Genomic DNA, 60,948 nt, shown 5'->3' with positions numbered 1-60,948 from the left:
TACTTTTGCAGTATTACAGCTGGACTATGGCTCTTACTGAACAGTTCATGCTTGCAGCATTACTATAACCAAGTACATGTAAAAGTCATGTTCCGAATATGCCAAAGATCTGTAAGAAACTGTTTGACAAAATGTTTGACTTGATATTTCATTAAAACTGTAGTTTAAAGGCTCAAAGGTTCAAAATAAACTTCCCTCAAAGGCTCAAGAAGTGTAGGATAGAGCTTTGAGGAAGTGTAGGATAGAGTTTGTGAAAATCCAGTCAAAACTTTGGTTTGGGATGCTCACAGCCAATACAAGCAATTTAGCAATTGTGCTTGTCCCACCTTTTTCTTTTTTTTTTTATCCCCTATCTTTGATACAGAAAAATAAAGTGAAATGAAAGAAAGAAATAAAAGAAAGAAAAATGCCTTGGCATATTTTCCTGAAACTCAGTACAGAACAAGAGAAAGGTTTTCTGAGCAGTTTAATGCTGAGCATGACAGATAGCAACTGAATTTTCTCCTAAGCTGTTACCTAAGAGGTATATAATGAAAAAAAAATTAATTATAAACTATATAGTAATGACTAGTAGTCATCATAGCCTGGTTGTTTTAACAAGAAATTATATGTATGGTTTTTTCTTTTTCTGGTTTGCATCTAAATTCAATGGAAATGTATTATTGTACAACATCATTGATTAACACTGTCTTCTTTTACCTTTAACAACAACGTGAAAATTATAGGTGCATTCACCTCTTTAATTAAGCATTTTGTTTTTTATTAAGTGCAATTCCTTCACATCTTACCAAACGACAGTATGAGGCTGAACAAACAGCCAGCATGTTTCTTAACACTCTAATTGTAATAAAATACAGCCATTATAAATGTCTGTATAGTATCTGTGAGTTCAACTGAAATGTTGCCACACAACTCATGTAACTGAGGAAAATAAAAGTTTAATTACTTTCTTTTCTGTTCATTGTTTCCCAGTTTTTCAGGTAGGGTGAGGGTATAAGCTTCATGTGCTTTCCCAAAAACTACAGGGAAAAGAGCTAAGCAAACTCTATGCATCTTTTACTTAAACAGTTCCAAGATTACGGGGTTATGAGGAAAAAAATGCATATGAAAAGTAAATGTTAAATGGCAAAGTATGTAAAAGATCAGATGACAGCACAAGTTGGGGCTGTTCTGTCTCATAAACATGTTTTTTGTTAATACTAAGGGCAGAAAACTCCACACATCTATGACTTTCTTCTAAATAACCATTCTGAGGGAGAATCAACTTAGTGTGTTACGTAGACATGCAGCAGAAGTTTTTACAGAGCCTGTCCCACTGAATACTTCCATCCTCTCAGCAAACACTGTCAGTTGTCTGCAAACACCTCACTAGCTGCCTCCTTAGAGCTGTTCATAATTTGTGCAATTCCTACAGTTTACAGCTCTTTCTACTGATTCACCATCAATATAGCATTTTACCACAAGTAGTTGCTGTCAGACACTACTGTCTCATCGTTTTGCTTTTGACTGTTTCTTCTAGAACCCAACATCCTTATGGAATACTGACTTGTAATACTACTGAAATACATATTTAAAAAAATTCTTAGAATGCATTTAATTTTCTGGGGTAGATTTATGGGAACTTTATCTTTTTTTTCCCCAACACAGAACCCAAAGCTGGATACAGTGTCCCAGCAGCATTAATACTGATGTTTTATTTGGAACACTGCCTTTTCCAGTTGAACCTCTTCTGTTCATGCATTCTAATTGAGACAGGGCCATTCTCTACAGAAAAACCATACAATTATATAAAATTCCATATCTATACACCCAAAGGTATTTGCTAATTGGGCTTCTTTTCACAGACATGTAACATGTATCAGAGCAGTCTGACAGAAATTTGAGCAGTGACCTCCAGCACTCTTGGATTTGAAAAGAGGATGTGTTCCTATCCATGCTCCTCCTGTTGAACAACTTTGACATGGCTTCCATGACTCATATACTAAATTTTTCCTTCTCATGTTCACTGCCCATCATTTTTCTGTTGTAGACAAGAATATATCACATTTTGTTGTGCTTTTTTTCTGCCTGTAGATTCACTAGAACCTTTCCTCTGACTATGCTCCTTGGTTAACGTTGTTCAAACCTCGAGAACAACTTTATAAGCATGGAAAGGAACTGTCTGAGGCCCATTTCTTGTGACATGGTTGCACACACTGTTCTCTGGGTTTTTTGGACGACACCTGTGAACCCCCACCTTCCTTTCCTTCACTGATGGATGAGGGAAAGAGACATACTGCAGTATGGCAGCACTTCAGTTCGCACTCTATGCGTAGAATATTCTGGAATCACCTTGTGATATTTCCAGTCTAGCTGAAGTCAGTGTGGAAATCACCCAAAGTGCCCGAGGCACCAAGGCGTGCCCAGAGGCGCTTGTGACGCCGCTCTGGGAGCAGCACGGGCACGCTGCCCCGCTGGAGCGCCGCAGCCCCGCTCTGTGCGCTTCCCTCACCTCCTCCTCACGTTAGAGGCGCGCCCGCCCTGCCCTGGCCCTGCGCTGCCTCAGCCCTTCCCGCCGGGCGGGCGGCTCGCCAGCCGCCTCCACACGGCGAGGGAAAACAAACCCGACTGTCAGGCGGCCTCCAGCCGACAGTGCCCGGGCCCGGGGCTGGGCTTCTTCTTCAGAGGGCTGTTTTGGCCACCCCGTTCCGTCCCGGCGCGGTTCGCCGCAGCCCTAGCTGAGGAGGAGCGGGGCGGCCTCCCCTCCGCTCGCGGCTGTAGGTGTCCGTCGCGGGGCCCCGGGCGCGCCGCGCGCTCCCTCAGAGAGACCAAAGGCCGCAGGCCGGCGGGGAAGCGGCGGGAAGCCCCAGGCTCACCTGCAGAACGCCCCCCGCCTGGCTCCTCCCCGGCCCGGCCCGGCCGCTGCGCCCCCTCCCCCGCTGGAGGGAGCGTGCAGTGCGCTCTCGGCTCGGCGCGGCTGGCGGGGCGGCGGAGAGAGCGGCGCGAAGTTGGCGGGGATCCCCCTGCGAGACAGAGGCGGCTCGGGACGGGTGAGAACGGCGGCGGGCGGTCTGGGAGTGAGGGGGGCACCGCGTCGTCCGCTTTTCCCTGCCGCGATGGCCGGGGCCGGGCGGGCACAGGACTGTGGCACGACCGGACTGGAGCGCGGCGGGCACGGGAGCCGTCGTCGTGCGGTGCCGCAGGCGCTGCCACCCGCGGCTGTGGCAGTGGCTCCCGGCGCCGAGGCGCCTTCAGCTCCGTTAAACACACGGCTTTCCAAAGGCCGAGGGCGCCGGGCCCTCCCGGGCATGAGGCGAGAACACGGCGGCTCTCCCCGCACGACTGGCGGGTGACGCGCGGGGAGCTGGCGGAGCGCCGGCCGTGCCGGGGCAGCCCTTCCCCCGGGCGCTCCTCGGGGCTGCGCCGGCGGGCGGAGCGGGGCCGCCGCGGGGCGGGCGAGCTCAGCGGTGGAGAGGGAGCTGCCGGGAGAGCGGACTCCCGGAGTCCTTCGTTTGCTCTACGGCTGTCAGGAGCGAGGGTCTTCCCCCGCGCGGGGCCGGCCGCGGCTGCCCAAGAGCTGCGGTGCCGCAGCTGGAGGTGCTGCTGCCGGCCTTGGCTTCCAGGTGGGCGGGCGGGGCCCGGAGCCCCCGCGGGGCGCCGAGACCGCCTGCTCGCACGCATTCCTCCGGGGATTCCTGGCATTCCTGGGCAGAGGGCACTCTTGACTTCTTTATCTCCCTTTTATTCTGCGAATTAGCGTATTTTTTGCGAAAGGGTGTGTCCGCGTTGTGTGTGTTCTTTTTCATGGGAAAAGTTTAGAATGGCAGTTCTGCCATTTGTTCTTCTTCCAATTAACTTTGCATCTGATGTAATTTATATCCTTCCAATTTGATGACAACTTTATGGGGAGATCAGTGCTGCGATAAAACTTCTGTGGTGAGTTTGCATAGATTAGCAGTTGACAGAACGATTGTTGCGGATTTTATCTTTCCTCTTTTTTTATTTAGCATGCAGATATTTTTTAAAAACTATTGCAGTGCAAGTTGAATGATTATCAGAATAGAAATAGTGGAAACCTCTTGTTGAAATTTGTTCCATTTTTCTGAACATCTGCACTATGTTTATCTTGTGTGGACTCCTAGAAGTGAATCCTGTAGGTGAATCAGAAATCCCCATAGTGGATCCTGACTTCTGGTACTTCCATGGGAACTTGATAGCTTCAGTGTCTGATGCCTATGCTGACAACTGTCAGATGGATTGTAGTTATAAATCTCTTTATAGAGCTTGTTTTAACAGACCTTTAAAACTTTCATGAAAATATAATTTAAATGGCAAAACCAAGCTATTGTTTACTTTTTAAAGGTGCTTTGTAAGAACTCGTTTGACTAGCAATTATATTTTCTACAAGTGTCATAGTCATTGAATTGTCTTGGGTTTTTTTTCTCATGTTAGACCCAGGAGAAATCTGCTTATGCTCACACTCACACTAAGCCAGATGTGGTTACTGATGATTAATGTGAAAGTGTAACAAGTTGTTATAAGTTTTTGTTTGGTTTATTTAATAATTAGTTTGAACTTGGGTCTTTTCTTTTGGAAAAAGATAATAAATTGAAATGAAAACTTTCATACAGTATTGAAGCCTAAGATTAACAGTGTAGTAAGCATTATGTTTTATGGAAGGCAATTAAACTGCTTTTTTATTTTATGCTATTAATTTTGAGACACAACTACATTTTTTAAACAGAAAGCTCTGTAAAATTGGAAAGCAATGCTTCTAGTTTTTGTTGAAATTCTCTTAGGATATTAAAATAATCTTTCACATAAGAGAAGATGGTTGTTTTTACCAGACAGTTGGTTGTTTAATATTCATGTTTTTAAAAAAATAATCTGAGATAAACAAAAAAAATGCAGTACTTCAAATGAAGTATCTTAAAAAGCAACTGATATTTTTACATGTGTGTGTTTATAACTTAAAGGTGTTTCTGAAATATGTTAATCATAGGAAAAGTATTCCTACTTGGTTTACATACACCTTGAATTGCAACTGTTTCTGAATGCCACCTAAATGCAAATACACACTACAAAGCTAACTAATGTTGTGACAGTCCTAAAAAGGCCTTACATTGCTAACCCCCTTGCTTACTGAATTTGTGTTGATATTTCCAAGAGCTTGTCTACCCCATGAGTGTATCACACAACTGTTTGGGTTTTTTTATTTTATTCTCATTATCTGACTTAGTTACATTTTAGTTGCTTTTAAATCTAATGAATCTAGACTGCTTAGGCTGCCTGAATTGCCTCCAAGCAAACCAGCTTATTTTAATTTCTTTTAATTACATTATTAGATCTCACTGTCATTACTAAAATGTCTGAGAACGCATTTAGGTTCCCCTGGCAGGGTTTTTATGGGAGATGTGGAATTTAATTTTCTGCAGAAATAGTCTACAGAATGTCCTGTATAAGGAATTTTACCTCAATAAAAGGATGACAAAGTTGCAGAAAAGAATTGGTGATGGTTCCTTCTTCTGGTGTACATTGTGTAATAGGAAGTTGATCTTTCTGGGAGTATTGGTGAAACTGGTTCGTCTGGGTTCTGCAGTGTCATCTGAAATGTGCAGGTGAAATGACATGACCTCAAATGTGAGTTTTTAAATCTTTTGTCATGGAGTGTGCAAGAAGAACATACGTGCTATGAGTTTGTTCAGCCTGGATCATAGTGGGCAGGTTTTTATTTTAAAATAGCTACTGAAGTATTTTGACGCCAAATAATTCTGCAGATGCAAAAATGTGAACAAAAGTAGACCATCACAGTTTCATTCCATAGTCTGCTGTTTTACCATTTCTGCTTTTTGAAGTCAGAGTGATGATGCTGTCATTGTTATTAGAACCTTTTTACTGTGGAGGTAACCTGAAATCTGTATATTAATACCAAGCACACAAGCCTGATTATGCAAAACAACATTCAGCCTATGGCATCATCCCCCTATGTTGATAGAAAGGAACTGCAAAGAGTCTGTTGAAGATCGCTGGTACTAATAGGTTTCTGAGAAATAGCAACGAACACTGAAATAATGGGGCATTTTTTTTCACTTCTGCACCCTCTCTGCAACTCTGAATGGCATCAGAAAGGTTGCAGCTGCCAATTGCCCATGTGTTCAGATAAAACAGGCTTAAGAAATTTGTGTTTCTTCTATCTGTCCCACTTATTTTTTTTTTTAGAGGTAGGAGAAGGTTATCTTCTACCTGATCAGTTCAGTGATACCTGAGGCAGGCTTTGCAAGGAATCACATCCTTACAATATTGAGATTAACAAATGTTTTGAATGGCCAGGATGAGGTGAAGGTGTTAAAATTTTTCTGGTTTTGTTGCTAGATCTCAACAAACTGTGCACAGAGGAAGGTGGTACAGACTTGACACATCCTGCACTTAGGTTTGGTAATTCTGTTTTTAATGCATCAAACATCTTGAATGATGTTTTGGAAGGATGTGCAAAAACACAATAAACAGGTTGGTTTTTGCTGTTTCTCTTCTTAATTGGCAGAAGAATGGAGAATCCACTCACTCACCAGGTTAATGTGTGAGGGAATGTGTTTCACATGTCCATGGAGTGTTTATTCCAGGCATCTTTGTCTGGAAACATGGACACATTTCAGAAACTGCTTTGACCTTGACTCTGAATGGTGTTAAATCAAAATGCTAATATTTTTTAGTGTAGCCAAGTATGAAATTTTAATCCTAAACTCCAAAAAATTGACATGTTAAGAATGCATGTGCTAAAGATTTAGTGGAGTGGTAGTCATGGAGTCGCCACTGTTTGGGATTAGAGCTCACTGTATTTTTTCTGATCTTGTACCATCTCTGCCAACACAGCTGGCAGCCTCCTTGGAGGAGTTTATCCAAATATAGGCTTATAACCTTTCATTTTAGGTGAAATAAAGTGAATAGCAAGACTCATAACCAGACATTTTTGGTATAGAGTTTCATTTTTCAAAGAATGCCTCTAAATTTTTAGCCAAATGAAATGTTTTAATTTCTATTGGTTCATCTTTTGTATTTATGAGTTTCATTAACCAGGCTGACCATATGAGATTTAAAATTAATATTCTGTAATCACTTTTCACATTCTTCTTAATTTTAGTTTAAAAAAAGAGAACAATGAGGAATAAATGTGATTGGAGAAATGTCTCAAAAAGCACTTAGACTGCAAAAAACCACCAGGGAGCTTGGTAAGACTGGAAGATGCTGCAATGATTGCCTTGGTGGTCCCTTTCTGTGAGAGTCCCTAAGGAGGGGTCATGCAAGGAGTCACGACCTGTCAGATATGACTCTCAGCAGTCTGAGCATGAGCATATTTTGACTCCTGACATTTGCAGCAGTTCATAATCCTTCAGTTGCATGTGCATTGCATGCACCGTTTAAAAGTAGCTAAAATGTGGACATGGAAACTAAATACAGTGTGAAAAGGAGATGTATTGTCTAGGCTGCCCATGCTTACATAGTCATACCAACACGTGTTTATGTGTTTCTGAGAGTGTATATATAAACTCTCATATGCACTTGCAGAAGCCTCATAAGTAATTACCAGCCTTTAAGAATGTTTTAACCCTATTTTGAATTCTGTTGAAAGATATCTCTAAGAACTGTTGGAGTTTATTAGACTGGGAGGTACATTTCATGTACATAAAGATATGCAAAAAAGGGGGTAGTTATTTGCATTCTGCTTTAACATAAACATAATGCAGAAGTAGGGTAAAATTCAAGCTTTTATATAGAGATGGGGGAGTGTTTTCAGTGAGTAGATCAAGCTCAGTATATTTTGTTGGCCTTGTTGAAAATGGTTGGGTATGCCTTCACACATTTATTTGCCTGCCATTAGCTGTTATATGCAGGGAGCAAATGTTCCTCAGTAGCAGCCTTTATTTACAAGAACAATTGGCATGTAATGTTACATTATAATTCCACAAACACTTCAAGCTTCATAATGAAGCAGCCCTACCTCTCTCATTTCCCTGGTAATTATGCTATTCCAGTGTGAAGGTGAGAAGTGTGGCAGCTTAGGGTAGCTGGTTAAACCTGTGCTTGCAGGGCCCACAGCAGGTCACTTTGGCTGCATAGGCTTTGTCAGCCCTTCTAAGTGATTCAGTCCAGCTCACCATGAAGCTCCTTTTCTCTGTGGAGCTTTCGAACCTCTCTCTTCTGTACTCGGCTCATGTCTGTCAGACAGTGTGATGATATCATCTTGTCTGGTGGGGCCTGGGCTCAGGGCCTGCAGTTCTGACTGCATATTTAAATTTGAAAACGCATGGCTGAGTTAGTTGAAAGAAGCTAGATGGGTGTGAAGCCAAGTGTTTAAGGAATACAATGTAATTAAGACAAAGTTTAACAGTAGAAAAATGGAAGGCATAACTAGCTGGAATACACATGAAGCTGTGGCCCTTTGTTGGCTGTGTAAATATGACTCCTACAGCCTATTTTACATGTAGATTTTGTACTTAAATACTTGCATCTCCTTAGAGATGAACCCTGCTTGGTGTGTCTTTATATAGGTGAGAGCTTGGTATTTGCAAGCAGCTGTACTCATAGTTCATTATTAATTTTGTTCAGGAATAAGTTACACATATATAATCAAGGTCATGCAAGTTGCATCTGTTGGGTCTCTGTAAAAGTAGCTCCTGTAGACAATAGTTTTTCCATGGGAATAATGAGAAGAACATCCACTGAAATGTCACATCTAAAGTGAAAGAAAAATGTTTGGAGTATAGGAACCCTTTATTATTTATGTTAGATAATTTTATAAATAAACGTGTTCCTGAAGCACTTGTAAAACTTTGTAACAAAGGTTGCCCTAGCAGTGTCCATTCCTTTGAGAAGGACTTTCTAAGAGACTCTTAACAAACCTGAGATTTTTTGCTCAAGCCTCTAAAAGGATACTCTCATCTATTTAAACAATGATGATATCATTGGGATGTACTAAGATAATTTCCTTTGGAACAAAATGCTGTTTCTAACACTGACAATTGGAGGAAAATGTAATGAAACAACCCAGAATCTCTTGTGGAGTAAGTGTATTCATGTCAGATGTTTGGATGCAAACCAGCTATTGTATGTGAAATCACAAACCACTTTTAGAATCTGTGAATATCCTCGTGTCTCTCAGCCACCTTTTCTGTCAATGTCTTTTCTGTCTTTATGTCAATACATAAAGATATGAACGTCAAGACTTTGATAAAGTAGAAGAGTATGTGTAATAACATTTCCTCTTAGTGACTTTATTCCTTTTTTTTTCTTGTTTTTTCTTGTTTTTAACCTTTTTTGCAAGTTTTAAAGAAAAATGAGGGAAAATTGAGTATTGTGTGTATATAGTCAACTCTGAAATAAGTATTTATAAAGTTTGGTTGTTTGCTTGCTTTTTGTATTTGAAGTTTGTAAATATTAATTGTAGTGCAGTACTGTCAGATACTCACAAGATAACCCCAGTAACTGTATCCTGTTAGTGGCAAAACCCAACTTGTTCAGGAGCTTTATCTGAGCCTGTATGGGAGATGAAAGAGCAGTGTGGCACAAATACACCCGGGCAGGTGTTTGTACCACAGGAACCATGAATAAACAAGTGAGTTCCCCATCTCCCTCCAGGGACTTAACTGCTGTCACAGTCTGCAGGGCCTGGGACTACTCACTACAGATCACACGAATTTGTTTCTTGGAGCTGTATTTCAGATACAAGTTGACTTCTGTTTTAGTATACTTTGAATGTGTTTGATTTTGTTTCTGATTCCCTTTGGTTTATGATTTGGGAAAATCTGGAAACGTTACTTCAGTAAAGAAAAAGAGAGCTTTTAAAAAATGATACAAAGTATATAATGCAATGGTAATAGTTTAGTGTATTACATGAGAAATGTGGAGGTTTCTTAGCATTTTCATCATAAACCAAATTAAGACTTTGCTTTGCACTCAGTAAGTGAAGTTAGCAGGTCATGTGTTGTTTCCTCTGGGGATAAATCCTGTAAAACTATGACTAAATGACTTCATACATAGCAGATAAAGAAAATTGGATGTATGTATTAGGTCCTTGTTTTCAATAAAACTCTGAAAATTTTTGAGACCTGAGTATCTGCCAAAATATGTTGTTGTTGACTTACAGCCATTGAAGCAGATTTTCACTTGGAAAAAAAACCAAAAAAACAACAAATAAGCCAACAAAACCTGCTAGTTGTCACACAGCTCAAGCATTTGGCTGATCTGTCACATACTTTCATAGGACTAACAAGATGTTTTACATTTCAAACACTGAGACTTCCTCACACACAACATTTTTCAGCCAGAGGGAGTATGAACCCAGTTGTAAGCAAATGAACAGTATCTTTTGCTCTAACTGCTTTTAATTGTTCCTTCTGCTGACAGTCCTTATTAAATACAGCCTCTTCCTCTCCTTGAAAAGGTGGCTACTAATATATAACTGCTTTTAATTGTTCCTTCTGCTGACAGTCCTTATTAAATACAGCCTCTTCCTCTCCTTGAAAAGGTGGCTACTAATATTCTGTTTTGTTGGCTATCTGAATAAGGTTGTTTAATACTTGGGTGGAACTGAAACTGAAATTCTCCTTTCTAAGGCAGCAAGCCCGAAGATCATCCACTTTGCTCTACTGCATTTTGGGAGAAATTAATAGAATAATATCTGTAAGGCATAGTAAGTAAAGAATGGCTGTTGGCTTTCACTAACAGCTGTGGAAGAAAAGTATTATTTGGAATTTTCATCCTGCAGGAAGTTCTAACTTGTCATCTATAGACTGCCATCTGAAATCAGGAAAGAGAGAGATTTTTTCCACAAAATAAAAATGAAAGCAATTAATTCAGAAATGTTGAAATACTTCCTATAAAAAGGTATTTCTCTGAGTCAGTGTTCCTGGCTGGACTTCATGTTTCATTATACACCCAAAGCCATATGACTCCCATACTTAATCACAGCTTGGTCAAGGGAGAAAGAAACCAGCTCATGTTGTGTTTGTGGAAGGCGCAGACCCACCTGGCATCCGGTGTGGGGCTGGAATTCCTGCCCTGACAGGGAGGCCTGCATGGCCCACTGGCAGTGTAGGTGGGTGGTCCTCCAGCGGTTGCTTTTCTCCATGGCACCGTGCACAGCTTGGACTGGCAGTGCTGTGAATCTCCCCGCGGCAGCAGTGCAGGGTTGGATACACAGCCCTGGAAGCACAGTGGGATGCAGCAGCTCAAACCTGCTCCTCTCCTCTTTGCACTGCCCCAGTCACTAATGCACATGCCTGGGGGGACTGGAGCCAAGGTGATGCAGGGCATGTAGTGCTGAGTGCATTTAGATGGAGTGGTTTTGGAAGAATATAATTTGCTAGCTTTTTATGAAATATGTAAGGCTAATTCTGCCTACAGTGATTGGTCTGCCCTGTCTTGGATGCTGAAGAGATGCTTTGATTTGGTCTTGTGTCTGTGTGATACCAAGCATAAGTCCTTGCAGTCTAACACTGCTGTATGGAGTTTTGAAAAATACATGCTGTGTGGCTTAGGTTCACAGGAACTCCTGAGTGTTTTCTAGTATAGAATTTGTCACCATATCTTTACTTCCCCCAAATAGGAAGAAGAGATGGGATGAAGCTTTCGGGTTGGTTTAAAAGGGAATGAATATTTGAAAACTCAGTGGTTTGCTTTTTATTTAATTTATAGAAATTTTAGGTAAGTCTTTGATGCTGACATCAGAAACACCAACAGCAATAATAAGATAAATCTGAGTAGTTTTTTTTTTTCTCTCTGAGGCCTGCAGATATAGAATGACACGATATATTGTAGAAAATCCTTTTTTATAAACCTTTTGAAAGTTTTGAATTTTGACCACTAGATAGGGAGTGGCAGTTTACAGACAGTGCTGGGGAAAAACAAAAGGTGACAGTTTCATTGTATTCTGTAACTATCATATTTTTCTTTCTAATAACTGTGAGGAGTAACTGCCACATATGCTATAAATAAAATTTTATATAGACAAAAAACCTCTAGTATAAAAACATTTAAGGGGAATAAGGAATCTCTGGGGAAAATGACAGACTTTCTTCAGATGTCTTTCTATTGCTGGATATTGTCAGTTTGCTGTTAAATGAGTTTTACTGTCTTTTTTTACAGCCCCATATCTAGAATTTAAAAATTGCACTTTTCTCCCTTCTGTTCTCTGTAAGCAGTAGATCAAATAAATTTATCCTACTCCAGGGCTATCTTCCACATGGACTAAAAAGGACAGCAGCCCAGGCCCATTTTTCTTTGGCAGAAGCAAATTGTAGGTAGGATTGACAATGATGAAGTTTCCCCTCATACTTGCGAGGTATGTTTGTGAGAATGTTTTCCATCAAGTGTGAAAACGTTACAGTTTTGGTCTTTCCATGAATTATCCTGTCTGCTTCCTTTTCTTTACCCTCACAGTATGTAAGTTTTCCTTCCTCTTCTCTTGTAAAATTATTTCCTGTCCTTTTTCCATAACACTGCCGTTTATAATTGACCTAACACCCACTTTGTGTGATGTTGCTGATACTTTCTGAATAGTCAGCTGCACAGAGAATCCATTATTTAGCTTGAAGAGCAAGCTCAGTGTTATGTAAGGCTGGAGAACAAATTTTATAGTTCCTTCCTGACATTTTGCTGTGCGTGTGAAATATCTGAAGTAAACATTCATAAAATGTTACATCCCGCTTTTTCAAAAAAGACTGATTAAATAATGTAGGCCTTGAGGATTTTTTTTTCTTATGGTAATAAAAATTTGGAAATAATTTACATGGAACCAAATTTGTCATTTAGCCTGAAATAGTTTAAAATTTTCAGAATTCTCCAAAGAGGAGATAATGGCATATGCCCACATCTTCCTTTAATGAAAAATCTTCAGTTAATCCAGTCTTAGGAGACTCAGGATTGTGATATTGGATGTGGGGGAGTTCATGTTTTTTTGACATTAAGGGAGCCAGGGAGGAGTCCCAGTGCCATAAAAAAGTCAGATCTCTCTTATTCCTCCATATTCCCTCACTAGATGTGTGCAAAAGGAGCATACGTGTGAGGCAATACCTTTGAAGGGTGTGTGGCTCCTTCAGGAGGCCAGGGAACAAATCCATTGGTGGGACAGTGTGTCCCCCACACTGGTCACCATCTCTGCCTGGTCTGTCTGTCTGTCTGTCTGTCCAGAGCAGGTGCTTGGCTCAAGGCTGGAGCACAAGGTGGGACGTGCTTTGTAATGAGGGTGTGTGGGCAGGATACAGGAAAGCAAGCTTCTCATGCAGAGTCTGGCATTTAACAGGATTGGGAAAGCAATTATTCTGAATAAATCTGCCTTGTAGATTTGGCTAAAGAACTGAAATGGGTGGTGGAGACGATTCCATGCCTTTGTGATGCTGTAATGTTAAGAAGGGAAGAGACATGTCTGGCACAGGAGTATGTTTCTCAAAGGCACTCTTTTCTGCCTGTGTTTTCAGGGAGAGCAGCCAGGGTTCCGCATGACAGAGGTTTCCTTTATTGTGAGCAGGTCTCACATAGCTCCTGTTAGCTAGCTATAAAGTAGCTGTGAAAAGAAATGTTTTTAAGGAATTAAAAAAAAAAAAAAGTTTTTGACCTGTTAAACCATCAGTGTTCATCTCCTGTGGTTCTTTGTAGAGTATCATATCACCACTGAATAACAAAGTGCTACAGAACAACATGCAGAGTATTGGATTTTCAGGTATGAAAACCTCTGCTGACAAGTTCTCTTTATAATCAAAAAATGTCATAGTTTCTGTTTTTGGCAAAAAGAAGTTGTTCAGGAAAATGGAACCATTTCTGAGTAATGATAAAATGTGGGACTTCCATGGCCACTGAAGTCAGTATTTAAAATCAGTGTTTAAACACCTTCATGAAGTCTTACTTTAGGAAGAAATCTCAAAACTGAAAGGCTTGAGGAGCTCTGAGTGCCAGTTTTATTTGTTCACAGAAGTTTTTAAAGGTTGCTATCCCTGACGATGAAGTCAAAACACAAATTCAGTTTGAAATTTTCTGCTTACCTCAAGCAGTCCAAGGCCATGGTGCTGACAAAATAGGTGATCCCATCGTTCCGTGGTACCTTACTTGCTGACCTGATAGCAAGATGCTGATGATTGTGTGTCCTTGACTATATTATCTATTTTAGCAAGTAGAATATTTTCAAAAGAAAATAATTTATTGAGCTAGTCTTTTCTTACATCCTGATGAATTTATATGTGATGTTGTAATGACACTTCAAGATAGGAGATAGGAACTGGTTTCATAATAGAATGCCAGTCATTCACCTATTTAAAACTTTAATAAAGTCATTGCTTCTGTTTTCTGAAAATTGTATTTTTAAACTCTGAGATAGCAAATAAAATTACTAGCAAGACAGTATTGTTCAAAATGTAAAGAATTACTTTGGTATAAAATCTGGAATTAGGATTTATATCACTCTCCATTTCAAAAAAAAGCTGCTTTATTTTTTTAAGTAACTACAAGTATGTAACAAAGAGCCGCACAAACAGGGAAATTGCCTTCCCAGCTGCCTTTTAACTATCTAACCTCTTTTCATAAGCTGAAGAGTAAACAGACTGTTTTGTCATAACATTTGAGGGCTTCAGCCGCCTTAGAGAAGATTAAAACCGGGCAGTTGTAGCTGTCAGGGCCCCCAGCTGTCAGCTCCTGCACTGGATCAGATGTCAGGATTTCAGTCGGTCACAGCATGGAGCACAAGCTGATTTCATTTACCCGAGCATGCCAATCTGCAGTTTTTCAGGGCTGAGGTGTGCACTGCGCCAGCAGAGTTTTCAGATGTTCTCATTTTTGACATGGTGACATCTGTCGGAGGAGTGGGGCAGACAGATGGGAGAGGAACAGCTTCAGTCCTTTTATCCTTCTCTGTTGCTGTAACCCTGCCAGAGCCTGAGATGTGACTGTACAATGTGTGTGCAGGAGAATGACTGGAACTGTAATTAATCAATTAACATAGTTTCAGGATTTCCTCAGAAAGGCTGTGTGTGATGAAAGCCAGTAATGCTTTTTCTATAATTTAAAAATGCTTACAAAATTGCAAAACCACTTTATTGTGTATCGTAAAACAACCATTTGATATCGTGTAGTTCATGTGAGTATTACCCAATGCAGCTTGACATCCTATAAAATAGAAATTCTATGTAAAACCTTCAAATATTTGAATAGTAGGGTCATCTGTCTTGTTTTCTTGTTGATGTCACGGGAATTTATAAATGTAATCTTTTTTTCACAGTTCCAGAAAGATAAAATGTGTTATTTAAAAAATTGTTTGTTTAGTTGTTTTATTTCTACAAGGTTTTATCCTTTTGTACAGTAAAATTAAGTGTTTTGTTAGTACAATGCATGTAAAGAAGACAAATACACATACTTCTTTATGGTTTTATTAAACAATAAACGTATTAATTTAAGGTAGATTATTAATTAAATATTGTTTCCCCTATATAGTTGGAGAGTTGGTGTTCTGTGGTTATTTTTGAGGGGATGGGGGTTGTTTGGGGTTTTTTTCTCATTATTTAGTATTTTTAGCAACTTTGTAACAAGTTTGAAAGCACTGCTTTTGCAGTCACCCCCAAATAGACATATTGTAATTGTATTGTAGTGTATTGCTTATTTGTTCCTTATGCTGATTGATACAAATCCTTTTTAATTTTTTTTTAAAATTTCTCTGAAATGCTCACATGTGAATGCGCCATGTGAGACTTCAATTTATAACTGCTGCTGAGCAGGAGCTGGAGTTGGCTTTTAGAGAGGAAGAGGTTTTTGAGAGGAGCTTTCCTGCTAGGAGGAAGAATTGCGTAGAAATTAGTGTACTATGAATCTTGAGCCAAACTTTTTCATTCACTGTCAGGAAAAAATGAGAGCTCTGCTCTTCACTAGAGTATCTGAGGGAGGTGGTTGATGCTGAGATAGACAGGAGACTGAAACTGGCTGCAGAGGGTTGTTTTTCCATGGGACATCCTGTTGTTTTGGTTTCCTCTTGCTGATTACCATCGCTCAGTGATCTTGGGTTTGTCAGGCCGCAGTGATGATTCAACTCCCCAGCTCAGTTCAAAAGTTTATTCCCTCCAGGTTTTGTATCAGACTCCCAGTCTTGTGTTCCATTCTTTTATAGACACACTTATACTGTCACTGCACTGCCTCTGCCTTTAGACAGTTGGCTCATAATCTGCAACAGACTAAAGTAAATCTGCCTGCAAACCCAGCTGTTAGACAAAGAAAGAATGGCATTTAACATTAAAAACACAGGTAGGGTTGAATTTATTGTTTTCTAGATTGGAACAGTTTTGGCACATGTAGGCTGGAGTTAGCATTCCCATTGGATCTGAAAAAGGCACTGTCAGCCTTGGAAATACTAGCAGTGTTTTTCCATTTTTGTTGCTCAGCAAGTATCTTGTTTTAAAATAGCAACTGGAGTTTTTTGGAACAAGCTTGCATTTGAGAGATTGTTGAATTATTCTGTAGGAAAGTTTATTCTTAGGGATGACAATGAGATAATAAATGAAAAAGTTTATTTTCAGATGTCATTGGAAACAAATGTTGAAACCCAAGTACATGAAAACCACAACTCAAAGGAATGAGGATGTTGACCTTCTTTGCAATGCTTTAGTTACCTGAAACTCATAAAACCTTCAACTGCATGGTTGTGTTTTGCTCTCCTGGGCTTATGTTTAAATGTTAATATGGCTGGTACTAAATGATCACTGGTTTGTGAAGGGTACATTCTTCAGTAAATATAGTGGAAATACCCAGAAGTCATGCCTTGACTCAAAAAATTGTACCGGAGTTGCTTATATTTAAAGTAATTTGATTCCAAAGCAATGAGCACCAACTCTGTGAAGGTAACATTCATAACATGACATTACATTGATCAGAATGTGTCAGTCTGACATTTGTCTTTGTATCACAGTGTATTCGCTTTGGGCTTGATAGAGCTTGGATATTGATCTCCCTGCATTCTTGCCATTAGTCTTCATCGTTACAGTGAATGGTAGAATAAAGTAATGAAATAATCTAACTTACTTAAAACAATGAGAATTTTGTAATTTTTCTCCTCTTCAGATATAACCCTCTGATAGACATGGAGCCATATTTTGCTGGTTTTAAGCACATGCAGCAGGACTATGAAGTCACTCTTGAACTTGCAAGTGAAGAGACTCAAAAAACTAAAAATGCGCAAAATTCTAGGACGGGGTCTTACGGTGTCAGCATTAGAGTCCAAGGAATCGATGGACATCCTTACATAGTACTGAACAATACGGAAGGATGTTTGCCAGAAAATCCTCCTCCTCCTGGAAAAGAACAGCAGGTCATTCCTCAGACTGTAAACAAGCCAGCCATGGACTCCAATACTGTTTTAAAGTTGGAGGACAAAATCAGTGAACATACAAAATTTGCTGGAACACAGCACGTGCAACCCTCTATGCCTAAAAAACTGCAGATAACCAATGTCAATGAAAAGGAAAGCGGAATGCCAGATTTTAAAGATGAAACTATGAAATCCTCAAATTTGTTGAATTTTCAAAGACATCCTGAACTTTTGCAGCCATATGATCCTGAAAAAAATAACTTGAACTTGGATAATTACCAGTCCTCTGTATGCAGTAAGTCTAAATCTTTTGCAGATGAAAAAACTGAAGCAAAGCCTTGGATTTCTTCATCTAAAGTAGTGTCCCTACAGAAAACAAATACATACCTTGCAGAGTCAACCAAAACAAATTCAAAAAAAATACATCTGAACAGGTCAGTAGAAGATCCAAATAAGCAGCTGCAGGATTGTCCCAGTAGCACGATCAGCCCCAGTGACGTGTGTGTTTCAGAGTCATTTTCACCTGCAGGAGGATCCCCCTGTGTTAGTCCCACTGCTTATCCCGAGACAAAGAAACCCAGACCAGATGTTCTTCCCTTCCGCAGGCAAGATTCCATTGGGCCAGTGTTGAATGACTCCCGAAGATCCTCATCCTCATCGGCTACTCCCACTTCTGCCAATTCCTTGTACAGATTTTTACTGGATGACCAAGAGTACGCCATCTACGCAGACAATGTCAACCGCCATGAAAACAGGAGATACATTCCATTCTTGCCAGGAACTGGTCGTGATATTGACACTGGTTCACTTCCAGGGGTAGATCAGCTAATTGAAAAGTTTGATAAGAAAGTTGATGCTCACAGAAGAGGCAGGTCAGGAAAAAGGAACAGAATTCATCCAGATGATCGTAAAAGATCAAGAAGTGTTGATAGTGCCTTGTCATTAGGACTTGATGTAAATTCAGATTATTTAGGTGAATTCAGTAAAAGCTTGGGTAAGTCAACTGAGCACTTGCTGAGACCGTCTAAAGTTTGCCTTCATAAGCAGTTATCCAGAGATCAAAAGTCACCTTCCAAAGAGACAAAGATTTCTGCTCGAAGCATTGGAAAACTGCAAATGCCCAATAAAGACACCCAGAGCAGCAGTTTCAGCTCTTTGCAACACCATAAACAGAATGGAACGGATACGGAGAGCTTGATCAGTAGATCAGCTACACTCCCAGGACAGAGTAAGAGAGAGGAAGTTAAAACAGTAACTTCTACTTTGTTGTTGCCAAACCGAAGTGCAATTACTCCTGAATCAGGAGCCAAGAAGATTTCTGTAAAAACATGTTCATCTGTCCCTAATATACAGGTAATTTTGAGTTCATTCTTTAAGCTGCCCCTTGCACTCCAGCATATGAAAGCTGCCCTATTGTTAATTGTGTATTTTTCTGGTCTTCATTAGAACAAACTCCCATCATACAATACTTCCAAATAGGATTGTTCTGGAGAAATGTAAAGATCATTTTTTGTTGTTTTAAGTATAGAAAACCTGACTTGTAAAACGACTGATATTTGTTTGGGTAAAGGAAGATGCTGAGGCCAAACAGATTCTCATAAATGATGTTATAAAGATTCTTAAGCATAGATGCACAAAAGTAGAATATGAAAAGACATGTATGCAAAATCAAATAGTTTTCTTTTTTCTTTTGGTGAGGAGTATGGTTTCTTATTGCAGTAAGGCAAAAGTCCAGTGGATCTTTCAGAACTTCAGGTCCATAGCACATGAAAGTTTTCATTAATTGGATAGAATGGGGAATTCCAATTATACTGTTTGTATTTACAACTCTCACAGGATTTTTGATCTTTTGACATTTTATCTTTATCTTTTAGGCAACTCCTGATCTCCTAAAGGGCCAGCAAGATCTTGCACAGCAAACAAATGAAGAGACTGCTAAGCAGATTCTTTACAATTACCTTAAGGAAGGGTCAGTAAACATATGTAACTTTTGGATAAGAGACTGTATTTTCTCAATATGTCTTCTATTACATTTGAAATGTGAAACAGTAAAGTGAAAGCTGTAATTAAATGAAACATCTCTTTCACAAGTCTGTATCTCAGCTGTGTCCTCTAAGGCATTATCTGATCTCAAAATACCCAGGCTACCAGGACTTACATAAGGTGTTGTACAGGATATGATTAAATGCACTTGAAGCTTGTGAATCAGAATATGGTTTGTCTTTTAAATACATCTGGAATTAAACTTTGTATAATGTAGAGGTTATTGGAGAAGTCAAATAGTACCTCATGGAACTTTAAGCCTTTGGGTTTTTTAAACAACAGCAACAATGAAGTGTTTTTTCCTAAGGTTTGATAGAAATCCTCTGTGCTTTTAATACTTTGTGCACCTGTAACTCTTGGTATTTTCTACTGATAACTTATTGAAAGTTAAAGGAAGGTTAAATTAATTAAAAATACATGATGCATTTAAATTTCTTTTCATTCCTGGTATAGCAGGTTCTGGGACCTGTTCAAGTGTTATTTTATTGGAGTAGTCAGGACTTCTAAAACCTAGAACTAACTACTTCTCATTTCAATATGTCTGAGTAATACACATGCTGAATGTCTGTCTTTCCAAAGTCACAATCTTACAGAAGTGATTTGCACTTCAAGAGTTCAGTGGTCTTTTTTGTTTGGTTGGCTTTTTAGAAAAGATTTGGAATACAAATTTTTAACTCCTCGCTTTGAAGATTTTAGCAAATCACAGTTAAGATAATTTCTGGTTTGTTTGTAATATTTTGGGGATTTTTGTGGAGATTTTTATTAGATTGGACAATCTGGATTTGCTGTGATGTTAACAAAATAGTAACTTTGAAGATACCATTGCTTATTTGTACTGTCTGTTGTAGAAGTCCTGATAACGACGATGCAACAAAGAGGAAAGTAAACTTGGTTTTTGAGAAAATTCAGACTTTAAAGTCAAGAGCTGCTGGAAAGACACAGGTAAAGAATTTTTAATTTGCTTTGGTTTGTTTCAAAGTGGTGCAGTATTCAGTATCTGAATCCCCTTAGTGACTTCTACTGAGCTATTCATGTGGTCCCTTAGGAATAGAGCTTAATTTTGATGGCATAAGAAGGATTAGATGCTTATTGTTTATTATATTATCCTGGGGTATAATTAGTAAAAATGAATTTTTTTTCTTCATATACTTCTTAATCTAGATATACATGTGCTTTTTCAGAAGATTTTAAAGTGTAGTTGCTCACAGCACAGTTAACCTTTTTAAGAAATCTCTCAGTATTTGAGAAGGAGTTTGGAGCAATGAAGAAAAATGTTAGGCACATTCACATAAAATTTCTTGGGTAAAGATACAATTTTATTACAGAGATAAATGTTAATCTTTTGATTGCAGTGAGACAGACATAGCATGAGAGACTCATGTAGCTTTTGTTATTAATGACAGCATTATTTATTTGCAAAATACATCCTAGGAAATGACCTAAAAAATGTATTTGAAAACGTGTCTTAACATATGAGCATGCTTTCCTTTGATGTCCATTTTGCATAATTAGTGATATCTCAGTAAAATTGGCCCAAAGTACACATGATTTGAGTCATATGTTGCCTAATTTGAATTTTTCTTTACATTTGTATATTTTCTGTTTTATTTTATTATATTCTGTTTATTTTCTGTTTTATTCTGCTTTATTATTATTATTATGTCAACATGCCTTCAGCAATTTCCTAGAAGTTTTATGAAAACCAAATCATGGTTCCTTTGAAAATCTTAGCTTGTCCTGACCCATATGAAAAATCCCTGGTGAGCTCAGGCAGTTGATGCTATGCTTTGTTAGTCTTGTTTGTAGCTTTGCTTTATATTAAAAAAAAAGAAACTATTCTCAAAGAACATCTTGGCTTTGTGGGAATAAATGTCTCTATTTAATTGTAGGTTTCGGATTCTTCGGCTGAAGTAAAAGTATTGGTGGAACAAAAAGCAGAACTTGAAAGGAAAGTGGAAGAGTTAGAGAAAAAACTGGATCTGGAAATTAGGGTACAGCAGTTTATTGTTATAAAGCTTCTGATTATTTTAAATACACTGTTTAAAATACGTGACAACTGATCCTCCAGTTGAATCCCTTTTGCTTCATATTCTTCTTAATCCAGTTATACCTGTGCTTTTTCAGAAGACTTTTTATTGAAGGGGTAGTTAGTAAAAGCATTGTTACCCTTTTTAACAAGTCTCTTCTTAGTACTTGAGAAGGAGTTTGGAGCAGTGAATAAAAATGTTAATCACATGCACAATGCACTTCTTAGGTATCTGCTGAGGTGAATGTTAATCTGTTGATTGCAGTGAGACAGACACAGACTGAGAGACAAACTGTATTAATCATGTACCTGCTGTCTATTATTTTGCCTAACTTTTGGTGTACGAAATTCAGAATCAGCAAAATTCCAAAGAAGAGAGAGATGCTGCACGAGCAAGTCTGAAAGATCTTCAGTTGCAGCTTGATCAAAGTATATGTGAAAAAGAAGCCTTAAAAAAGCAGCTGGAAGAAAACGAGAAGGAACTCAGGCAAAACCTGGAGGAGTGAGTTAATTCTAGCAAAGTTATAATTGAAATTTTACCTTTTCATAAACCTTTCAGATTAAAAGTACCTGTGTCTCCAGAATATGTTGATGGAACCAGACAAGTGACATTTGTTACTGTAGGAAATGTTTATACCATTTAAAAGGGTCGTGTCTTCAGAATATCTGGAAGGAAGAGAAAGATTGCTGAATTTATGATCTTCCTCCCAGTGCAAATTGCTTTTAATATTTCACAGTCAAAATATATGGTTCAAGTCTTTGAAATGTGGAAACAGTTCAATGACTAGAGTACCAGGTCTGAAATAAAATACAACTCCCCACTTAAATACCTAGTTAGAAGATTTCTCATTTTTACCCCTCTGATGTTTAATTTTTCTGCCTCATTCTCTCCCATTCTCTTGTGGGCAACATGGGAATGTGTGTCTTTTTAGTACTTGAATGAACAAACTAGTATTTCTACAAATTAAAAAAACTCCTGTCTGATTTTTACTGATGAGGCTTTTTCAAGTGAAGATGGAGCAGGAAAAACATCAGACTGAGATCAGAGATCTTCAAGACCAGCTCTCTGAGATGCATGATGAACTGGATAACGCAAAGCACACCGATGAAGGGGAGAAGGAGATTCTGATTGAGGTTAGTTACGAAATATCAGAAGGGGGATCAGAAAAATTGCATGAAGAGAGGAGACTGAGATATACATGCCTTTGCTTTTCCTCTGCTATTAATCCAAAACAATGTACTATTATTAGGGGTCCTAAGAAAGCATGTTATGATAGCAGCATTTAACCCTAAAAGGAATACAGAGTGTAAGTACCGTTGTTTTATGGAGCAGGAGAACAGATATCTTAATGGTTGACAGACAGGTGAGTTATCCACTATTATCAGATAATAATCTCAGTCAGTTTTATCAGTTGGGTTGGAGTCAGAGCAGGGAAGATCAGTTTAAAAAAGATGTACATATTATCAAAGCCAGATGAGATTCAGGTAAAAAAAATAAAAGAATTCAACAAAGCAGTCTCTAAATTACTTTCTGTTGGTGGGACTAGAGAGAGAAGGGATGAGCCTGGAGAGGAGCAAAAGAGTTACAGGGTTTCTGTCACCTTGGGATGAAAGAGGAATTGGCTGTAGCTCTGGTTGTACTAATATACTGATGATGAAATAGAGAACACAGCTTATTAAATTTGTTGATAAGGATGTGTAAGAGTATCAGTGCAGAAATATTAAACATGTTTGCATGCAAGATCTGCTGAGTAGAATAACTACCTTGTTTTGTATGGGTGAGATTTGATTACTCTTAAGTGACTGTCTTAAATCTCAGGCACTGTAATTGAAAGTTGAACAAAAGTAGGGGAATATCACAAATGATGATGATAGTACTGAAAAACATTACTTTTGAAGAAGTACTTCAATCTGAATGGAGAAGTGAAGGAAGAGTCAAAAACACATCTTACAGAATGTTGCTGTGAAGGTGATAGTGATCAGTTTTTCTGTGTTGTGTGGAGATGGAGTAAGAAATGAGAGACTTAACTCCAGAGATTTAAAGAAAATGTTAGAAGAAGTTTCTGTTAATACTGGTAATTAAACGGAGGGAGATGCTGCCTGGGATGGTGGTAGGATCCCTTCCATTGACGGCTTTTAATGGCTGAGTAGGTGGTGTGTGTCAGGAGTGGTTCAGATGTCCTGATCCTCCTTCAGTGCAGGGGAAGCCTGCATTCTCTTTGAAAGTACAATTACTCACAGTTGGAGAAGTACCAAATTAGAGATTTCTTGAAGTGGTACATTTTTGATTGTTTCTGGTATTCTGTGGTTTTGTATGCATCTTTAGTCTTCAGATTCACTGACTCTCCAGTTCCTTCCCAGAGATTTGTAGTGGGGAAATGACTTGTAGGGTTACCCTGGTGGGAGGAGGAAGGGTGTGAAGGCATGGACTTGGTTGGGAAGCACTTGTTTAGTCTTCAGCACTTAAAGAAGCTACTTTATTTATTCTTTCCAGCAGAGGGAAAGCAAAGAATTATCACTGAGTTTGTTTCTCTTGCAGCTGGGGGAAAATGCTTTATCTTTGTTCTTATCTATCTCATTGCTAGTGAAAGCACAACATAAGAGTGACCCCTGCATTATTTGCAGATGACATAACATACACCATTAAAATATTTTAATATTTTTGCAGCATCAGATATGTTGACCTATTATATAAAATAACAGCTGTGTGTTATACTTCTAATAATATTAGGGTTGAGCAAATTTTTAGCTTACTATAAAAACTAAGAAATGTGCCAGTCATATGAAACAAAGTTGTCCTTGGGGAGCTTAAGTGCTTTCTTTCTGTGAGACATCCACAGGGGCTATTTGACACTCAGCTGTGTTTAATTTTGGGCTTTAGGAGCTGATGCAAATGAAGCAGGATCTGCAAGAAGTATTGATAGCAAAAGATCAACAAGAAGAGATTTTGAGAAAGAGAGAGAGAGAGCTCACAGCTTTGAAAGGAGCGCTTAAAGAAGAGGTATCCAGCCATGACACAGAGATGGACAAACTTAAAGAGCAACACAATAAAGAATTGCTGGATCTACGACAGAGCCTGGAGAAAGCAACAGAGGTATGTAAGTGCTAACAATTACCTCTACAGGGAAAGATTCTGCCTCTCTCAAATGCTGTATACCAGATGCTTTCAGATACTAGTATTTTGTTAGCAAAATAGGCAAAGATTTAGGCCAAGAGATTCTCGGCAGCTGAGATTAAGTTTTATTTCATACATATCTCATGTTTTGATTGTTTGTCACAGCTGAAATTGTGGTCTTTTCTTCAAGCACTTATTTACTGCATTTGCTTAATTGCAAACTTTGAGAGAGAATAGATGGGAGTATAGTGCAGAGAACCATTTGCTTGTCCTGGGTTAAAGAGAGTCACCAAAACCTTGAGGATGCCCTTGAAGAGCACCCATGTGCTTTGCCAGTCATACTGCTGAAATAATTTCTAGCAGTTCTCTGCAGTTCTTTGCAGCTCACTGTTCCTACATTCAGCTTCTTGTGTCATATCCTGTTCCCTGGCTGCATTGTTCCACCTTGCCCACTCAAATTCTCAATATCAGTGTAGGGTTTTGTGTTTTATTTTGTGTCCTTTTCATTTATTGAACTTAATCTTGTTTACTGAATGGTCAAAGGAATGTGAGCACAAGAAAACAGCAGGGATTTGGGTGTTTTGAATCAGACAGGAAGAAAACAGACCTGAAGGAATTGCCTCTTCCAGCATCTGCAGGAAGTCTCTGTGAGAGGGAGAATAGGAACTGTTTCAGATGTGCGTATTTATTATTGTTTTCCAAAAGATGTCCTTTGTGAAATTTTCTTTATAGAGACAGCAGGTGGGAACATATTGAAAGATTTTTTTTTTTGTATGAGGACAGTTCTCTTAGAGTTTTGAGCATTCTTTTACAGTGACAGCTTTTTGTGTCTTTTCTGTATTCCTGCATTTTATTTCTCAAATGTTTGGGAATATTTCTGCAGGCAGACCAGGCTTGACCAATATGTCAGAACTGTAGGCCCAGTTTTATGCTTAGAGATATCCATGCTAATTTATGTCTGTTACCTACACTGGTCTTAGGTGGGTTGTAGTTATCCTGCTGGTTATAACACAGAACTGAGGGAAAATTAATCTTGAAGCTGGAAAGAAGTTTGCAAAGCTTTATATGCTCTATGAGCAAAGTAGGAGCTCATGTGGAAGATGCTGGATAGATATTGTATGATTGAATTCTGACAAAAGATTATCCTTTTAAAGGTTTGTTTTAAATGTGCAATCTTCTTCAGAGGTTAGAAAATTTTATAAATGCTAGTTTGTTTATGCAGCCTAGGACTTGTACTTGAAGTTGTTCGGCTTTGCTTAAATGCGTTGTTTCTCTTTGCTTTACATCATCATGAAGATATTTGACTTGTCTGAGCTGCATGAACTGAATTAGTTTTTTTCTTTGAGAGAAAAGTAGAACATTTAAATTATCTTTTTTTATTACACAGTAATCGTAGTGACAGCTCAACCTCAATGAACCATCTTTTCAAAGTTAGTGCATGGTAATTTACTGTATTTCAATAATGGAGCTGTAATTACGACTGACAAGAAATGAAAGAGTAGTCTGTTTGGCATAACAATAACACAGTCTGGGAAATGGCTCTGTGACTGGGCTGCTGTGGCTTAGAGATATTTATAAATAGCATTTATTTACTTGCATGGCATAGTCTATCTAATGGTAAATCTAATAAGATGTACAAAAGTGAAATTTATTTGTTTACTGTTGGTCTAAGTACCAGTTCTCTTTCCATTTGAGTTGAATTTTTGCTTTTATTTGAGGTAAAACTTAGCATGTTTAATTGGAAGGTGGTGTTTTCTTTCATTTTTGTTTTTTTTCTAAATTTTGCTGGTATTTGCACTCAGTGATTTCTTGAAGCACAGCATTCTCTTTATGCCTGCTGGCTGAGATTTGTTGTCGAGTTTGATATATCATTTATCAGGAGAGTATAACTGTTCTCTGCAGGAAGTTTCCTGACTGATCTGCTGTGATCTTATATATATTGTTCATTATTTGGTTAATAATTAATCTGAAATACCCAGGAGACATAAACAATTGAAGCTACTTGACCTGTTAATTTTTTTTTAATATATTACTGCAAACTGGAAAAACTCATGCCTGATGGCAGGACACAAGAAACCTACATCAAATATTAGTGGGAAGGGCCATTTTGTTGTATTTTATGAGCAAAACAGGAGTGTAAATGCTTTAATAGTGGCTTGTCATACACGAAATGTGGATACAGATGTTTGATAGGTCAGGTTGTATCAGGACCTCTATGTACGAGAGTGTTTGTACTTATGTTGCTTCTAAACCATCCAGATTGGTACAATGAGTAAAGGTGTTTTGTGATATATAGGCTGTTAAGGAAGTTTTAGCATGGAGAAAAGAAGTAGTTTTTATGCCAGTGTTAAATCAACAGAATTTTCATCTGCTGGAGGCGTCAGATAGGTTGACAAGTAATGTGCAGTGCATTTAGTCTATGTGAATGCCACATAGATCTGTTTGCAAATTATGTTAGAAACATACTCAAGGTTATCTGATAGAAGAACAGAGCAGGGTTGATTGTCATTATGATTCTGTTCTCATGCTCATTAACATGGTGCTACTTTGGGTTTTTTTGGTTGGGTTTTTATTGTTGTCATTGTCTGGTTTCTGTTTTTTTAGTAAAGAATTTGACATAAAGTCACAGATACTAAGATATTTTTCTTTGCTAAGGTTTACTTTTTTTAACTTATTTTGTGTTATGTCTTTTGCTTGTGGTGGTCTTGAGATGACTGTGACTATTCTTGACTTCATTGCTTGTTTGTTGAGACTGGGACCAGACTATTTCCATTTAACAATAGGAAAAGTTTTGTTCTTCCATGACATACCTCTGTGGGATAACAATTACCTTTAATTTAATAATAAATTAAAAAATTAATGTCCTTCTGATTAAGAATAGATTTCTCCGTAACTGTAAGTGCTAGAACAGAGATTAACAGGAATTCTACTCCAGTTTTAATGTCATAGAAAAATTGCTGTTATTTAATCTGACTCTACAACACAGCAGTCCAGGCCTGTACTATTTTAACCTCTGTCACTGCAGATGAAGTGCCGCTGTTTCAGTAAAATTAGGAAATAGCTTTTGGAATGTAATGCTGCAGGTAAAAGGTTGTAGCACATTGCAACTAATGCTGTTCTAATTCCACTGAAATTGTATCAGCTCAGGAGGGCAGTTGCAAAATGCACAGCACTTCAAATTTGCATCTGTATTTAGAAAAGCTAGCTGAACAAATGATGGTGTTCAGAAAAAGCTCTAATCATCACATTAGGAAGAGGCTTATCTAAGCCTGACCTTGACTGATTTATTTGGCATGTCATATGTGTGACCTTGTTCTCAGAATGATAATACAGACACTCAGAGTTTAGAGCTGATTAATTTATCAAGGCATTTAAGAATGCAGTAAAGCTGGTGATCACGTTCCCATTAACACATGTGTGTGTTACATATGATTATGTTATAATTAAAGAGAAGAAGGAATTTTACCAGAGGAAATGTAGGAACAGCAAAAGACAGTGGTTGCCTTCTGCACATGTTATGAACTAAAATGGTCCTCCTTTAAGATAAGAAAAAAATATAAATCTCTGGTATTATACATGAGAAGAAGCTTTGGTTTTGGGTTTTTCCCACCTTGTTAATTTAGGTGAATCTAGCACAAACTGTAAAGAACTTTAAAATGGAAAGTAACTATTGAATCTTTTTCTACTTAACCTAATAATACGATGTGTCTTCCTCAAAGCTACTTAAAATCTCCCATGTAGAGCAGAAACTTAAAAACTTAAGCATCCTAATGAGATATACTCTGTATGCCTTTTTTATAGAAATGGCTTGGAATTAGTTGAAATGTAAAATGAAACATAACTAAATCTAGTATATTCTGAGAACCTGTTTTGGAATAATGCTTTACAGTGAACAGTGATTTAGCTGAATTACTCAGGGAAAAGTGAACATATGAGTGTGGAGCATTGCAAAACCACTTTGGTACTTAAAGTGATTTAATGTATGTAACTGTAAAATTATATATATATATGTGAAAAAACCCCAATGCCTTATTTCAAGCTGAGGTGAAATCTCGGGGATATAATGAATCATGCTAAAAACCTGTGGTCTTGATAGCAGTAAAAGAAACAAATGATATAATAGGAATTACTTGGGAAGGAAACATCGTTATGCGCTCTTATCCATACATCCATAACTCATCTGAATCTGCATCCTGAATGCTGTGTCTGAGGCTGGTGTGTTCCCCTCAAGCAAGATACACAACAATTGAAAAAGATTTAGAGAAGGTAATCTAGGATTTGAAATGCCGCTGGTGGGTATTTTCTTTCCTCTGCCTGCCTGTGGCAGTTTTTGTTATGTTGAAATAACACCTTTTTGTTTCAGTTCTAGAAGCTGCTTGGTAACGGGTCTAAACTGTGTACAGAGTGAAGTGGTGGAATGAGTGGCCAAGACAATGTTTTATCTTGCATGACCTAAGCCCTCTCCCTCTTTCATTTTCTGCCCTCTTTTACCAGCCTTCTAAAAGCCTGGTAAGATTCCGATCGATTTTCAGTGTGGTACAAGCACAGATGGAGTGGGGCAAAGAGAGGGAGGGTATGCAGACAGAAGTATGATGGTGGAAGGAAAGCTGCAGACGCACCTTAAATAGGTATTGTTATTGGAAACACCTGGTTTAGAACTGTATATGAAAAGTTTAGAAGACAGATTTGATTTGTTTTGCCCAATATGTCTGGTCTGTGTGTGGAAAGGAAGTTTATCTTTTTAATCTCTAATAGCATCATGCATGTTTTCAGGACCCATTTAATGAAGTACCAAACAAATTATGGAATATTAGTGTTGTCAACAAGAATATAAAATGTGCCTCTAAAGCACTCTGAATATGTAAGTTGGTGACTGTGTCTTTAAGTTCCACCTCCTCCAGTCCTTCATTTCCATGCAGTTTACTCCTCCATTTATTTGGTGGGTATGTGTGGGTTTGGGTGCAGACAGTACCCTGAAACTACAGCTAGTGGATTTTATACCGTATGTAGAGTCAAGAAAGTCTCTCAGCAAAATTGTCCTGTGAAGTTCTGTTTGAGTTGGATTGGACCACATCTCTAGGATAATAAAAAATAATCCTGTTTATCTGAAATAGTCATTTAACTATTGTGGCCCTTCCTCTGCTAGGACTATTTCAGTAAGTCTGGGTTGGGAAGGGGGGTTGTTTGTGTGATTTTTCATTTTCTTTGTTTCTGAAGCTTTGCAAGAGCTTGTACAGCCAGTTACTTCTTTAAGGCCATCAGGAGAATCTCTAATCCTTGTTAGAGAAGCCAGGTCAGGTATTCACCTGTATTCAGGTGATTTTTCTCGTGACAGTATATGTTTGTTTGTGTATGTATGGGAAGTATTTGACTCTGTCAAACAGGAGGGAACAACGTGAACAGAGAGTTAGTTAATATTTTACTCCAATCTATCCAACAACTTCTGACCTTCAAAAGACTGTTAGTATAAGCCAATCTGAGTATGTCATGATACATAGCCAGGGGGATAATGTGACATTGATGCAGGAACTGGTTAAGATGTTAATACTTTCCTGGCCCTGGATTTTATAACTTATATAAATGTTAGGTCATGCCTAAATTGGAAAATTTTGTTTAATATGCTCTGTGTAAAAGAGGGCTATATTCTCTGTCTTCAAATGTCGGTATTTAAACCTTTCATTACATCTCATAAATGAAAACCTAAATAGTTTTAGAAGTAATATTAAAGACATGGTACCATTTCAAGCAGTGAAAATGACCTTGTAAGAAAACAAACCTTTTCTCTAAGCTGTCACCAGTGAATTTTTAACGAGTTATAGAGTGGCTCTAGCTGGAACGAAATGAGAGACCAGTCTGACTCGCTTGTTAATTTGTGCACTTGCTTACTGAATAATCTCTTGAAGTACAGGAGAGAATTTAAGCTGGTTGCAGAGTACCTTGTGAAGAGAGGGAAAAAAGTCACTGATCTTTTTAATAGGTAACTAATAATAGTTAACTTCCAAAGGCATAGCCATGTGTTAAAGTTGGCTAGGCCTCAGTTTGGGATTATGGGAAGAATTAATATAATCAGTGTCAGGTAGAAAAAGAGTAAGTGCAGCCATTTAGGCTTTTTTTCCAGAAGTCTTCTTGGTTTTGTTGTTACCTTTTTTTTGGGAAGTAGGTAGGATGGGTTGGGTGGGTTGGTAGCCTTAACACTCAATTTGTAAGGAATTTTGGTACTCCTTTTGTAGAGATACGAGATTTAATTATCCATGCTATCCTATGGTTACTCTATTATTCATCCCAAGGCTTCAAACTGCTTTAAGAAATAGTGTCTGGAATTAGAAGAATTGCCTAAAGGTAAACAGTGGGTAAAAATGCCAGAACTACAAGCAGAGGTACAAGCAGAAATAAAGACCTGTTATTTGCATTCATGAACTTTGAATACTACATGACAGTAGCTGAAAAATACTGATTTCAGAAGCTCCCTTTACAGAAGAGCTAATAATGGTCACAATTAAAGTGTTGTCCCTACATGGAGACTCACTGGTTTTCTTTTTTTTCCCTTGGTGTCAATCTTTGGATGTAGATTGGTTCGGGGATTTTTCTTTCTTTGGAAATCACCTGCATGTTACCTAAGGAAATCAGTGTCTAGATTTATTTAGACTATTTTGTTTATATACAAAAAGAATAGGAAAAGGCAGTAGAAAGATATTTGATATCTCCATCACTGCTACCTCCTCTGGATCATCTGAGGGAGCTGGGTAGATATGAATCCCTGAAGTCACATGAAACTTCTTACATGTAGTTCAAGAAGTTAAATTAGTCCAGCATCAACCTAAAAATGTGGCCTGTGATTCTTCAGAGCTGGTTTCAACAGCCATATCTTGATACCTGAAGTGTTCTACACCAGGAATAGAATGAAGCGAGCAGCAACACCATTTCCCTTTTCCAGAAGATTTTGGAAGATTATTTTGTCATTTATTTAGATTGCACAATTATGAATATGAAAAAAAAAGTTTGAAAATCTGTTACTTTCATTTAAAAGCTCCAGTTTGTACCCCAGCTCATTTTGAATGGAGATTTATTCTTCAAGTATGGCTGTTAAAGAACAAACAATTAATTGGTTGAAACAGTTTTCACAGAATAACAGAATCAATTAGGTTGGAAAAGGCCTCTGAGGTTGAGTCCACGCTATGGCTGAACACCACGATGTCAGCTAGATCATGGCACCAAGTGCCACATCCAGTCTTTCCTTAAACACCTTCAGGGATGGCGATTCCACTCCCTGGGCAGCCCGTTCCAGTGTCTAATCACAATGGCTGAGAAGAAATTCTTTCTAAAGTCAAACCTAAACCTCCCCTGTGCAGCTTGAGGCCATGTCCTCTTGTCCTGTCGCTGTTCCCTGGGAGAAGAGCCTGACCCCCAGCTGGCTGCACCCTCCTGGCAGGGAGTTGTAGAGTGACAAGGTCACCCCTGAGCCTTCTCTGCTCCAGGCTGAGCCCCCTGGCTCCCTCAACCACTCCTCATCAGACTTATGGTCCAGACCCTTCCCCAGCTCTGCTGCCCTTCTCTGGACCTGCTCCAACCCCTCAATGTCCCTCCTGGATTGGGGAGCCCAGAACTGGACATGCAATTCCTGATATTCAGTTGAACTGGATTCTGAAAAGAAGTGTAAAGATTTTTAGGAGAATTTGCTGACTTTTGCCTGATCAACATTGGATTTAGCCAAGTAATGATTCTAATACATAGCAAATGAGATACTTAACTTCCACACACTTTAAGTCTTCCTTTATTTTGTAAAAGGACTCTAAGGATCCCATAGTGTGTAGTCACTGCCAAAGGGGAGTTTCACCAGCTAAAACACTGAAGTCAGCCAAAATTTTTTTTTAATGATCAGTTACACAACCTCTCTCATGTCTTTGCCAATGTTGAGGGTGTGGTAAAACAAAAAGGTGTGGAGCCACGGAATATTTTCTGCATTCCTATCCAAAAGCATTTTTTTCTGTATTCAGGTTGAAACTGAACATTTCATTTGCATCTCAAGGACCTTGATGGGTGTTCTGTCCAGTTTCTTTGGGTTTACACAGTAATGAGTGGTGGGAAAGATTTCAGTGCCTTTTATACTATCTGTTCACTGCTTGCAACAGAGTTCAGAGTAGAATACTGTATAAATATATTTGCTTTAGTGAGGTTTCTGCAGCAAAGGAGTTGGAACAATATTTATTGTTTTATTTTAACTTGGTCTCGACTAAATTTAATATGTTTAAAAATACTTCTGGACACATATATAACTATATACAAGGACACAAACCCAAGCTTTATTAGATTAATTTCTTGTTAGGCAAAATGCCTGAAAGGAGCAAGATGAAAGGTGAGGGAAATGTATTTTACTGCTGGTGTTCCCTTATGTTCCATAGGCCTAGAGCTGAAAACCAAATGCCACATGCATATAAACTCCAGCAGCTGTGACTGTGTGGCTCAGATAAGCAGACCTATGCTAGGTAAAACATAATAGATCAGGTGTACATGCCAATTTAAACAATACACACACATATATATGTATGTCGATATACGTGTGCTCACTTTCTTCTCATCTGTTAGGAGTTAAATGGAGCTTGTACATACTATTAAAAACATCTTCTGGAGGAAGAATTATAGACGTATTTTCACAGATTTTTAATTCCTTTTCTCAACATTCCTTTTCCCTGCCAGCTTCTAAGTAATGTTACTCCCTGTATTAAGTACAGGAAAGTAAGAGGTAGAGAGATCGGTGTTGAGAGGATCCTTTAGTTGTGCATGTCCAAACTAAAGTACCTAGGTTAACATTGTTAGTCATTATAAAGTCCTTGATATATTCAGGATACAATTTTTGCTCACTTTATTTGCAACTGTTCACTCAAATCTATGGAAACCCAGCCCCAGTGTATCAAACACCAGGGAAGTTAAGGAGCATATGGTCATTGATCGTCTGGAAAGATCTGGCTGAGTGACTTGCCTCAGGAGGTCTTTGGCAGAGACAGCAATGGACTCCAGATTCTCTAGGGTTGGTTTTGGGTACCTTAGCTGTGAAACTATCCTTTCTCTTTATTGCTTCACTCATTTCTGCTGTAAACTCTTAACTTCTCAAGCTAATTGACTAATCCTTTAAGCTTTAGTATTAAAATGTATGAGATTAAAAAGTCAGTGGTTATTGAACACCATGGATTATATTTTGCCATGTATGATCTATTATTGTGGTCAGAAATGGATTTTTTTCAGTGAACCTTTCTTTTAGGATTTGATAACTTGTTTTATTTGGTTTGTGTCCACTGCTGGACTCATAAGTAAAGTTACTGCATGTGTACTGTGGCACAATGACAACATCAGAATGCAGAAGCTTATCTTCAGTCAGTCACAGAGGACTTTGTATTGTGGGAACTTCTGTACAATTGTGTTTTCTTTCTTCTAGACAAGCTTCCTTTTCTTTATTCTCAGCTTTTTCCAGAAATTCGCAACCCATTTCCAGCTCCTTTTCCCTAATCTCTGTAGCTTAATGTTGCTGATAAGGCTTATATAGTCTTAATCAGGAGTTTAAACATGATCAAATTTGAGAAAGTATAATAAAATCTTCAGTGGATTCAAAGGTAATGAACAAGAAGAAGATATGAGTGTAGTTAAGAAGTCTTTGAATGATGTGGTTATTAAGAGAAAGGTATTGTTCCTTCAGAGATTGAGGAGATGAATATCTCATTGTAAAACAGTACAAATGTAGGGACTAGAAGGCACTGAATGCCCTGGAAGACAGAGCAAGGAAAGGCAGATTGAAAGGAAAGACAAAACAAATGCAAGTAAATAAGCATAATAAGCAAAATACTGTAGGGTATTTACTTACATAAATATAATTCTGTAATACAATGCAGTAAATAGTAACAGTAAGAAGTTGGTTTACTAAAACATGCTCCCACAACTGGTAAGTGATACTAAAAAGAAATAAATGTTTTCTTTATCACAGTGAAGAAACAGGAAAATTTGGATTCACATATGTTAATTTTAAGAACCAAAAGAGCTCACTTCAATTTTTGATAAAATCGCTCCACTCTCCTCCTGTTTTTTGAGGGGCTTGAGATTTTGCAGAGGTGTTTTGATTTTTCTTTTCCTTTGTATGGCAAATATGTCTGAATATAGAGTATTTCATTCCAGGTTTTGTTGACAAGAATCTTGTTTAACCAGTTTTGTCTGTTTTGTGCTCTGTATGTTTATGTGCATAATCTCCTTTAAACTTTCTGAAGAGACTGATCCATAATTCTTTGAACTAAAGTTCTTATATTAACAATGTCTGTTAATGTTTTATATTCAACTTAAATCATTACTTTGTGACCTTCACCTAGTTCTGTTACCATAGGTTGAATTATATAAACTTAGTTAAAATAATTGCCAAAACTTTTCCAACATCCCCAAATATATAAATGTAAAGTATTTATGAATGGGCACCAACAGGAGTCATTAATTGAAGCTATGTCATTAAGCCTTGAGGACCATTAGTTAACTCACACTGTTTATGTGCAGCACCGTTACAAACAAGTCACATGTGGACTGGGGGAAATGGATCCACAGCACAACCTCTCCCTGTATGGCTTTTTCCTCATTTGTACTTACTACCCCTTCAATGTTCAGTTTTCCTTCTTCTTTCGTCCTCATCACTCTAGCCCATTGATTGAATGCTTTTCCAACAGCTGTCAGCTCTTTTTTTTTTTTGAGTGTGTACGCCAATCCCTGAATTTTCAGTGAAAACATGCATCCCTGCTCATGTAGGCAGAACACCAGAGATTACCCCTGGCTGTTGGCAAATACTGTAGGACAGTTTAAAATGCCCTTGTCGTTGCCACTTTCAGTTTTAGCCTATGAAGCACAGCAATTGTAGGACAGTTTAAACTGCCCTTGTTGTTTCCACTTTCAGTTTTAGCCTATGAAGCACAGCAATTGCCATACAGACTTTATCAACATACATAGTAATTCCACTGTCATTTCAATGCAGTGGTTTTCAAATCTTTTACCTCCATGTTTTGTTAGGGAAATTCTTTGCAGAGCACAGTGAGCCATCCCTAATGACAATGTTGCATTGTACCTGTGGTCTGTACACGGTGATCTGCCTGCTGGCTGTGTGGGGCTGCGGGAGCACTCTGCCTGTGGGCAGGGGTTCCACTGGCAAAGGACACAGCAATCCCTTTGTGCGTCAGCAGTGGCCCTGTATGGTTTGATAGCTGCTGGCCTGAACCTTATGTAAGTGTTCAATATATGGACAGGGATCTCTCTCCACCAGGTTCTCCCCTAATGGTGTTGCTACAAGGTCTGTTAGAACTGCATTTCAGTGCTTGTATGCTTTGTGTATGCTCTCCCTAGGCTTTTTGCTGTCATGTTCATGTGTCTTCCCAAGAGCAGGCCTGGAGGGGAGGTAGAACGTGATGTGGGGTGCCAGAGAGAACTAACAATGGAGAGTACGAGGCAAGAGCTGTGGAGACTTTTGATTCTTTAACGTTCTGTGGTAATATGCTGTAGAATATGGCATACGTTGCCAAAAGCTCTTATAATCCAGAAACTTCATTTGTGCCGGTGAAGAAGCTCTGCATGAAATTCTCACTACTCTAGGGAAAAATGAATATAAGCTTTTTACTGTCTAAACCCAGCTGTGTAATTTGACTCTTGGAGAAATGATGTGTACTTTTTCTTACACAAGAAAGAGCTGAACTGTATTTGTTTGGCTTGACTTTGTTTAAACTTCACTATCAAATTGAAGATACTTTTGGATTGTTTTGTCTAGTATCCTCCTGAACAGTATCCTCAGGGTGATCTTCCATGCCTTATGTGTGTAGTACAGCTGTGTAGGGTAAACTGATAAGATAGATACTCCTGTGTTTCTTTTCAGTCTTGTCTGAAACAACTTGAAAAGATGTTGAAACAATGTGTACAGTGAAACCACATTGTGAAGAAAATTCCTTGTACTCTTCCCAGATTATAAGTAAGAAAAGTGTTCACTCTCCAACTACAATACAGTGCAGCTCTCCATATATACCAAGAGAGTTTTCTACCATCTTGTAAAAGTGTGTGTGTGTGAAAGAAAGGAATTTTGTCCTTAAATTGTCAGAGAATTTGCTTTGGCGGGTGTAATCTTTGTAATGATGCCAACCAAGGTCATTAGAGACCTGTGAAGATCTGCTGTCTAAGTGCTGGTCAGCTGGAACTTTAGCAAGGTTTTATTTATATATAAAATTTATTTCCAAGATTTTAAATTAGGTTGATAAAGACAATACTTGCAACTTGCTGTTTATGCTTCTCTGCATTTTACATGTATTCATTTTAGTTTAATGTTAGTGTCTGTATCCTAAGATACATGCAGGCTAGAGCAGACTTCTAGATATGATGGCATCAGTGTAATCTGAACTTAATTTTGAACTTCTTAGGTTAAATAATATATACAGATAGGTATTACTTCTGTGTTTATTTGTGTGTGTGTATCTTTGGGGGGGTTGTTGGGTTGTTTGCTTTTGTGCATGTGTGCATCCACTTTTAGGTAAATACTGCTTCCTGTGGTGGGAAAGTAGAGCAAACCATGGTCGATGTAGTGGAATCTCCAGGTCTGATGTGGGTCTACTGCAGTCCTCTCTTACTGTGCAGCCCCATGTAGGCAGTTGGATGAAAAAGAACAGACAAATCAACATTCCTTTCCCTGAACTCCCCAGCATGCCTCAGCTGCTTTCACTCAGCTCCAGAAAGGAGAAATGAGACTAAAAGGAGCCACTGGTGGAGTGCTTGCTAATTAGTAAAACTTTGCTGCTTGCAGAAAGCAAAAATTAAAGGAATATATAAATGCTATTGAAATTCCAGTACATGAAAACCTTAAAGCATCAACAGAGATTTATTTCAGAGCTTTTAACTAGTCGTGTATTTAGAAGAACAAGTATTTTCAGGATTTTCAAAAGACCAGAACTTGTCAGCCTGCTTATGCTGCCAGTTTTTGTATAATAAGTTCATTGACCCTGTAGACAGTCTGAGTGTTTTCTGAGTTACTGCTTTATCTAATTTGCATGATTTTAAAGCTGCTGCTTGCTAGAAAACAGTCTAGTGAGGGCACTCTTTGTAAACACCCTTTTATATAACTTTGCTTATTCCTTTTGGATAAGGAGAGGGGAAGATCAGGAGCGACAATCAAAAGTAGTGTAAATGAAAAGTGATTTTTCATGCTTTCATAAAATATTTCACAAAATAGTTTCTGAGTAGTTTGATAGGATTTCTTTTGTTCTCACCCAGATAAACACAATTTCACATGCAAAAAATGTTGTGCTGTGGTAATGAATGTGTAATTACTTATTGTTACCAGATAATGTAGAGGCCAATGGTATAAATGGATTTGAGAAGGATTAGAGAAATTAATGGATAATACATTCATGGAAGAAAACCAGTGAGAGGAGCTGGGAGTGTATAATGATGAATAGCTTGCCTCATAGTTGTTCTTTATATTTTTCCCTGTAAGCATCAGCCATGGCCATGAGAGAGAATCCTGGTCTAGATTGATTCCTGTGTTTGTTCTGATGTTCTTGCTGTTTAAGGTCTTGGTGTAGAAGACAGTGGGGCTGCACTTGGGAACCAGATCTTTGTACAGGGTATTGTTTTGTATCAGCCCCTAAATGCCCAGAAACAAGAACCACCCATTATATCCTGGGTTCTTTTATGTTCTTTGGAGGGGACTCTGAATGAAAAGTCAGTGAAGAGCAAAGATGAAATCCTTCCTGCTCTTTACAGAATTAAACGTTTATGAGTGCATACTTGGTCTGTGTTACAAGAGTATAGACAGTATAACAATATAGACAGATACTTCCACTCATGGTATCCACAGTAAATGGTGTAGGGTGTTTTAGAGGGTAAGTGGTAAGGTGACGATTAGCTCTGAAAAGTAACATGCTGCAGCCAGCTGCCCTGCAAAAAAAGTCAAAAATCCAGCGCCTCAAGTTGTGATGCATTGCTCATTATTATAATTTGTGTTTGTGCTATGTATTGATTTGAGTTCCTGGAAAAAAAAGGTGCATATTTTTGAATACAAGTTGAACTCAGCATTCAATATAAGTTGAACCACCACTGTTTATTTAGTGTAAAGATCTCTTTATATTGTCTGTCATTTACTCTGTAGTCCCGCCAGCAGCAGCATGGATGTAGTGTGTTGCATGTTAATGCTTGGAATCATCAGTGGGATGATGCTGCCTAAATTTTGTGTGGTTGTGGAAGACACTCTTCATAAATATGTTCTTCCTGAAAGGTCCATATGGCTTTTTCTATCTGTTAAATATTTAGTTTACTTGGAATTACCTAACAATGGGATTTGGTAATGGAATATTTCAGGGCAATAAAGAGGAAGATGTTAAGATGAAAATATGAGATGACAAGCATGAGACTGTTTAGGTGTCATATATTACTTTATCTGTTCATATGCCCAAGGAGAAAAAATGCTAAATATTAAAGTCTCTGTTGATATTTTAATGTTATATCCTAGCTGTATTTGCTGTGATGCCTTATGGAACTCCTGTTGGAAAACAGCATCAATTCTTTTTTTTTAAACATGACATAATTTGTTTTCGCTAGAGTGCTGCTGTCCTTGCAAGTGAAAAAAATGCTGCACAAGAGGAACGAAATAGTGTAGAAAATCAAGTCAAAGAGCTGATTGAGGAAAATAAACAATTGAAGAGAACACTTACTGAGCTAGAGAGGAAAATTGAGGAGCTGCACAAACAAATTGATAATATGAAAGGAGAAGAAAATTCAGTGAAGGAAAAATTAAAGACATATGAGGTAAGTTAAGAAAACAAGCCCGTTAAGTAGTCTCCCTCTTTGCAATGTGTTCATTGTGCAATAAAAACTGACCAAGAGGAGGATGGACAATGCCATAGGAAAGGGTAAGGAAAACCAGCTTGTCAAGAAGCAGGATGCAGTTTGCTGACAGGTGTAGGAAAGATTTTCCCACCGAAAACCAGAGTAAAACCAAATCACATCTTGGGACCCCACAGGCCAGAGGGAAAAGACTTTACAGACTTTTCTTGTCAGATTAAAGGCTGGGCCACTGTTTCTGAATGTATCAAATTGCATCATTGCAGGAAGAGAAGCAACAATTACAAGAAGCTTTGAAACACACAGAAAAAGAAGGAAAAGAATTGTTAGTGTTAAAAGCAGCTTTGGAAAGCCAGCTAGAAGATATGCAGGTAAGAACAAGAAGAATTTGGATAATTTAAATTTTAAACTTTCTGTTTACCTGAGTCACTATTGCTTTCTGTAGAGTTACATCTCATTCTTTTTGAAGTACACTTAGTTGTAAAGTTTAGACCTCACTTTAGTGTTCAAATGTGGAATGAAACCATAGCATCATCAAATTAAAATTGTTTTCTTGACAACGTAAAAACCTTTTCTATTTCCATGGATCTAGCAAAATTCTGGGGAAATGAATTGCTAAATAAACTGCCTAAGGTTTCACAAATCTATTATTTTCAATGATCATGCAACTCATGATGGTATTTCCATGCAAAAGAATAAAAAGCTGTACTTGAATATAAATAAAAATATTGTTAATGGACAAATATCAGGGCATTTGCTTCTGTATTTTTATGAGCCTGTCTTATTTGCAATGTTGTATGGAACTGGAATATTTAATCACAAAACCAGAGACATTTTACATGTATCACTAGGATTTGCAGTCTCGTAAATTCTGAATGAAGTCCTCTTTCCACCTTGCTCCTTAGTCCACCCAGTGTCCAGGAAAGGTTATGCTTTCTCTCAGATTAGCCCAGAAATGAAACATGTGAAGAATGCATCTACTTCAAAGCAGTGGAGAGAGATGTTGGCAGTGTTGTGTATGAGTCAAGACTGGGTGATTCAGATGGCATGAAAATTCAGATCTATTTATTAATGAGGGGAATGTGTATAAATCTTGAAACTGTTCTTATTTAACTCATATTTTGTGTCTGCAAAAGCTACAAACCAAATTTTTCTTCTCTGTGATTCACCTTTTACATGAACCAACGGATTGATTTCAACAGTATCAGTTTAGAATTCTCTCAGTCTCTCAGTTCTGCTTCTAGAAGCAAAAGTTTCAAGGTATTCTATCAAACAAGTCAGACTCAAAAGTGAGGTACATGTAAATTGCTAGTGCCACTTTTTTAATTGAATGGATGTTTTCCCCTGTTGTCTTCAACATAAATTTTACATTTCTGTTTTGAAAACCTGAAAATGAAAGTTGTGTCTAAGTGGATTAAAAGCCCAGGAAAGACTGTGTTAACCAGCGTGTTCTCATGATTCAGTTAATTATGGTAAAAAGAAAAAATAACGACAGCAAGAAAATACTTCTATGTCTTTAAAATTTAATGTGCTTCAAGAACATAAGGTTTGAACAATATGGGTGAGTTTTGTTTCCACAAAATGATGTTTTTAAGCTGATGTTTCTTGTAACTTCATGAAAAAGTGTTTCCTCTGAGGCTTTTGTTAGACTTGGTTTTTGGTTGTCTTAATTTTTATATTTTTTTAAATTTTAAATCTGTTTACCTGCTCTCCCTCACTGTTTCTCTTTGTTTGCTTGTCTGTATCACTGATAGTCTGCACAATCACTGTAGGGGTGTATTGCTCATCACTGGCTTGCATTTAGCACACTCCCCTAAAGAACTCCCTTCTGTCACAGTCGGACTTGACCTTGCTGTGTAACATGGATCAATGCACCATACACATCTCCTGCATCTTGATTAGCTTTGGGTCAAGATGCTTGAAAAGTGTGGGGTTTTTTTTTCTGTTTATGCATCCTTCAGGGCATCATGCCAAATAAGCTGCCTCCAAGCAGGGTCTCCAAATGAAAGAATTCTAGGGAAGGTGACAGGAGAGTCTGTCTTGACAACTTATGTCTGAATTCTGGCACCCTAAATTTAATCCTCTTTCTGATTCTACGCTCTCGTCCACCGGATATGAACACTAACACACCTCAGGATGTAATCAGTGGGCCTTTTGTTTAGAACAATTCAGCCTTTCTGTCTTTAGACTTGTTCTAATGAATAATGTTGTGCAGTAGGTTGATTTGGCCTTGTGTTACCATTGACAAATGAGACGACAAACTCTGGCACTGTAATAATGTGTATCCCAGTGGAAATGTAATTCCTGACTGGCCCATCTTGCTTTTTTACATAACACAAATTACTTGTAATGGTGGTCTAGTATAAGAAAGACAATGACAATACCAATAGAACTGTAACAGTTACTGGAAACAGCCAAGTCTGTTCCTCCTCCATTCTGGATTTCTAGTCAGAAAAGTTAAAGCTGGTATGCACTTAATTGTAATAGACAGTTTGCATTAGTGTTTTCATCTAAAATCATCCTCTATATTGAAATTTTGTTTATGGATGCACAAGTGAGGAGTATTTTTGTAGCATTTCATGTTGTATTCTAACCTCTGTTTTAGGGTAGCCATCTCTGTGTAGGGCAGTGTTTCAGGAAATGAAATATATCTCAATATTTTTGTACCATTGAGAAGAAAAATGACCTAATTATTATGCCCTTTAACCATAGCATATATGGTACTGTGATATCTTTAATACTAATAATTATACCAACATTATGGATGGCAGCATTAAGTAATCTGTGCTTTTTAAATGAAACAATCAGAACATGGGATCCTTTCAATGGGTGGAAAAACAGGAAGTTTATCTATTCATTGTGGTAGATAATGGTAGGCATCTAGAATTAGCATTGCAGAGCATTGTAAATTGAAATACATTCTTAATTTTCAGTTATCAGCTGAGATGAATTACTGATTTTGTAAAGAACATTCAACTAGCATTGTTTGGAAAAAATAGAGAAATATCAGAATAATCTTTCAGGTTAGTGTGAAAACAAATTACTCCTTTTCATTTCCCCACATTTTGTTCTCTTTTCATACAATAACACTTTAGCTTCTTCACAAAGTAATTAATTGCCACTAAAGATTGGCTTTAAATTGGCAACTACAGGCTTGTTTGCCTGACTTGCAGTTACACTGTGCCAGGCCAGCCAATTTCACTGAAAAGTGCTCAAGGATTTTTGTATATGGAGGGCACTCAAATTAGAGATTATACTTAAATTGACCATTGAAGCTGTTCTATAGGGCATCCAGATTTCAAATACTGAAATTCAGTATAGGGTACTGAACAGGCAGACTGAGGAAACTGCAGCATTTGGATAGTTGGTAGCAACATTCCCATTGCATCATGGTTTCAATATTTGAGTTAAGACGAGAGGTATAAATGGACACTCAGTTGTTTCTAGCACGACATGTTTGTCCTATGCTATCTAGCAAACTGTAAAACCTGAAATTTGTCTGAATTTTACAGCAGCTGCTGGTATTACTGTGATAAGCAACATACCTTTAAGGCATTGGAAACGATGGTCTACATTTCATTACATGTATTTTTTAATCTACTGCAGGAGAACATCCGTTGCATTTCACAGGAACGACAGCAGTTAAGTCAGCAATTAAAAGATGAAACTCAGAAGAAGGAGGAGTTAAAGCAGATAAAGAATGAAATGGAGAATGAAAGATTGGAATTGAACAAGACTGTTGAGAAGTTACAGGAGGAGGTATGAGTTCATGCCCAAGAGGCTGCAGGGATCTGAATATTTAACAGATGGAAGTAAATGAACTGACAAATTTTAAATAATTTATATATATATATATTTATGTGAAAGAAAGTAAAATGAAAACTTGAGTATTAGTTTCTTTAACCTAGAGGCTCTTATTGAAAGCTGTCAGGGCTGGAACAATGATTGGAACGTCACTATTACAAAATGGCATTGTAAACAGTTCTGTACAAACCAGATCCCAGATCTGAGTTCAGTTCTCATGTACAGTACCGTGATATTTCAGAGTTTTACAGCTGATTCTCAAAATTTCTGCATCAGATTTATTGTGCCATCTGTGTGTAAACTGTACAGCTAATAGTGACATACTGAAGTGTGACTGTGCAGTTCATTGTGTCACTCAGCTGGAAGAACTGCTGACAGACAAAAAGAGAATATCAATGTTTTGCCACACACGCTGTTAGAAATTAACTTTACTGTTTTGTGTTTTCCCACTTCTGCATAGAAATGAATTGATTTGGGAACGTTTGATAAATTTTCTGTTTGAAAATACTGAGCTGAATACTGAAGCTGGAGGAAAAAAAACATTTGTTTTATTAAACACAACAGAACCTTTTGTATATGTACTTTTTGCCCAGATGTCTGAAATGGTGGAGATCTCAAGAACATCAACTCTGGAGCTTCAGAGCCAGCTTGATGAATACAAGGAGAAAAATCGCAGGGAATTTGTAGATCTGCAGAGGCAATTAAAGGAGAAAAACATTGAGGTAGAAAAAGCACGCCTGATGAACATAAGAATGCAAGATGAGGTAATGACTCATAAGTTCAGTGAGAAATTCTCAACTTTGACCTAGAATTCGGTGCAGGTTGTTTTCAAGATAATGAATGTTTGCTATCATGCTTTGGTGTATTCTCATGTACATCATGAGAGGCTGATCTCAGCATGCTTTTGAGTTTCATTTTCCATGGTGGTGATCAGCATGTTATTTCTTCTGGGGAAATGGGGTTCCTGTTTAGGACAGAAAAATGCAATGTTTGTCAAATGAATGCATCTTAAATGAAATGACAAGGATTCCGTTGATGATCTGCTGCTCTTTAATGCCTGCTACTGAAGGAATTGAGAATTTAGAAATATTTTTGATTAGGGGAAAAACCCACTTGTTATTTAGGAAAAACAAACAACCATAGAAACATGCATTCTCCTCTTCTTTCCTATGAGCGAAAGTGAAGCTTTAAATCACAAAGGTTTCTGTGCAACCAAGAATTAACCAGTCTTGAGTGTCTTCCTCATAGTATGTAAATTTTGTCATAAAGACAATCCAGTCTTTTAAAAATCTGCATATACCTGCTCTCCAGTTGGAAAAATTATGAGAATACATTGGTCACAGATGTTTTCTCTGTATGGAATATTTTCGTAGTAGGATTTTTCCAGTTTAGAACTTTTATATTGCCCTCTCCCTTTAAAAAACTTGTTTTAAATTAAATTTAAAAGAACAACAATAGAAGAAGGAGTAGTTCCTGTATATTGTTGTGTCTTCCTTGTATATTTATTCCATTCAGGGATGGAGAGCCTTTGTAAAGGGATGAAGACCTATGATGAAAAATGAAAGACAAAACAGTGATTTTGAGAACATAGCTCTTGAGCTGAATGAAGTTGTATTTAGATATCTACACTAATACATACATCAAATATGTAAATGTATGTTCACACAGTGTAAGCACTCTATGTTAGCAGTTATCTCATTATAAGTCATAATCCAAGTTTATTTTCTTGGTGCCATCTGGTGGATAAAACAAAAATTACTGTGAAAAGCCAGTAACTCAATGGAATTCCTGTCATGTTTCCAGATCTGTCGTGTTTGCAGTGAGTCCCCTTTGCTGCCATCCCTTGTTTATAGCAAGTACAGTCTGAGTGAATTCCCATGATCTTATTGCTTCAGATGCGTCTGATGGAAGAAAACCTGAGGGACCACCAGAGAGCCCAGGATGAGGCAATAACAAAAACTCAGTTACTGGAACAGACTGTGAAGAGCTTGGAGTATGAACTGGAAGCCAAAAACCACTTAAAAGATGATCGGGCAAGACAAATCAAACTAATGGAGGTAAAAGACATTCTTACAGGGTTGTTTCTTTTTTGAAGAGACGAAAATAATTTTTTTTCACATGGATTTTGCTTGGAAGGAATCAACATAGCTTCACGTCTTCAAAAATCCTTGTAGTATTACTGCAGAAATTAATGTGGTATACTTTAAAGGTAATTTGTTAGCATGTCTATTGTAACATGATATATTCTAAATTAGAATTTTCTCTCATACTTTTAATTAACTTCTTTTTAATTATTTTATCTAGCGCTTATCATACAGATTTGCATGATTTTCATTTTTAGGCCCATCATTCAGGACTTCAAAAGTATTTCGAAGTGTAAGTTTTGTTTAGCCTTTGATATCAGTTCATTTCAGGAGTCTGAATAACGTTGTGCCTCTAACTTGTTACAGGGCTTCATAGCTGTTCAGTTCAACTAGGCTGTCATTTGACTTTCATAAACAAACATCTCTATGTCATTGTACTCAGATAAAAAGAAATTTGTCATCCAAATGTATAATGTAATGCAGACACTCAAAAAAAGTCTCTAGAAACATTACAGAATTTGTCTTATATTCTTGAAATTGTTGAGCGTGATTAAAAAAAAGGAAACAAAACACTTACTTTTGTAAAGCAAAAAGTAAACACTTACATTATAAAGCAAGTTCACTCTAAAGGCCTATCTACCTGCCATCTCTTTTTGCTGTGTGTTTTAAGAGGCATTTCAGTTTCCAAGCTTTGTCTTTCAGACACTTGGGTCCTTGAAGTTTAAAGAAGAATGCCGTGATAGCAATCTGAAGAGGATGGAGATGGAAAGTAATATGTTGAGGTTGCTTTTTTTTGTTCCACTTAGGACAAGTTGTCTCACCTGGAACTTGAGCTTGATGAAGAAAAGAATAATTCGGATTTGTTGTCTGAGAGGATCAGCAGGTGCAGAGAACAGGTACTTGAACAAGTTTTGCAGCTTTTGCTTAATGATTCTACGAAAAAATGTTATTAGGATCACAATCAATATTGATCAACTAAATAATAATTAGCAATATGATTTATATGCTATACTTGAGCAGAGCATGTAAATTCAAAAAACCCAAGGTTCACAAACATGATGAAATGTGCTCCCTCAACATCATCACAAACTTATTTTTTCTTGTTATTCTAACTGGAAAACAGACATAGGATGTATATAAAAACTGAAGACTAGTAAGCCTGTTGTGAAGAGTCTCTTATATTGAAAGACCACTATTTTAATCATACTGAAAAGTAATTCAGCATAATGGACTTTTAATTTCAAAGAAAGAAGAGGAGGAGCTTTAGGAACTTGGGGAATTATTTAGTGAAATCAGCTGAACCAAGAATGCTAGCCAGTTTGAGCAGAGAGGAAGCTTTATTTTCATTACAAGTGTAAAAAGTGATTAACATAAATCAAAGGCAAGACAACTGGAATGTATTTTTCACATAAAAACATCAGTCTTTTGTTCCAGAAATGTAATAGAAGTTGATAGTGCAGAAAGAGGAGAAGAAGGATTTATTTATGAGGTTGTGTCTCATGGGGCAGAAAATGTAAAGATAAAGTAATACTTGCCAAGCTAAGTGAGACCTATCATAGTAACTCAAACAAGTAACAAAAAGGTTTTTATCTGTATAAGTAGAGGGAAGAAGTTGTGGAGACTGTATGATGAGGCCTCAGCCAAGATAAAAAGTAATCCAGGTATGCCCTGTCAAATAAAGGAACATTTTACCTCTGTCTTCAGTAAAGCCTGTGAATGTACAGGTGGGGGGAATTGGAGTGAGTGCATTGGAAATGACACCATCGAGTTGGAAATTGCCAAGTCTTAAGAGAATTAGGAGTTCATTGGTTTGAAGACAGAGGCCTTAATAATGTTATTCAAGATTTCTGAAAGAACTGACATAAGAAATTATAGTTCCTATAACAAAGATTTAGAATAAACTAGTGAAGTAGAGTATAGGGCCTAATTACTGCAAAGTAGCCAGACATCCATGGCTGAGTAGTCAGGATCATGTAAATGTTGTAATAGTTCATGGAAAAAAATACAGTGATGTGGCTGTCTTGGAATATCATGGTCTAGATAATGTTCTTTGCCTTATCTTTGCTTTCTGAAAGATGTGAAACTGATGCATAACTCCTTACAGCATATATGCTGCTGTAACTCTTCATGAAGTACTCCAGCTCATAGTAATTTCCTAGAAGCTCAGGGGACAATTAGCACTGAGGTACCCACAATAATCTGTTCTGTTCTCATTTCTCTTTCTCTAGGAAAAAAAAAAAAGAAGGAACTACTGATATTCTTTTGAATAGCTGTAGCTTCAGAGGGAGAACAGAAAGTAAAATCTTAGTTTCTGTGTCTTTTCAATGAAATGGTGTGTTCCACTGAGACAGCTGGAGAGTTTAAAGTGAGGTAGAGCTCAGCTTTCTCTCACACATCCTTGAAGCACCAAGGCACCATTGCTTCTTTCTTTGAACTCAGGCTACTGAGATTCCATTTGATTGTAATAAAGACTTTCTGCTGTTCTGTTGATATTGTTCAGACTCGGAGTCAGTGGGTGAAATAGAATGTAAAGGACCTATAATAATGTGGGGTCATGCTGTTGTTAAATCAGGAAGCCTATAATAGTGGAGTCTGTGCCTGTGTTGTAAACTTGGGATAGAAGTACTTTAGTCATAGCTGCCATGGAAGTTAATTTGCTAACTGAATGGAAACCTAAAATACAGTTTGGTGACTAAAATGTTACATAATGGGTAAAAGACATGTTTATTTTGAGGTCTGGAATTTCTCATTTCACACATGAGTTATAAAGGTTGCTTTGTTTTGATTTTATGCCAGAATGACTAAGTAGTCAAATTACTAAAGAGTATTTCAGGGTCTGCTAAGCATTTATAATGACATGAGAAATTATAATGGATTTATTTTGCTAATATCTGTATTCCCCTACATTTTAAAAACTATTATTATAAATATGTTATTTTAACATACTGATAATGAACTATAATACTGAAATTTCCAGTAAAAACAAATTTAAACAACTGGTTCTATTTTACATAAAGCTGAATGTTTGAATAAACATTGGCAAGAATAATAGTTCACATTTCACTTGCCATGAAATGTTATTATTTTTTAATTTAAACACCCTTTTGAATCTGAATGGCTGCATGACACACTGTTCTCATCTCTTTTTGCCTTGTTCTAAGAAGTACCACAGCAGAGTGGAAACAGAAAAAAATGTTAGGGAAAAGTGGGTCAAATCCTCTTAGTTTTGAAATGATAATGTATTAGTAACTCTAGAAAGACCAAAATACTCAAACCACATTAACACAGACACAAATGGAAAGCTAGAACACTCAGCTGCTCTTTGAGTCTAAAGAGTCCCCTGGACAGGGACAACCAAAATTATATTTTAATAAGTGATTTCTTTCCTATGAACAAGTGAAATGAAGTATCTCTTGCCATATTGACTTTGCAAACATAATTGAAAAATCCTCATGATACTCTCAATAATTCTAGTGTTCTGTGAAAATGCAAGCAAGCGTTTATTGACCTTAGAGTTGTTTCCAATAAGTGTGAAAAATGGACTTATTATTTTTCATGACAATTTTAGGATAAATAGATAAGGATAAAATTACAATGCCCCACATAATTGGCTTCCTTTTGGTAAAGTGTTCCCTGTGGAGAGCTGTATACCTGCTCTTTAGCTGGCACTGGCTGTGGCTAGCAAAGAAATGAAAATCTGGAGATGAAGGTTGTTTTTCAATTTTGAAGCATCAAAGGGATTTTTTTTTTAGCTTTAACTTTCTTCTTGATTAATCATTGGGTTTTTTGGTCACATACTTGGAAATTGTCTAAGGCATGTATTATATACATATATATGTATACCCACACACTACTTAGGAATTAACAAGAAACATAGGTTGTAAACCTGTGAGATGATGAACAATACTGATGGCATCTAAATTATTGTTAGAAATCAAATTGTTTTCACTGTAATGAACTCAACAGCTGCTTTTAATCCTAATGCTGGCACAAAATGATAAAGCTTTGTAAAATCTGATTAAGTTGCTTTTCTCAATTCTTTGTTGTTAGCATTCTTCAAATCCAGCTGTGATAAGTGTTGCCTTAAGCTGCAGAAATAGTTTATTCTTTTAACACATTTATAATATATTAGACATAGGAAGGGTAGAACATGGAACATGAAGTCCCACATGGTACACACACAGAGTATGGCCATGAAACTGGTACATCTTACTGCTGTGAAATCAGTGGAACTTCAAGCACATTTTGGCACACAACTGTTTTTCTCCTTTGTGCATGTTAATTATGTGTTTACTGTTGAAAAAGACTATAAGATAAAACAGTTTGTTATCTCCTCCAGCAAAAATTCTATCTGCTGCCCTTTTCTTTAAACAAGTTCTTGTAGATATTTGCATGTAGCTTACTGATCCTAATCAGATATAGATCTTTTTCTCTCTCCAACTGCATTTCTGTGAGGTTGCTTTTACCAAGAGTTGTCCAACAACAGTAGCAGTCATCTTGGAAATATAATAATTGTCCTCTAAATAATTCCTTAGTTAGAATCTTGGGAAGGCTGCACAAATTTGTTACAGCCTCTGAGCACAGTAAGAGCACAGTGGAACCTCAGTCCATTAAGCAAGTTCCTACATAAAACAAAACCCCTTTCTTCAGTTAACAGCTACATTTTTAATTAGTCATTCATTTTACCACGAATTTAGCTGTATTTTTTCCTGTGTCAGTCTTGCTAAAGCAATTACAGCAGAATAAATTCTATGTAATCCCTCATATTATAACTTTCTGCCTATATTTTATTAATAAATACAGCTATTGTACACATGTGATTCTAATTTGTGTCTATAAAGTAATACTTTACTGTATAATATTTACTGTATAACGTATAAAACATTGTTACAATTAGGCTCCCATGTGACAATGAGAGCTTTTGAGAAATTACCCAGCTGTTGAGAACACAGCCACGTGCTGCCATTGGTATTCTAGGAGCTGTTATGACCTTAGTTTTCAGGAATGCCTTCTGCTCTTCTGTCCCCATCCTGTGACATAACGTATGCAATGGCATGCATTGCTGCCATTATTTGTATTCATATATCAATTTACAAGCTCCAGAAAAAAAGTGCAAATTACTTCCTTTAACCATGATTAACTAAAAATTTATCTTTTAATATTATGATGTGGTTAAAAAAATAAGGCCTAGGGCAAGTTTTCATCTGCTGTACTTGTTTAACCTTCACATTCTTAACATTGCTTTTGGATTTTTTTTATGCAAGAATTCCCAATGACTTTTGGAAGTCCTTTACTGAGATAAATCTGTAACTGAGAGTTGCTTAACTGGGATGGAGTGTTCATGCAAGTTCATAAGTAACTGATGCAAAGCAGGGAAGAATGCTGTGGCCACTGAAATTTTTATCGGTCTTTTTTTTTGCAGGGACAGTAATTGATACAGATATTCACTGTGTTCCCCACATGATCTCTATCATAAAAAGCCCTCTACAGTGTAAACCACAAATGCTGTGGTAACATTTGCTGTGCCTGTAAAAGTATTTTTAGAGATTTGCAGGGAGTCTCAGAAAGATTGGAAGCAAGATAAGTATTTCAATAGCCCTACAAACTTTGTTCTTCAGCACCAAAGTTTCAGTAACAGCTGTTAGGTAGTTTGAAGGTTTTCTTTGAGCTCAGTTTTTTTTCCAATTAAGTCCAATAGTGAGGTAAAACAAACTAATTTTGCATTCTTATCTTGAGTCTGTATCGATTAGGTAGCTTTTTAACATCTTTACACATGGAGAATATATCTTCCTTGTGGTTGTTGAATATGGAGCAGAAATATTTACAGAAACTATAAAAAGTTGTCTATCAACAAAACAAGCAAAACCCACCCCCTCTCCAAATCTAGAAGTTGGTGCCCCTCCAGTACAACAGACGTGAAATTGACTCATGGAGGGGAGCAGTGTTTGTATCCATCATCCAGCAGAGTCTGTTGAAAGAGAGCTTTTACTACTGCCATACATACAGAAAACTGCAATTCTCTGTTTCACTGAGTTCTGGGCACTTGTCTGCAGGTACCAGTCTGTGTTTGATAAAGAGAAACTTTACTAAGACTAGTCAGCAGCTTAAAAGTAAGGTACTGTTTCAGAGGTTCAGACTTAAGTATAAAGAAAACAACTGGAAAAGATGTTTGGAGATGGATTTGATGTTCCAGAACTCAGTGTTCTGCCACATGATGTGCCTTTTATAGAACAGTTTAGAGTTGAGTTCCTTGCTGCAGAATGTATATGGTAAACATCAACAATATCCAGTGTGGGTGTGAAATGCCTTGAATGAGTACTGGGAATAACATGGACTTCTTGAAGCAGAAAGTTTTGTCCAAGATTGTAGCTGTAAATCTCATCTGAAATCATTTATATGTCTTGAGTTATGAGACAGAACACACTGCTTATTGCTTAGGTGTATGTAGTTTATATATATACATACACACAGTATAATATAGATAAATATAATTTAAGTCTCTTATTAAAATTTCTGTCTTCTTTCTCTAATAGATTGAACAAATGAGGACAGAGCTACTTCAGGAAAGAGCTATAAAGCAAGACTTGGAGTGTGACAAAATTTCGTTGGAAAGACAGGTAATTATGTCTGGTTGTAAATGACCACTTTCAGAGGAGCTGTTCTGCCAAGGCTTAACAGTCCTTCAGGAACACGGTTGAAGATATAATTTAAAGTAATTGTGATTTTAGTTGAGTGTTTTCTTCTGTAGTAGTAAACATTCTTCTGCAGTTCAGTGGTCTTTGAAAGCAAGGTTACTTATCATAGCCCTTAGGTGAGATCCAGAGGAAAGATATCTCAACAAGACATAGTATTATTTAAAAACTCAAGAACACAAAACAGAATGTTATGGGAATTTAGAGAACATGTTAGTATAACACACCTAATTAGGTGCCTTCAAATATGTGACATTGATCTCGTCTTAATTGTTTGAGAAAAAAGAATGCCACCTACTGGTATATACTATGTACATTCTTATACTTTAGTTCTGATCTTTCTGTCATAGTCCTTTTTTCTGTGTTTGAGACCTGAGATCATGCTTTGATTTTCTGTAACAAAGAGCTTTATTTCTCTGTTCGTCATATAACTCTTTATTTGTTGGGGTATTTTTTTCTGTCAATTCTTTGACTAGGTCCCCATTGAAAACCTGTATTACCTAGCCTCAGAAAAATGTTAGTGTAAATTTTAGCAAAAATTCTCCTTTTACAAATCTTTTTTGAGATATTTTTTAGTAGAAATAGCATTGGAGAGTTAAGAAAGGCAGGGGGAGGCCCCAGTAATAGCTTTGATAAATAAAGCAGTATTGGATATAAATAATTTCCTTGTCTACTTGTTCTAGACATACACCAGTGATTTACAGGGCAAAACACAGAATTTTACAAAAGAATTGGGTGGAGCATAAGACTGCTCTGACAGAGTATTTGAAAAAAAAAAAAGGCTCATTAAGAGGTACTGCTGGAAGGGGCTTGCAACTACCTGAGGTTTAAGTGTCCATTTAATTCTAAAACTTGAACTGAAGCTGAACAGTAAATTCTTTTCAATAAGCCACAGTAGTAGAAAATTTGTTTGTAGTAAACTGTAAAATCTCAATGACTTTCCATGATCACTAAATACTATGCTGATCGCTGTACATACTGATACATATTTTCCTGGAGACATGAATTTGGTGTTAAGGTGATATTTGTCAATCTGAGCAAGTGTGTATTAACCAAGTGTGTTCCAACCACAGAACAAGGACTTGAAGAGCCGAATCCTTCACCTGGAGGGTTCTTACCGATCCAGTAAGGAGGGACTTGTTGCTCAGATGGAGGCAAGGATCACAGAGCTGGAAGAACGACTTGCAAATGAAGAGAGGTAAAACCAGTAATGTTAAGATCAAAACATGCACATTTATGCTTGTTGTAACGGCCTCTTGCTAATATTAAATCTCTCTTACAATTAACCTGCTTTTTTCCCCACCAAATTAAAATGGTTACTGTTTCATAAAAGTATTGCAAATTTTCTTTTTTACTGCAAGCACAGTAGAAGTTTGTCTTAAAATTTAAAACTAGGCACAGTGTTCCATAGCTCCTTATTTTGTGAAAGTCTAATATCAGGAACAGGCTTAGAAATATTAACTGTACTGTAACATCCACTTTCACGTTTGCTTTTTGTTTAATCTTGGAGGAGTATACTTTTGTTGCTAAATGTTGCCGTGGTGTCAGAAGAAATTCTCCTTAGTAATTTTTGCTTATGAACAAATTTCTCAATATGTTGCATGGAATCAGTAAATCCAAGCAGGGACTCTAAGTATTTATTTAATTCTTATAAGATTGTTAAAGAATTAAATTATCAGGATTGGGAGCATTTCAGTTCCTTTTTTACAAACCTGTCTTTTCTTGGTTGTGGTTTTTTACTAGGGATAGAGTCAATTTCCAACTAAGTAACCGCAGACTTGAGAGAAAAGTGAAGGAGTTAATGTTGCAAGTAGATGATGAACATCTGTCATTGACTGATCAGAAGGACCAGGTAAGGGGAAAGACTAATATTCAAATATCTGATATTAATCCTACTAGCGCAAACCATTATGTATAAAAGATACAACACAAATAGGAGTAGATTCTGATTACTCTGTTGTTTATGAACTCCCATTTAGTGATATTTGCAGCTGCCATTGCATCATGTGTTTTTGTCTAGTACTAAATTGTTATTAATTTTGAAAATTATGAAAAGAAAGTTACAGAAGCGATGCTAATTTAAGAAATAAAGCAAATAACATACCGTTATTGATCCTATAAATATACCAACAAGTAATCTGTTTTGCCACCATAAAATTTTGTTTAAAGAAAAAAAGCTGTTTACTGTTAAATACAGGCTGTAAGTCCAAGCATACACTAGTGTTCCAGTAGCAGTGTGCTCTACCTTTACTGTGGTCTTTGTTGATTAAAACATGGTTTGTTTCAGCACCTAAGCCAACAGTTAATATTCTGCCTGGAGAATGTGCAGAGTGTTTCAAATTGCAGACATCCATTACAGGAATGATCTTAAACAATCCTCTGGGTTTTTGGAGTGTATTTTAGAGTATCCGTCTGTTAAAGTTGCTTAACTTAGACACACTTATAACTCTACTCTGTTGTAATTGATCACCAGCTCTCTTGCTATCACATAATACTGTCTTACTCTTACTCAAAGCTCTCTTTGCTTGCTGCTGGTTTTTCTTTGTAAAAAAACAGTATCACATTATTTTTCTTAAAGTCTAATGCTGACTTTCAAATATTTCTGAAGCAGAGGATTACAGTGTCACTACACTGGCAAAGTTTTGTCTTTATTCTCCCTCTCATAGATGCTGGAAGAATAAAATTCCTTTGTTAAAATAGTCCTCTAATCAGATGACATGTAAATATTGCAGTTGAGTTTGCGTTTGAAAGCAATGAAACGTCAAGTTGAAGAAGCTGAAGAAGAAATAGACAGACTGGAAAATGCTAAAAAGAAACTTCAGAGAGAACTTGAAGAGCAACTAGACATAAATGAACAATTGCAACAACAGCTTAACACTGCAAAAAAAGAATTAAGGTAGGATGAGTTGTCAGACCTTCCAATTATGTATCACACCACTTCCCGCACATTTGACCACTTGCTCTTGTAGTCAGGACTTCCTCTGCAAGTTTGTCATCAGCACACACAGTTTGACACAGACCTGTGAAACTCTCTAGGTGTCCCAGCCTTCTTTCCAAGATCTCCCTACTGAATAAAGTCATTGAGGCAGGGAATATAAAATGGAAAAAAGTGGTGGTGCTACAAATGGTGCTAAAAATTTCCCTAATGGCTGAGAGGTACAGTCTTCCTCTGTTAGTTTTCCTTGGCCATCTGTGAGCATCCCAATGTGCAAAGTTTACACTCTTCTCTCTCTTCCACTTTAGTTAGAGGTGCTTGAAAAGGTGATTGCTTGATCTTGTGCATGTGTCCTTCATGTGAGATGGAGTCTATGATAACCCCTGCTGCAGCACTTTGGCATCCTTCAAAAATGTAAATCCCGCCTGTCAATGTTTAACGCTTTCTCTAAGTGTTCTGTGTGTAGACATGCTGTTTTAATAGCAAATATGTGTATTTTTGTTTCAGTAGACTGAAGAAGTCACCAAGTAAAGCGTTGGCTGATTCTGATGATGATGACGACGACGATGATGATTTCAGCACGGATGGTGATAGTCTCTGTGAAGTACCTTCAGGAAATAATTTCTCAAAAGATGATGACACAAAAATCTAAATAAGTGTGGATGCAATTATTTGAAAGTACTGGAAGAATAACATAAATTACCAAGAAACTGGATATTCTAGAAGCCAAATGACATAAAGGGATTTAAGAGTTGGGAATATAATGTTTCCATCCATATTGTGCCATTTTCATACTTAGATCTCCACTGTTTATTATAGAAAACAGGATTGCATTATAAAACACCTATAAAACTATATATATCTATAAACTGCTATTGAAAACGTGGGAATAATACTTCACATTGGAAATGGGATTTTGCTAAAATTCTGTTCAAGTAAAAAGCCATCTGATATTAATTAAAAATTAGTTTTTAGTTATTAAAAGCTTTTCCCTAAAATTAAGGAAACTATGGAAGATTATTTAATAATTGTAAGTAAGGGGAAATTATGTATAAAATGTAAATATTTTGAATTTGATCTTTTTATTGACTACTTTAGTACTATTTTGTAAAGTTTCAAATATTATATAAATCAGTTTGATATGTAAAATCTTTAAGTTTATATTGAATGCTATGTTTGGGTTTTCACTAAGAGGAAAACAAATGAAAATGAATACATTTCATGCATTACAGAGCAGATTAATAGTTCCTGGGCCAGGAAGTACATTTAAATACCAGTGTAAGTTTTATTGTATGTGTTCTGTATATTAGAGGTCAAATGTTAATCCTGCCTGTTGACTTTAAAAGGACCATCACATCTGCATGAGGAGAGAGGCTTGGCTTCAACTTCTGTGTAAAGTTCATTTGGGAAGCTTTCTGTTCTTAGCAGGGAAGGGTGAGAATGATGTCAGTCATTACTTAGTGTCTTTCATTTCCTGAAAGGAATTCAGTTCTGCCACAGGCAGAATGTTATAGGCCTGCTGATTTGAGGACATTGGGACAGTCTTATCTTGCAAGTTTCTAAAGAGTCCCACTTGTTCCAGTAAAATTACTTTTGAATTAAGTACATGCTTAACTCTCGTTAATTGAGTTAATTAACTCATTAATTGATATCAAAATTTTATGCTGCTGGCAAGAAATTGCACCAAGGAAACAGAAAGTATGTAATTTGATTCTTCTTTCTAAGTTCTTCTTGACCATCTACTAGATATATAATGCAGTCCATGGTCATATCTGCAGATATATATTGGTATTTCAGTTTACAGAAGTATCTGTATTTTGGGTTATCCATCTAGTCAACAAAGTGGGAAATTTAAAAGAAAGAGCATTGAAGATTTTATTTTAAAAACATTTTCTATTTTGTTGTTAAAAATATTTTTTGCCATTTGCATTACACCAGACTGGTTTTTCTCCTTTGCAAATCTAGAATTCTAAGGAAAGGGCATTACTACAAAATTTTGTTAATAAACCATGGTTAGGTCCTGTCTATTTATCAGTATTTGTCCTCAGTTACAGGTTAGCGAGCACTTGTTCATTGATTTGATCAAGTAATCATGGAATTGTAAAAAATACTTTGAACTGAACTTGCTGGGAGCTTCTATTATTCCCACAAAGGAATCTGCTGCAGAGAACAGATTTAACAGCTCTGACAGTGAGGCTGGCAGATGTGGTTAAGGCAAAAGTCCTGACAATGGCAGTATCCATTTTCATACAGTTACATGAAATGAAACTCCTGCCTGCGAGCTCAGAAATATATTCCTGCATAGCAGATCACCCACTCTTTGCCGTGTCATTCCCTTCAACTTGCTTTTGATCATTTGAGTTATACAGGAAATAATAGGAATGGCATAGTTGTCGATGAATCTTGTATCTTTTCCAGTAGCATGCACGTGGAATATTTTGCAATATTGGCATTACTATTTTGACATCACGGGAACAGCCTTTCATCCAAGAAGATCTGTGCTACACTGTACTGAAAATCATCATAGAAACTGCTGTGATTTATCTGTTGTTTCATTTGCATGTTTATGTAGACTTAACTTCAAGCAACTGATTCCAATCCCCAGTACTCTATCCTATAATGTTCATAGATGACTTATTTCAAACCACTGGAAAAAAAAATCACTTAATATTGCATCTACCTCCAGTTACACTAAACTGTAAAAGAAAAATTCACTTAAAATAAACAGTCAGTGCTCTCAGTTCTACTTTGTGCATATACCTTGATATGATAATTGAATTTCATACAGAAGACGTTTAAAACATAACAAGAAAGTAATTATCTGGGAAATACTGATGCTGTAAACAAATTTCTGCATTTTCTTCCCTTTGGATACCTACTTTCTTTGTAACTTGTAAAACAGGTGGCAGGTGTAACATCTAGAAGACTCCTCATTTGATCTTAGAAGGAGGAAGACAATATTGTTGCAGACTCCTACAGGCAGCAATTCTTCTTAGTAAATCTCTTTTTCAGAAGAAGAACTTGTCTTTAGTTTGTTCATTTGGACTTGCCAGTGGCATTTCCTCTTTAGAGTTCTCAAATAATATGACTGAAAGTCTTAAGACACTGAAAAGGATATTTCAATTTATTCACCAAGCAGTTGGTAGCTCTGTTTCTCGATACTTGTTAACTTTGGTGATGGTAAAATCATCTTCATTGCTGCAAACAAAATTTATAGTAGTTTACGGTCATCTTATTTGTTCACTCCACCTCCTGTTCGCTCTCATCAAAGATCATGTTCAGTCAAAGTTTAGTTTAGAAAAATTTTCCTGTTTTTTCCATGTAATATATTTTTAAATGAATTTCAGAAGAAGCTCTTGACCCATAAAAGGAAGCAAGAGGGGGTATATGTCAAGAAATATGGTTAAAGGGCACTTATTGCCTAGAAGTTTTTATAAATATCAGAGTTGCTAGTGTATTACAGAGACATGGCTTGAATTCTGAGCTGTACAGACCTTCAGTTTTCTTCCACAGTACTACAATATCTCATAAACAAACAGACCTGAGCTGAATCATGTTTTCTATAAGCCTAAACTGATGACTTTTATAGTGGGTGCTTGTCTCTCAGTGTAAGTAATCTATAGTGAACAGTGAACTTTTGGTCCTTTCTGGGATTAATGGCCTTGGTTTTCTGAGTCTGTTATGGTAGATAGGAGAAGATAAATTACTTCTACAAGAGGGTTTTTTCTGTTTTAAATCACCAACATTTGGCAAGTGCTCCAAGATCTTTACATGGCAGTTTCTATACCGTACAAAATATGTTAATGTTTAACAAGTGAAGAAAATCCTCCTGTCCTCCATAGACTCCTCACTCACTAAATAATGAAATTAAAGATACTCATCACAATAATGCATTTTAATGCCCTTGAGTTTGGAAGGCATCCCTTTTCATTAAAGCATTAAGATCTTTCAGACACCGTATCTCTTGTTAGTGCCTGAAAAAGTAAAAAGGAAAAGTTGTCATCTTCTTGCTGTCCCCTGTACCTGTTTCCCTGCACTGCACTTTATTTAAGGAAACTGCTGTACTATGCAAATACTTTAATTCATCACTCTGCTTTTTACTGTTCAATCACCAGGCACGTTTTCCCCCCACAACTCTTGGTGATGAGGCTGTAACTTGTTCATTAATCTGTGTATTCCCCTGATTTATCCTCTTCTCAACTTAATTCTTCCCTTTTCCTGATTAAATAATCTGTTCTGATTTATAAATGATTTTCTAAACTGTTCCAGAAGCCATGTGTTTTCCTAATTTTTTTACAGACCAGCTGTGTGCTTTGCTGAGTGAGCTACATAGTGCAATAGCTTCAGCTTTTAAGCCTTTTCTGGATCACACAGCATATTTTAGTAATTAAATGTTGATTCTTTTCACTTACTGGAGCTTCCTATCCTGTGAGTAGGGCTACACATTTCAGCTGCTTAATTTCTAGCAACTGTACTTCTCAAGTAACATTGCAAAATGTTCAAAGACTTTGCTGAAAGAGCAACATTCTTTAGAAATTGCCAGGGTTTGTTTCTTACACATTTAATTTTATTTTTTTTTCATAAGGTTCTGACTAGGTCACATGTTTAACCCCCTGACCCTACTACATATACTGAGGGAAATTTCATTGGCATCTCAAAATTTACTCAGGAGAACTGGGCTATTGAGAAAAAGAATTAATAGAATTATTAGAAAGATATTTTTGTATTACAGGTTTTTCTTTAAACATGTAAGAAAGGAAATACTTAAGAAGAAGGGGAGTGAAGTTCAGCAGACAAGGCCCAGTGCAGTAGTCAGTTTGCCTCAGCTACCTCAGTAGCAGCATGACAGCCCCTTAATGGTTGGTACCAGTGACCCTTATGTGAGGTCAGCAGGGACTGTTTTATGTAAGCTGGGACATTTGATCCTTTTTCCATTTCTAATAACAATTTACTGCTTTATTTAGATCCTGAAGCTCCATGCCATTAGCAGAACAACAGGCAATAAAAAAATTTACTTAAATTAAATTCAGAGCATAGGTGAAGGATGAGAATTTAGCCTCTCAAGTTTCGAGTAGGAAAACTGAAGGAACACTTCTATGTGAGTGCAGAGGAGGAACTCGCTACAGGTAACTCCATTACAGGTAACCTGAGTTTTGCTTTGCCTTCTGTGTACTTCTACTTTTCAGCAGAATGGGCTTTCTGAACAGTGCTTCATGTGTTAGGTTACAAAGCTATTTTCACTGGTTTCGAGTACTCCTTTCATCTTGGTTGTATGCAGGCTGGCTAGGATGCCTACCAAAAGGCATAATGAGAGGTAAGGAAAAAACACAGCAAGATTCAACTCAGGATCCAGTTCTGATTAATTTGATTTTGACCTGACCTTCATTCTTAAAGATCCTGGCACACATCTGAGATGGAAAGTCTGGCTCTGCAGTCACCAGCAGGCTCTGTGGAGTGTCTTTTTTGCAGAACAACAGCCTTAAGTATAGATTTCCTTGCTTTATGGGGAGTTTCAAATCTGGTTTTCTTCAAACAAGAAAATGGTTTATTGTGAAACAGGTAGAATGGCTGTGAAAAGCGGAAAGGAGAAATAATACAGTGAGTCCAATAAAACTATGTAAAAGCAGTAAAATCAGCCAACCAAAGAGAGGAAGCTTCCTGAATTAGGCTACGTGTACTTTAAACACAGCCCACTGTGCCTTGCTATTTCAGGACATATTGTGTATGGTGTCCAGCTATTTTAGAGATAAGATCAAATTCATAACTTAGAATGTCCCTCCCAAATGTGAACTTCTTAAGCATTACTGAGTCACAATGGAAAACTATGGTCTGTGTGGATATAACAAACCAACTAAAAATGCTCACAAACGTGGAAATTCAGTTTTCTAAATGAAACAGGTTCCATTTAGAGACCCTGCTGGGCCAGCTGCTTACAACACAGCAGCCCTATAAAGGTGCAGGTAAGTGTGTCAGGACTACCAGGCTGTGCTGCTGTGCTTTCTAACAGAGTATTGATGGTCTCTCTTACCCTTCCCAGTTGAGGTTCTTCTTCATCAGTGACAAGTGCAGACTCTGTTGGAAGACCCAATGTGTGGCTTAG

General features: G+C 37.3%; 1 protein-coding gene across 4 annotated transcripts; it reads left to right on the top strand.

Moving 5' to 3' along the window:
* The first annotated feature begins 2,596 nt into the window (after positions 1–2,596).
* On the top strand, positions 2,597–57,594 carry CGNL1 (cingulin like 1). 4 transcript variants are annotated; one of them, XM_038146834.1, is made up of 19 exons: positions 2,597–3,029; positions 17,068–18,667; positions 19,189–19,283; positions 20,206–20,299; positions 21,247–21,348; positions 21,737–21,885; positions 22,382–22,517; positions 24,265–24,477; positions 39,091–39,297; positions 39,600–39,704; positions 42,940–43,092; positions 43,731–43,901; positions 45,033–45,194; positions 46,028–46,117; positions 51,755–51,838; positions 52,987–53,111; positions 53,657–53,765; positions 54,646–54,809; positions 55,359–57,594. In XM_038146834.1, exons 2-19 carry the CDS (start codon positions 17,087–17,089, stop codon positions 55,498–55,500), a joined length of 3,882 nt encoding a protein of 1,293 aa, XP_038002762.1. In that variant the 5' UTR covers positions 2,597–3,029; positions 17,068–17,086; the 3' UTR covers positions 55,501–57,594. The 4 variants fall into 4 exon arrangements, with proteins under 4 accessions (XP_038002762.1, XP_038002759.1, XP_038002761.1 ...); XM_038146831.1 differs by having other exon boundaries at positions 55,356–57,594; XM_038146833.1 differs by lacking the exon at positions 2,597–3,029 and adding an exon at positions 3,471–3,602 and having other exon boundaries at positions 55,356–57,594.
* Positions 57,595–60,948: the final 3,354 nt, after the last annotated feature.

The sequence above is a fragment of the Motacilla alba genome, chromosome 10 (genome assembly GCF_015832195.1).
Source record: "Motacilla alba alba isolate MOTALB_02 chromosome 10, Motacilla_alba_V1.0_pri, whole genome shotgun sequence".
Lineage (NCBI taxonomy): Eukaryota > Metazoa > Chordata > Aves > Passeriformes > Motacillidae > Motacilla > Motacilla alba.
The sequence above is the reverse complement of the archived record's forward strand: the minus strand, read 5'-3'. Positions and strand labels throughout refer to the sequence as shown.

Coding starts and splice junctions, on each gene's coding strand:
- CGNL1 (XM_038146831.1), top strand. CDS start 17,087: ATGGAGCCATATTTTGCTGGTTTTAAGCACATGCAGCAGGACTATGAA. Junction 20,300..21,246: donor GAGCTGCTGGAAAGACACAG/GTAAAGAATTTT, acceptor ATTTAATTGTAG/GTTTCGGATTCTTCGGCTGA. Junction 21,349..21,736: donor AACTGGATCTGGAAATTAGG/GTACAGCAGTTT, acceptor TACGAAATTCAG/AATCAGCAAAATTCCAAAGA.